At 40.4% G+C, this 53,364-nt stretch overlaps 2 protein-coding genes across 14 annotated transcripts; both read right to left on the bottom strand.

Moving 5' to 3' along the window:
• Positions 1–10,144: 10,144 nt before the first annotated feature.
• Positions 10,145–26,491, bottom strand: RPF2 (ribosome production factor 2 homolog). Of its 5 annotated transcripts, none has more exons than XM_068938038.1 (10): positions 26,356–26,491; positions 25,067–25,199; positions 23,437–23,474; positions 22,690–22,729; positions 19,541–19,622; positions 19,375–19,451; positions 17,740–17,839; positions 13,151–13,253; positions 12,052–12,196; positions 10,145–11,704 (listed from the first exon to the last, which is right to left on the bottom strand). In XM_068938038.1, the coding sequence occupies exons 1-10, from the start codon at positions 26,376–26,378 to the stop codon at positions 11,522–11,524; spliced, it is 924 nt and encodes a 307-aa protein (XP_068794139.1). In that variant the 5' UTR covers positions 26,379–26,491; the 3' UTR covers positions 10,145–11,521. The 5 variants fall into 5 exon arrangements, with proteins under 5 accessions (XP_068794139.1, XP_068794140.1, XP_068794141.1 ...); XM_068938039.1 differs by lacking the exon at positions 26,356–26,491 and adding an exon at positions 25,979–26,334; XM_068938040.1 differs by lacking the exon at positions 26,356–26,491 and adding an exon at positions 26,028–26,330.
• A 993-nt stretch (positions 26,492–27,484) lies between these two features.
• GTF3C6 (general transcription factor IIIC subunit 6) lies at positions 27,485–36,960 on the bottom strand. 9 transcript variants are annotated; one of them, XM_068938045.1, is made up of 6 exons: positions 36,697–36,960; positions 35,446–35,526; positions 32,521–32,584; positions 31,908–31,952; positions 31,657–31,770; positions 27,485–29,308 (listed from the first exon to the last, which is right to left on the bottom strand). In XM_068938045.1, exons 1-6 carry the CDS (start codon positions 36,811–36,813, stop codon positions 29,013–29,015), a joined length of 717 nt encoding a protein of 238 aa, XP_068794146.1. In that variant the 5' UTR covers positions 36,814–36,960; the 3' UTR covers positions 27,485–29,012. The 9 variants fall into 9 exon arrangements, with proteins under 9 accessions (XP_068794146.1, XP_068794148.1, XP_068794150.1 ...); XM_068938047.1 differs by having other exon boundaries at positions 31,657–31,767; positions 36,697–36,908; XM_068938049.1 differs by having other exon boundaries at positions 32,533–32,584; positions 36,697–36,899.
• Between the last annotated feature and the right edge of the window lie 16,404 nt (positions 36,961–53,364).

The following is a 53,364-nucleotide window of genomic DNA, read 5'->3' as shown; positions in this document are numbered from 1 at the left end:
TTCATCATTGTAATAGCCAACACTGAATTTCATTTGACTGACATTATTCAGAAGAAGGTATTGCGAGAAGGTATTCTCGGAAGATTCTTCTGGATATCTTTGTGGTTGGCACTCCTCTTTACAACACTAATTTATCCAGCATCATCAGCAAACTTTGTCAGACCATTTTGTAATCAAAAGCACTGTTCAGCATTGCTAGGATACACAGGATCCAGCAAAGATGCAACAGAATATACATAAAACCTGATAAAAAATATAGGAATGTCCAAACTACAAGCTATGGAAGAATTTGAATACAGCGAGTGACTGGGAAGCAACATGGCAGGTTAAATTCAGTACCGAGAAGCATAAATGGGAAAAGAAACCCTTATCTATATACATAAAATGATGGTCTCTAGCATGCAATTATCATTAAAGAGATCATTAAAGAAAAGACATCTTGGACTTATTTTGACTACCTCTCTGGCAGCGATAGCTCACTAGGCAGAAGTTATGAGGCAGGCACACGGAACGTTAATCAGTATTAAAAGAGAAGCGAAAAAAAATGTTGTGTCAGTCATAATAAGTCAGGCAACAATACCCTGAGTACTGCATGCAGTTCTGTTCATTGTATTCTCAGAAAGAATGCAACAGAACTAAGGAAACCGAGGCCTAAAAGGCCTGGAACAGGGGATTACTCCCAAAGAGCTAAGGGAGAGCCAAGACGACGATCAGGCCTCAAGTTTAACCCAGCAATTACTATTTCATTCAACAAAACTGAATTATGGAACTCATCAGTACAAAATGTTTAAGAGGCCAAAACGATAAACTTGTTGAACAAGACAGTTGGCAAAATCATGAAAGGAAATAACCTGCAACAGGAAAGCATAACAAAGCGGAGATTACCTCCAGCTCAATAAATTTTTAAACTAGAAGTTTCATTATACTAGGAAATAACGGGAAAGGTGTTGCAATACACCTCTGTATCCCCTGTATTAACAGTCTTTCCCAAAGCACCTGGAACTGGACACTTATCCTCGTGTTAAATTTCCAAGATGAAGCACAAACACAGTTCCCTGCTCTCACAGATATTGCAGTTTATTTTTCCATATTTGGGGAAATTGCATGGACAGCCCACACAGCATGCAAGAGGTGAAGCCTACCTTCAGAAAAATCTCTCTCCAGATCACGTTATCTCAGGCCAAATGATCTCTTGATCTGAGCTGAACATGGCTGTTTCTGTGGTGTTGTGACATGGCTGAAAATTTGAAATGGACAGGAGTCAAAAAACGTCCAAGTAAAGCACTTTGCTTCCACTTAGCTGAATTCCTTCAACTTATGAAATGTTAGCATTGATGTTAGCATTGTCAGCCTGTTACACTGAATATAAAAGTATGAAATGTTTCCGTAGTCCGAAATCAAGTTTCTCCCTCTATCCTCAGAATTTTCTTTCCACGGGAAGTTGTGGCTTTTCATTTTGATTTAGAATAACACAGGGTTTGCAAATGTTGCAGTTCTATTTTCCAAACAGCTCATACTTCATCACACACTGATTACGAAATGCCAGTGTGTTTGTCTGGAAAAGGAAGGTTCACATCACTTGCAAACATTCATCTCACTAATACGGCAGTAGGTATCTTTATTCACATGACTGTTAATCCTTAGTGATCCCGCTAAGATCTCTCCCTCAGTAGTAAGCTAGGATGGCAGTGAGCTTAGCAGGATTTTCCAGTCCATGGAATCTGGATCCAGAAATTATCATATCCCACACCTGAACTATCGGTCTAAGCCAACCAGCCATTTTAATCAAGCAAGTACTTCTTGGCAAGCACAAAGTACATGGAATAATGATTCTCCAAACAAAGGAACCGGAACGCTTGTACTCATTAAGGGTTTCCCTTGGATTCTGCTCAGCAGCAATAAGAAAAAGATTTCTCTAGGGCGGACCGTGTTCAACACTCTTATGCTATGCCTAAGGGCAAGTAAACAGGAGTCCTCAAAGGTTAAGACCTTAAGGCACCTTGTTTTTTGTTTTTCAAGGAAAAGTTATCAGGATGTGGGAAAGCTGTGTTCAATGTGGCTCAGAGCCACTCCATGCTCTACTTAATATCTTGGTGAGGACTTCTTGTTTACATTGTTTTTTACCCAGCCTAGCACAACAGGGTTCTGGCATCCTTCTCTGAGGAACCTAGCTATTACTATCCTGCACAAAATAAATAATTGTAAGTCTTCAAAACTTGTTCTTCCTGAGGGTTAGACCGTAATTTGAATTACTGGTCAAGTACAAAAGTGAAAATACTGTCCGGATAAAGATGAAGAATCTGGCACCTATATTACAATCCCAGAATAAGCTTTAAGGCAAATCCCTTCAATGAGTCAGCTATGAAACAGACTATGTCAAATAAACATAAGCTTTTTTTTTTTTTTTTTAAATAAGAGTCTCAATGGGCTCTAGACTTTTTATAAATGGAATATGATTAATGCTCCTTAGGTAGGGACGAAACGTCACTTTATAATGTGACACACTTACGGAGACTATGCATGAGTGTGGGGGGACATGTTTCTTTGGATATTGTATATGATATATGGTAAAAGATCATAAAGACCTTGCTCCAACTTTCATTTTATAAACTGTGATTCCCTCTCTCCTGCAACTGATACTCACTTTATGTAAACAACAGCCCTCATATAGGCCTCAAGAGTGTTTTTTGCAGATATGAATAAGTACCATATAAACTATTCTCACACCTCCTTTTCCCGTCTTACAAGTAAGATGTCTAGTTCAATGTCTACGAGAAGAGTTAGAAGACCAGAAGGCTTCTGATGTCTGTTTTTTTGCTGCAAGAAAACACCTCTGAAGTCATGTCTTAATAGTTTGCCTGTTCTTTCTTAGCACGCCTTTGTTTCGCTGACAGAATTAGGCCCACGAAAACTAGCTCTTTACCCACCAGGCTGAAAAGTTCATCCTCTTCCACTTTGCCATAGAACAGTAAAACTTTTCCGTGAACTCAGCTCTCAGAATCCATTACAAGTCTACTGGAGCTGGTGCTAACCAAATGCTGGCACCATTTTAACAACGCACAAATGTTGACAAGTTTTTTCCTTCTCCTCTGCTAGCATTTAATATGCTTTTCCTCAAGGTTTACTGGTTGGAAGCATAAATCCTCTGCCACAAGCACAAATCTCCAAAGGAGCAAGATTTAGCCTTGATAGAAACCCATGCATAAGACCATCTTTGGGATTGATTTATTGTTTCCCATGCAGCCTACATGTTGAAAAGGCATATCACTTTCCACTCTTTCTTATTATTCCTTTAACTATAATTTTTCCTCAACAGGGATAGCTTTGTCTATATGCATTCAAATGGTTCAGTCACCTTACTACGTAAGCCACAGAATAGGTTTCCTTCCAGGAGCTGAAAGAAAAGAAATAACTGAGAAGCTTAATCACCTGTTACCTTCTTCTGAAAAGATCAGCACAGGTCTAAAATGAAATTTAAAATATTTTTCATAACTGGAGAAAACAGCTAAATCTGTCCTCAAAAGATCTGAGGATTGGGCTAAGAGGCAGTGTTAGCTTTCCAAACATAACATACTACCACATAGTATTTCTGCTCATGCTCATACTAGAAGAAGCACAACTTAATATTTTATTCAAGTTCGTTAAACAAAAGCATTCAGTGCTGCTTAAAAGCCTTATTCATAGCCACAGCATCCGGGGGAAAAGAAAGTCTATTGTAAAATCTTTGTAGCAGAGAAAATAATTCGAGCTATAATAAAAGCCCCATAAGGAGGTCTGTCATAAGGTTAGGGCACGTGGAAAGCAGATCATTTCAGAAAGTTTTCTGAACGTTACTTTGAAGGTTGCCTTAAAACCAGTCCAAACAGATTACTTAGTATTTTGCTAAAGGACACACAAATGAACTTCTGTCTCTTTTACTGCCCACCAGGGCTGGGTGTCAGGGGTTTATGCTAATCAACATCACTATTTGTCTGATGATTGCAAAGTAAATCACTATTGTGGGCGGCTCTACTTAAGTCATCTTTTTTCTAGCCAAGTGCTGTTGCCGGCTGCTCCAGCTCCACTGCAGCACAGACAGCACAGAGCCCAGAAGAAGGTGTATGAAAGCTGTCAAAAGAGACCGCACAAGCTGGGAACCTGCAACTTTCACATTGTACCTTTGATTTCAAAGCAAATTCCTTCTGAAGCACAAGTCAGGCCATTTAGTCTTTGCTATCTCATCTGTAAAATGGTGTTAAAACTCATCTGCCTCACAACGGAAGTTGTGATAAAGCTCATTGGCAAATGTAGGTACCTAAAAACATTGGTTTTTGTAAGAACAGACTCAAAAAATATAGTAATTCTCAAACACTGGCATTATCCTCAAAAAATGAACAGAGGATTCTGTGTTCTGTAAACAGTCAAAAGATTCATTTTTAACCTCTTTCGTCCTGGTGCATACAAAAAAAAAAAAAAAAAGACCACATTTTAGGCTAAGACCATCACTTAACTACGCAGAGGCTTTAGCAGCAACGCAGCAATACAAGTGTCAGAAGTCCCTTCACCTCTCCCAGCCTTTTGTTTCCTCCCCAACACCACCAAATGCTGCCCAGTTGTCCTGCAAACGGATCTAGCTTCAAAGCAAAGAGCTGCCTCCCCTCCTCTTTTTTTTTTTTTTTTTTGAGCCACTTCAATTCCCCAGTCTGGTCGGCAGCCCCACGAGCAGCTGTGCCCTCCTTGCATCAGCGTTGCCACAGAAGGCCTTATCTATAAAGCGCTGTTCCTCTGTTTTTAGAACTATCATTACTTGTGACCTGCTGCCTTTGAGGAACTGGAGGAGGCTAATGGCAAGAGGGGTGGGTATGTCTCCGTCTGGAAGGAAATGCTCAGCAATTTCCTGATCTCTGAATCTCTGTGCAGATGAGCCTTTCTGCTCCCCTCTGGAGATATGACCACTGGGAGCACAAACAGAAACCCCTCACTCTTCAGCTACAGAGCATACTTGAGTTAAATAGTTGTTTGCCTTTCTGCAATACAATAACCTGTTATCTAAAGTATTTTCAGGAAAAAAAAAAAAAAAGGTCTAAGAACAGAAGTCTTTTCAGGGCATAAAGAAATAAAGCCCCACAAATAACTTTTTCTCCTCCAAGGCTTTCTTGAGGGTTAAAAGCCTGTCTAATATTTCATGCAAATAAACCTGATGAGTAGAGAATTATTACTGTATTACTGTGTGCAAAGTAAGCTAACAGGAGCTGAAATCTATCACCTCTTACAAATTAAAAGCTCATTACTGTTTATTGGCATGCTGCATGAGTGAGTGCTGTGGAGGGCCTCATGAATTCTTTACAATAATACCTTCAATTAAAAAAAAATTAAACGGTTGCGATGGGAGATGAATGCAAGTTCTTACTACATTGCACTTTTTCAGCAAAACATCCCAATATAAAGTTTCTGATACAGCAGATGTGAGCGCCCCTCTCTCTGCAGTGAACCATGCCAAACATCTACCTGTTCATAACAATCAAGAGTGCTCAACTCTTCTTAAGGAGATGTTCAGCAGTTTGGTGTGAATTCACGCTGCTAAATACCTTACATTTCTTTGTTGCACTGAAAATAGTTTCTGCAAGAGCATGAAAAATAAAAAAGACGTTTTGCCTGAATCTTTTCTTTCACCTCATTTGTGTGCCCCCTTCCTCATTTTCCCCTGGAGAAGAGAGGAACTTTTGTATATAAGAACTCAATTTCAACTGGAGAAAAATATTAGCAACTTGCAATTAAAACTGAAAAGACATAAGTACTCATAGACTTTTTTAAGTTAGGAAAACAGATACTTAGTGCAAGGAATAAGTCATTCTACCTGAAAAACAGGAGGGGAGGGGAGGGAAGAAGCTTCCAAACTATCTTCAGTAACAGCTGGTGTCGAGTCCCAGTGTGCCCATCTAGGCCTAATGTAGATAGTCACACCTGCAGCAATAATTCAGCAGTATAAAGCACTGTCAGTAAGTCTCCTGCCTAAAGCCCAAGAGTGGCAATTAATGGTTTAATGTATGCAGGAGATCAGGGGGGAAAAAAAAAAAAGGAAGGTGAAATAATGTCAGCACCCCAAGTAGCCTTAGAATTGATCCTACGGGCCTCAGTCCTAAGCGCAGGCCCTTTCCACTGCACGTGTGCTGGGCACAGGGTTGTCCATGGCCTCCTTTTCCATGGCGTCTGTATTAACATCAGGAAAGAGGTAGATAAAGACAGATTTTAAAATTCATCTCACTTTGTGTTATATCCTCACGTATGTGAAAAATCCAGCTACTATGTACTGACTTGAGGGAACATCGCCCAAGGCAAACCTGTGTAATCCCCCAGAAGGAGATAATCAGTTGAGCAGCCGGTTCTGCAGGTGCTGAGCGCTAGCCTGATGTCCCTTTCACTGGGGCTAATGGGTCAACGTTCTTGCTTGCCTCCTCCCATTTAGGTAAAATGGGGCTGTGTAGGCCTTTCCTGCAGGTTTTCCTGCCTGAGCACATGCATAATACTGGGGCTGACAGGACAGCTTGCAATCCTGTCCTGTCTTCCGATTGTGGTTCCTGACCTCTGGCTTAGGGGTTTGACTGCTGACCTGAACCTGACTCTCGATTTCTTGTTTCAGTTTCTCTTCCGTGGCTCTTGTTAAGCACCTTGACTCTTAGAGCAATCCGCTGAATGGGGAATTTCGCGGGCCGTGGTCAGTGCACGATACAGAAGATACCTCTGAAAGACAGCGAAAGCCAAACGCATGTTCCCTGGCAGAGGAGAAAGAAGGAATGAGTATCAACATCATCAAGGCCAATAAAGGACAAGAAACTGCTTCTTGTCAGCACCAAGAGATGGTGGGGATAAACTGTAAGAAATGGGTCACAGAACCTGTGTTTCGTTTCAGGGATGCGGGGGTAAAGGAAGTCAAGAGGATGAAATTGTAGTAATCAAAACAGGAGACATTTAGGGCCCATATAAGCATATTTTAGTGTCATGAAAGGAATAGAAACCTAGATTTTACGGGTGTTATATCACAGGAAGGATTATGGTATTATCAAGGGTGAAACATACTGAGAGCATACTGAGAACGTGGGAGAAAGTCATTAACTCTACCTGCTTCCCATTAACCCCTGCTCAAAACTTTGCCTCTACTTGCTATGAGTTATTTTGCGTTTATCTCAGAGAAGCTGAAAAAAAATGAAGTTGACAGAATATGATTGAAAGTCAAAGAAAATAGGAATGAGCAAAGAACAGACGACTCAGAGCTATCAGCGAGCACAGTGGACCTATGCTGATCTAGAAAGTCCTAAAGTAGATGGTTCCCATGTTGTTTAGGATAAGGACTTAATCCAAAACTAGCTATAAATTTCCCCTCCCCCAGCCTCCATCTTCTTTGCCCACACAGCACTAAGGTCTGCCACTTACCATAATCTCTGAAACAACCAATTCCCAACCCTAGGTAGGTCTCCCAGCAACCCTAACTCCTCCCAAGGTGTCTTTGCCAACTTCTCCTCCTCATCTTCTGCATAAATGCATGCCAGCAAGGGTCTTCTTCCTGTACTGCATTAGCCCTATCGGTCACCTTGAAATACTGAACCATTTAGGAAGGCAATCTTCTAAAGGCTTTGTATTCTGGAGCCGTGTGTCTCCCCTAACTTGTTTATTTTTAAGAAACCTGACTTCTGGTACAACTGACCTATTTCTCAGCTATGTCTTTCGATTGCATCTGGGATATGTCAGCATTGGTAGAGGTAGTTTAGCAATGTCCAAAAGGAGGAGGAGATAAATTGCACTGGCGATAGGAGAACTACCTGCACCACATTCTACATGTAATACACATGTTAACATGTATTATGCATAGCTAACATTTTCTACTTCCTTCTCTTTAATGTTTAAAATGCCTCTGTAATACCGCTCTGCTCTAGTTTCCTTATCCTACCCACATTCGATAACATCTGGAATACACCATGGCCCTCTCAGTTTTTTTCCTGCCTGGAGGATGCAGCAGTCAATGCTATAACTGTCTGTTATGTTAAACTTTCCTCCCTTCAAGCTTTTTTCTAACCCTCCCTGGCTGCAACCAGGCTAGTGGAGGAGGGAAGCCCATCACAGTCAGACATAGAAAGCACTTAGTGAAAACAAATAAGGTTGCTAAGGAACAGTAAAGATAAACTCAGACCCACAAAATGCAGGAAATAGAAGGAGTTTACGCTCTCGAACACATGGCTCATGCCTCGCCATGGCTCACTGTTGTTTTAGGTTACCACAGAGCTAAGGCTGGGATTATCCTTGCCCAGGACCGATTCCCAAAAGCATGGGAATCCCAAGAACCTGACATACAGCGTCACTCTACAATTGCTACCTGTCTCTCTTCCTATGTTTTTTAAATTGTACCGCACAGTAAGAGTCGAGTAAATTCACAGCGTAGGTAAACTATAAATTCTGTATATATCATTAATTCCGTTACCTTTAATTAGGGTATCCTAGTTAACAGTAGCAATAAAGATGCCAGCAGCACAAGTTGGCAATATAAGCATACAAATTGAGGGTCCCTAGAGGGCAGAAATCATATCCCCCCTGCCATTGCCGTCGTGGCAGCTAGACTACAGATAGTGCAGGTTTGACTACCGCTTTGCAGCTTTGCAAGGGCAGGGGCCCTGCCGTTTTACTGCACAGACACAGCCTCAGGAGTCACACCCTGCCTGCAGGGATCCTCTTCCTGGGACCAAACTCCTTCCTAGGCTCAAGCCTGTAACAAAAGCTCTCCCCAGTGTGCTGGGAGGCAAGAGGATGGAAGTCAAAAGGAAAGGCGCGAACGTGCCAGTCATGCCTTGGCCACACCGCATGGACCCTGCGGCCTGGTGAGCTCTGGAAGGAAGGGGCATTTCGGGCCACTCGAGCCCCTTTCATCAGCCACGCTTTGAGCGCAGCAGGTTCTGTTCCCCAGCTGTGCTGCAGCACCTGACAAATTTCCTCACACTTTAAAAGACTGTGAGAAATAGGAGCATGCCACTAGAAAGGTGTTATATTTAGCCCCGATATCTCTGTTCACCTTGAGTTGAATCAGATACTCGAAATGTAGCAATCAGCTATGATGCAGAGGTGCGGTTGTACATGCTGTACATTTGAAATCGCATTAGCCACCAGTCTTGTGGCTTAATCATGGCTTCACAGCAAGGTTGAAAGTTCCCTGAAAGAAAGGTGGTGAGCTCAGTTGCTAATCTGGCTCTATCCTATTTTCTCACAAGGGATCAGAGTAGTTCATACCTTCCAGGAGAACAAAGCGAGCGTTTCCACTTCCCACTTAAAGTTTGCACCAAAATGGCACCGCTTTGATAAATAGAAATAACTTATTAGAAACAGAGCAAATTCTCATCTTTAGTAACAACATAACCTGCATGAGGTTAGTATGAAAAAGCATAGCCTAAATATCCCTACAACCCTATATCCAGGAGAGTTTCCTCTTGCCTCACGTAACTAATATTTTTTGTATTGGTAAAACACAGTCATGTGATGGATAATATACAAGAATAAAAGAGTATTCACAAAAAACTAGACATAGGTGTGAGACGTCAGGCACCTCGGGGTCCACTTCTGGTCAGCAGAGACAAAAAACCCTGCAAAGGGTGAGTTAGTGCACCTGGGTCCCCTGGTGAGTGATTTCCTGCGCTCAGGAGTTCTCCATGTCTCTTAAGCTGGGCAATATCCGTAGGGGCAAGAGACTCAGTTGTCAGCCAGTGCAGCCTTCGCCTGTCTGAGCTTTCTCTTCCTACAAGGAGTAAACCTGCAGCAGCACTGAATGAAATCAAAACCAGGAAGCAACAGCCTATCTCTGAAGATTACTACCAAATAACTCCCACTTTTTGTGTGAGGATATGACAGGATGTTGATTCAGATTTTTTTCCATGACAATCAATTTTTAAACATCAAATTAAGCACCAAAACTAGCTTCCAAACTAGGAAGACTACTATTGACCAGAAGCTCTTAAAATACAGCATGTCTTCTAAAGCTATTAGCTTTAGAAGAATGTAGCTTTCAGTCAGAAGTGTAGCAATGTAGCAATTTGTATTTTTGAAAGATATAGTGGGAAATGCAAACAAGTAATTTATGCAATTAGCGGTTTCTCAAGCACATGCTTATAGACTGAAGAAAAGGAACTAGAGACAGCAGTGCAATTTATTTCACATAATGATGCAAAATAAATATATTTTTAGGCAGTACATTAGCAGACAAATATATTGGGTTTGCATTAACTATGTATCCTCAAAAAGAGCCTAAATCCTTGAAGCCCCTTGGTTGTCACACTGCTCATTTTATCAAACCAGCACAGCAAGAACATCGCACGTGGCATTTACACAGCCACAATTATGACTCAGCGCCCACATAAGGAGAGCAAACCTGCCCAACAGCTTCCATCTGGGATGCAGGAGACAAGTAAAAACAACAAGCCACCCACATATTGAATATACTTTGAGAAAACTAACAAGAAAAGAAGTATTAAAAATGTAAAAAATGTGTTCAAGATATACACTTTCATCATATAATTATGCTGCAAGCATAGAGTAATAGCTTTCAAAGAGACAAAAAGAAAGAAAAAAGCTTGTTTTTTTTGGTATGTTCCAAAATTTAGAACAACACACCGAACTCTGAAACTGTTTTCCCCTTTAGCTGAATCTTTAACCGACTCTTTGCTAACTCACTTAATCACATCAACTCTTGGACATAAACTTAGGAGGGAAGCAGATCTCAGGTAAGAAGAAAAGGCTTGTACCTTTCATAGTCTCTTCACCTTCTGTAAAAAGGAGCATGGTATACTTAGATATCTTAGTAAAAAGACTAAGTTACCTTTGCCCCTTCCATTCTGGGCACAAATCAAGCATTAAAGATTGAAATTCAAACCATAAAGCTTTCATTTATGCCCAAAGCAAACATCAGGTACTTTGCTACCATGGTGATGAACATAGTAAAAACACCTTAATCGCTCCCGATTCTGCAACTGTGAAGCAGGGCTTGGTGCAAAACAGTCTAGCTTCTGACACAGGCACATAGATTTTCAGAGTTTACACTTAAGAAAAAATGTTTAATAGTTTATTGAATATTGCAGTTGTGCAAAAACTGAAATACATAAACAATAAATGAACCCTGAAATCATGCTGCATAAGTTATGCATATACACTACTTTGGTCCTGGACAGAATTTAAGATGAGTTGACAGATCGAGGATTCCCAACAAAACAGCCATAAAGCTGTTTGGGAAATGAGTCACCTGCTTGACTAGCATGTTTGCTAACGCCAATAGAATAAATATCCAGCTTTGGAAAGCTAAGCGAGTTATACCACGGTATTCCTTTTAATAACCACATTCCACTTTAAAGCTCAATATCCCTATATTCACTTTCAAATGACAAGTCATTAAAAAATTGTTTTTATAAAACTAAAGCTAGTTGCAGCTGAATCTTCCATGTCTGACACCATGTGTTACAGTATATACACTAAATTTAAAGGTATGAAAAGTTTTCAGAGCTGTTCCAGACTATCAAGCTGATTTTGTTTTCTTGGGACTAATCCCACCATCTTCTTCAACTGACTTCTCTGCTGGCCTCTTTTTTAACCCTTTCATTTTTCTCGTCTGCAGTTTACCAAGATCTTGCTTCTGCATGTGGATTCGACCATAAGTTGTACCAAAGACATCATGGGAGATATTCTTTTTCTTCTTAGCCTGTAAGATAAACACAACATTAGCATTCCTGAGGAAAAAAGTGCCAGTAGCTCTCACTAGAGACTAGATATCTGGCCTTACCACTACCACATTCACCAGTAATTAATCTTCTAAATCAAGTGCCTAAAAGCAAGGCTGCGTATATTGTTTTCAGCTTGGATATTAAGACTTCTCCTGCTCTTATACGCGTTCAGAGGAGTGTTTTTATGCCAGCAGATCACCACGAGTGTGATGCGGCTCTAGAAATATCAGCTGGCCTATACAGAAGTAAGCTTTGGTTGGTTATGATGCAATAACTAATATTTCAGCTTTTGATCTTTTTACAGATCTATGATGTAATATACAACCTTCAGGCCTTTTGGTTGTTTTAAAGACAGCTTATAAAGGTCATCTGAAGCTAAGTGCGTTCTCCTCATAACCAGATCTAATGAAGGTCCCATCTCTTCCAGTTCAATCCTTGGTATTTTACAGCCAGATTTCTTCAGAAGCACTCTGGAAGAGAAAAGCAACCAAAAAAAAAAAAAAAAAAAAATCAACATTACCCTCTGTGATAAATCTATACTTGTCTTCCTAAAGAGCGAGTTCAATCCTGTAGTTGAGAAGACAATCAAAAACGAGTGCTACTGGTGATTACTGAAAATTAAATCTATTCCATCACAATTTGAATGCACCCAAAATCCAACCTGGATAAGGTCACTTTTTTAATAAGACCACTACTATCAATACTACTGTTGAAACTCAACTCCAATACTCTAAAAGGTACATCACTCCGCAAATTCAGAATGGCCCTCTGTATGTTATAACTTATAGCAAAATATCCAGAGCCCTAACCCAGAGGGTGGCTTTTTTAGTTTCTTTTTCAGTATGAGGCTGTATTAGGTAAAAGTCGTTTTATTATAAGAGAAATTATAAAGTAGCATGCAACACAAGCTATGCTCACAGCCTGCTAAGGAAAAGCTGTGAGCCATTATGGTGAACACCACTGACTGGTGATCAGAGATATTACTTTGTCCTCTCTTTTCCTGTTTTTCCATTTGTACCTCTGGCTACAGCCCATTACCTGTTTTTCGTTAACAAACGGCTAAGTGAGGAGTGACCTAGAAATCAGCCTGGGTACAGACTAAGTTTACGAAGCGTAATACAGTACCCAGAATTCACCAACTCCAATTCATAATGCCTTACTAATCCAAATACGTGCAAGAGTAGTCCTCCCAGCTAGAAGGGGAGTTCGACAAGGAAGGAGGCAGTAGATTTAGGACTTAAAGTGTTTCCCCTCTGCTATATAAGTTATTCTGTGTTGTGCTCAAAAACCTGTAAACACTGCCTGTTTTAAATGCAGCAAACTATTGCTCAAGGCTGTTCAATGACACAGCCACAGGCTAAATTTGGGGGAAAAGCTGAGAAGTGTACCAAAAAAGCAAACAAATAGGTAAAACATATACTCACTTATAGCTTCGCATGTAAATTTTCCCATCTACAGCTGTGAAATGCAGAACATATTCTAAACCAGCTAGTCGAATACTGGGCACATTAGGACCTCTGAAGAAATCTGAGAGAATATTTAAATAAAATAAATACCAAGTGTCTTAACTGAAAACCAAGCCAACAGATGCCTGTAACAAATTAAGTTTATTTTAATAATGGATTTTAATAACGTGGTGATGTGAACTCCTCACCTGGATAGATATTTTCTATTGCATCTAATGAAGCAAGGCTATAAATAGATTCAGCTTTTCTAGAGCCATTCCATATGTTTAATAGGAACGTCATACTATTGTCACTACTTAAAACTGCAGGCAGCCCTGCCAAAACACAGGAGACAACCTTAACATTACAGGTGTCAGTTGTCTTACTGAGTTCAAACAAATTCCTTTAGGGTAAAACCAAACAAACGTAGAAATCCTGATAGGAACAAGACTTCCCAGAGATAACTTGGTGGCAATACAAATGCTACCTTAAACCAAGAGCAAATATACTTTCAGAGTACTAACTTAGTTTCATTAAACTAATTGGGATAATGGCATTGCCTATTCTTCTAAATCTTCAGCTCCAAAGTCAGAAAAATTAAATGCATCTTATTTAGTGTTTAGGCCAAGTCGTGCTTAGCTAAAGACAGGTCATTAGTACAGAAAAACTGATAGTTCAGATAGCTATTTTAAGACAGCATTCAATAAACTCATACCTAAGATTCTTAATCAGAGCCAGATTTGGAAGAGCACAAAGAAATTATCAAAACCAGTACACAATAAACATTATATAAAATAAAAACATATACCATTTAACTTTATCCTGACTACTCCTGGTCTCATTTATATTTTCTCCTATGGACGTGGAAGAAAATCAGTTTTGGTATAGCCTTTCTTTCAGATCTCCCCTTGTGGCCAAAGCAAGCATTTTTGTTCTTTGCGTAAGGCAGTATTTGTCATGAATGAAATTAGTATTTTCTCTATTTAATGAACAATACATGTCTAGAAAAATAGAAGCTTAAAATACTTGCTTAGTCTGCAGAGAGACTACTCTGGGTTAAATACAACATGAATCGTCTCTAGTCAGGTTCTTATATCAGGCTGTGAAAAATACTGTGCAATCAGAGAGCTTGCAATAAGCACAGCAATCTGTCCAACATATGCAGAGGGTGGAGAAAGAATGTGACCTTGACTGAGGGAACAAGGTGTGCTAATAAACATGACAGGGCAATGCTGAAACATTGGAGAACTGCTAACATGTAAAACACATCACTCTCTTCCGTCTTGTCTCATTTGCAGACTCCTCAGCTAGTGGTCTTTTCCTCTGCTACCTTTTTTAAAAGGGTATCAGCACTGGAATGACATCCAAAAACAAAGTCTTACTGGCAGGTATCAGCTGGAGTCTAGCCAGAAAATTGCCTGGATGAATTAAATACTCTCATTCTTCCTCACCTCCTGGGCTGAGTTTGTAGTTACAAAAAAAAAAAAAAAAAAGAAAATCACAAATAAAATATTCGGTTCACCTTTTGCATAAATTTTCCCTTTGACTAGGTTCTATGCAGGTACACAAGCTTTCATTTAAAGTGGTTTTACTGGCAACCTCTCCCTTTTTTTCCCCCCACATTTTCCTGTGGCATCATACACGGTTTTACCCACAGGATGATCTCTTCCAGACAAATGCAGATGGTCAGGAATTTCTGTTTCCTGGCAACGTTCAACAGCTGCAGAAACCTTCCACTTCAGTACACCCACAGAGCCTATATTTTTTTAATGTACTCTTAATTTACAACTCCTGCTTTGGTTGGACTAGAGACCTTGTTTTCTCCCTTCTTTCCGTCCCCTGTTCTTTCCGTCCTTAGCGCTTAACGTGTTACCAGGACTTTTAATTTTTCCCGCAGAGAGCTTCAGAAAGCCTTTCTATTTCCAGACCGAATTCCTAAATTATTTTGGAACATGAGCTTATACACTTCTTTTTGCATTCATTCATATGCAAAGGCTGGTGACACGATAGTCTGTGAAGCTACAGTTACCACTAAAGGAGCTCAAACTCTGTTCTAGACTTCTTTCCCAACCATCCCCCTTCAGGGCCAGAAAGAACCCACAAATCTTTGAGACACGCAAAAAATCTGTGTAAGGAAGGCAAGATGAAGAACAATCTGATGCTCAGTATAAAAATTGTACAGACTTTTTAAAACATTGGCTTTAAGGATGCATGTAAGAAAGCCAGGCAGCATCTGGTCATTTTTAAGATGAAAGTGCGACCCAATAAAACAACTAGCAAGCAGACAGCTTTGCAAGAGATGAAACATGTTATAAATACAAGCACAAGAAGTTATGAGAACTTCATGAGCTGTATTTAAAGGACATATAACATAAATGGATTCCTAGATTACCAACTCGTTAGGCAATGAAAACCAAATGAAGAGAAAGAATGGGATGTCTTTCAGGTCTCTAAATAAAAATGCAGCTGCCATGTATGTCTCCTAAATTGCGAGGCGCAACACGTTGTTGAAGTGGACTACAGGGTTTGACTGCCATGAAGATGTTTATTCATTCTTGTCCTCCATCTCTTGCCTTTAATTCTACCAAGAAACTGCTGTGAGGCGATACTCCAAACACGCATAAACCCTTTTGATAGTACAAAAGCAAACGAAAGCTTAGTTGTTCAGCAGTACCCTCAAGGCAAGGCTGCTGTCGCAAAAAGAAGCTGTTAGGTATCTCCTGTTCCCTCTGGGACCTCAACAGTACTGCTACAGAACAAAGTATTTACTGGTGTTAGAAGGGCATTTTTCTAGTTTTCTTAGCAATAGAGTGGCAGCTTAAAAGCCCTGTCTTTTTGCAGGAAGAGAAAGAATCAATTCTTCCCTATCAATTAAGAGCAATTTTGAAGCAGGTCAAATTATTACCTGAATTATTTTAATTGGTTGCTGGTATCTTCAAGCCTTTGCACTCCTTAACCTTTTCCTTTGTCTATTGTTTTCCATCTAGGTATTTCATAGAAATCAACAGAACATTAAGACCTGGAGCACTTGGAGTACATCCAACAAGAAAAACTGGATGTTGATTTGAGTACATTTGACTGTAGTCATTCATTAAAGGCAAATTAATAGGAGGAGAGAGGACAGATGAACAACAAAAGAAACAGAGCAGGAAAGACCAATTAGTCATTTGGCAACCATCTAACGATGCAACTGTCCTCCATTTAAGGTATCAAGCTGTTTTGAGGTAACCTCAATTGCATGAGCATATTTGGATGCCAATCACCAAAAGCGTGTGGACATCTTAACAGGATCTGCTTCAGAAAATAATTCATTTACATTGACACAAATACGCAGCATTAAAACTCACATATCTTCACATTCGATATTCACCCACCTCCAAAGGTCTACAAGCACAGTTAGTAGCCTTTTAGCTATACTAAGAACTAGTGAGATGTATTGAAAGGATGCAAAATTTCTCCCCTCCTTCTCCCTTTTCAGTCTCATTCCAGATGAATCAAGTTGCTCTAGGGAATTGTAAAAGTGAGGAAAATCTCATTTCTAAAGCCTGTTTCTCAACAGCAATCTCCCTCTGTGTGCCTAGAAAGGAGAGCCCCACCAATGTTTATTTTCTATGAAAGGGAGATCTAACAAAGCTGTAAGATCCTGAATCGGTGCACCCCCAGAGTGGGGCTGAAGAAAAAAGCCTACTCTTATTGTGCAGTTTCACTGTTTTATGAGAGTTTAAAAAAAAAAATCTACTTTTAGGAAACCTATTAAAAAGCAAAAAACCACCATCCAACTTCTAAATCTAGTTTTACTGAGCAAGACATGTTTTCGCAAGCGTCAGGAGATACTGCATCATACGACCTCTCAGTCCCCCAGAGTTATCGTAAAAAAACTATAATCTTTTCTTAGTTCCCCAGAATTCAGTGATAAACCCCACAACATGCCTTATCTTCCTTGAGAAATGAAAAAGCTTTATGTCATTTCGCTTACACGGCTCCAAGCCTGCTTTGAAGCTGTTTTGACACACTTATCGTACAGCTAATTTTTATTGCGCGTGCTCGTTCCAAATACTCAAATCAACGGCACGTTTGTTAGAGATGGTCAAATTTCTAACAGAAAATGCTTTCATTATGAAAACACAGGCTCAATTATACTGATCTGACTTTTTTTTTTTTTGAAAGCAAAAAATTTCATTTTCTTAACTTAACCCACCTAATTCAAAACTAGATACTGCAAAAATAGTATTTGGTTAGAAAATTGATGACCCATTATAAGTACAAAGTAATTTCTGAAAATGTCAGAATCGTCCCCACAACCAAGCTGAGGAATTTCAGTGAGTACAACAGTTTCAACTTCAGTCTCTTTTAGGCCAGTCCTTTTTCCTCTTATTCTTCTAAGTATCAGTCACGATGATTAGTTAAATTTCATGTCACATGACATCAAAGTTACAAATGCCACTTCTTCTATGTTTTCTTTCAGTACTGAACACGGGCAAACATTTACTGACAAACCAACATTTCCCAACAGATCCTATGGCTACAGCTTTATGCAATCCCACTGCTCAATTAATCAAAATACTGACCAATAAGAAGGCTTTTCAGTCTTCTGTATTCTTCATTTAAATCAAATATGTCACCAGCAAATATCAACATAGGTTTTGTTCCTTCAGGGCATTTACTGTTCTACGGAATAAGAATTTTAAAACAAAACAAGAATTCAGACCACATTAGGAAGCATATTATTGACTTAACGGCTGACTATCCGTTCAACATTCAATGCAGAATTGTTGTGACCTATGACCAATATGGACAGACACGGACTTTTTTTTTTTTTTTTTTTTTAAATTGAACAACATTGTATGTATTTGGAAGGACTTTCTTTGTTTTTAAGCAGGTGAATTGTTTTACTCTTTGGGCTGATTAAGAAAGAGATTCTCTTCTGTAAAATATTGAAAATAACACCTTGGAGTGAAAACAAAAGTGAATTTGACTGCAACTGCTAACAAGGAAACTACAGTAGGAGGCAAACAAGTCTGCTGCATTTCTGACCGAAGAGTATATGGAGAAGGCAAAGAGGATAGGTTAGCCAATCACCTCATTCTAATTTTGGTACCAACGAATACAATTACTTTGCTATAATTTCTATGCTACAAACAGAATTAATTAAGATACATACTACAATCTGACTTCAAGGGGAAGATTCACCTTCAAAAAAGGTAATTTCTTCACTATCCCCCTAGACTGTCCCTTCAATCTACAGGCTGTGGAGAAAATGAGGGCCATAAGCATTATTTTTGTACTGCTTGGTACAAAATATGGGCACATGAAATAGGGTTATTTTGGCTAAACTAAAACATAACAGGGCCATAATAACGGGATTTTTCTCTAGGTTTAAATAATCATTATGTTAGCCCTCAGTCTGAATCAAGTATAATTCCCTGAAAACTGGCATTTGTGTACTACTGCAGGCTACAGAAAGTTTCAAAATCTCCTCACAACTTGATAAATTACCCTTAGAGTGACTCTTGCTGGTTACAATTTGGAAACACTTTACCCCGGCACAAGCACTCCTTGCTGAAAGAAACAATCCTGTCATCGTGTTAATCCATCTTTGAACCAGCACATACATTTACATGAAGCGGAGAGCGCTGATCCAGCTGGAAAGTAACCTCTCCCCCTACCACTGGGTTGTTTTCTACCAAATCAATTCTCCGTAACATTTTGTTGCATAACCGCACAAGCTTTTTAGTCAGGACGTGGCTACACAGAGGTACCTCTTTTGGTAGCTGCATCACCTTCTGGCTTTTAATGGGACTTCAGTTTTAAAAGCCTAAGCCAGTTTTTATATATATATATATATATATATATATATATATATATATATATATTTAGGAACCTCTCATGGGCAGAATCTGACTGAGGAATTTCACAAATACAATGCGTTAATTAAAAATGAAAATGCTAGGAATAAACCAAGTCTAGAACAAAAATTCGTGAAGAAAGAATTTGTAAGCATACAGCAAACTTGCTTCAAACAACAACAATAATTAAACAAAAAATACAAAAATAACATTAAGGCACACAAATCTAATAATCCTCAGATACTACAAGAAACATTTTTCAAAGACCACGTTATTCCTTCAAAGCACCAAAAAAAGCCAATGCACCAAAATATCCGCCAGCAGATGTCACTGAAATGCTTGTGCTGCTTCCCTTACCTTGACGTCTTTTAAAGACACAAACTTCTCAATGCCTAGCTCAATCATATCTAAGACATGATAATCAAACATGCGACCTGTGAAGAAAAAAGAAAATTCAGCCATTTAAATACGTACTGAAAGCTAGACCTTTCATCCAATTAAAAACTCAAGTGAGACAAGTTACCTATTATCAAGTTATTAGGTCGCTTCTTGTTATGAGAGCCAAACAGAAACAATGAACAATCCGATTTCTTCGAAAAAAATTCCTATCAATGAGGAAAGGAAAAAAAATTCATGAGCTGGAAGCATTTAAAGTTTGCAAGCATTTAAAATGTTTGGCAAAGGTATATGTGACAAACATGTGAGTTTAGGAGCTCTTGAGAAGAGGAGCAACTGCGCTTACCAGAAAAGTCCACATATACTAAAATTGACTGCTGGATCCAAGTTTCAAATAATAATTCCTTTCCTTTTTTATTTCCTACTGCTCTTATAAGACCAAGCTAGGCAATTTTTTTCTTGCCATTTTGTCTGTAACACCCTTTTTCATAATTCCTCATTATTCCTTTTTACATAAGCCACCTCCAATCACTTCTCCTTACCAGAAGGGCAGTAAGTATTGTAATGTCTCATTTGAGTCACTTCGCTAAGCTTTATGCGGTATTATAGCCTTGCCTAACAGCTTCTTAACAACCAGTTAATTCCTTCAAAGGGAAGCCTAGGTACATCTGCAAATCTCTAACATTCTCTCACTAGGGCATGTCAATTTGTTACTCAATTAAGACTAAGATGGTCCTGAAAAATCAAGCTACTGGTGACTATCACAGAGGATCTTTCCCTCCGAAGTGCAGATGGAGAACGTGTTAGAGCGCGGCATCAAGAGCCAATGTTACAGCAACTCTTTCTGAGAATGTCCAACTTCAAAGTCTTTATAGGCACTGCTACTTCTCAAGACAGTCCTCCTTCTGTACATTAACAGTGGTTCCTAGGTACATCTGTACACACACTATTTATCCAGTACTTCCCAGAAGTACCAGAGTTTCTGTACCTGCACTTCGCAGCTGTGAAGCAGGAAAAAAAAAGTCATAGTATCTCCTCCCGCCCCCGGCCCCTGGGAACAGCAGCAGCTGAGAGAGGCTATTGTTCTTGAGAACAATTTGTCTAGTCTGCAGCTCTTCCCTTTTGGGACGTCAAGAAACATTTTATCACTGGGAGCAATCCCAGGCTGGATGAACTGCTTGTACAAGTCACCGTTTATCACCAAGTTCTGCCACTGGGTCACTGAAAAATACTGACTCTGGACAGATCAAGAACAGACCCAGGGGTCCCACGGTAACACTTGCTCATACAGCTCTGATAATCACTGCACTTTGGTATCTGTAAATTCTGTAACAGCTGCATGATATTTAATTAAAAGGTTGCAACAAACTCAAATGCCTCAATTGTATCCCACATACACTGCAACATCACATACGCTGCAGTACTGCCTCCTTTAAACATGACTGCAACCAAGAAAAAAGAAAAGAAAATTGATTTAACTTTCCATGCATTTCTAGTCTCTATTTTTTGACACAGTTCTGAATGATCTACCCCATTGCTTTGCCTTTAACTCTCATTTCCAAAAAACAATTCAAGTTCCCTGTAGGGCCCCTTGAAAAATACCAGAATAGCTTTAGGTGCCATGTTTTTCCAGAAATTATCAAAAGTTCACATCAGTGGTCATCTGACAATCAACTGGTTCCTATAGGACTATGAGAATAAGTCATTCAGCCATGTGATTGTAAGGGGTTTAGTTTTACCGGATAACACTGCACATCGTGCCTTGCTGCCCGCAGCAATTTTCCATTCCAATACAATGTTCTATGGGATGGTTACATTACCATGCTTCATGCTGAGAACAGAAGAGAAACACACGCTGCAACACCTCAGCATCAATATTTGATGCAGATTAAGCATCCTTATATATCAGTGCACCTATGCTTCTTTTTTGTTCCCAGCTCATTAAAAATGCTTTGACTCCACTGACCAATATAACTCCATCAATTTTTTGGCACCCGCTGTCGGCTGCCTCCACTTTTTAAGAAAAGCTGTATCATTAAGGATCATTAGCTATCTCTCCCTTCCTCTTCCTTCTTATTTACAGAGAATTTTTTAGATATGTTTTCTCTCTGTTTTCCACAATACATTTAAGACAGGAAAGTGCATTTTTGCTTAGTGTGTGATTTTTTTCTTTGCATACACAGATTCATAACACCCTATCACAATACCCCAAAATGCCCAACTTCAGTGTGCCTTTTCAGTAAGTTATTTCAGCAACTGCTTCGCACTTTGGAAATCCGACTCTTATTTTCCATGTGCAAGTCAGCAGTGGCACACAGCTAACGCTACCAAATCATGACCAGTGGAAACCCAACAGCTTATTCTGGGATAATTCACTTTTCTTTGTTGTAAAATCACAACTGCACATCACCACCTCCTTTCTCTTGTTTTGCTGAAGGAAATACGTATACTACATTTATGACTTAAAGACCCTATTCCGCTAGCTAAAGTAACGCTTTGACTAAACTGAGATGTTGTAATCTTGAGATCAGCCCCTCTATTTTTTGCCTTCCAGCTCATAAATAAACTTGACCTTAAAGCACTGGATCAAGATCAAATTCAGACAGAGGCATATCACTAAAGGGATTTGCAGAAGCAAAACCCTCCAGGCCTCTGAAGAGCCACTTTTCCAACTTCACTGCAGGCCAAACATACGCATTTAACTGAAATTGCTCATTTCTCTGACAGTTCTTATCTGAATGCTGGAACAGGCTCATCGCTACGATCTTGTACTTGCACTGCCGATGCATGCGTTCACACGTGGTACTCTGCCGTGCTTTTCTTCCTCTATTCAAATACACCTATTCACAAAAAGCAATGACTCTTCCATTTAACTACTTTAACCTATGAATTCACCAAACTGAAAAGGAGCTGTTCATACGCTATGGCACTTTAAAGGACTGACTGTTAGAAAACCTAAATAAAATCCTTTATTCTTCCTTTCATATCAAGCACTGTTACTTGTAACAGTCTTTCACAATCCTAATCTGTCAGTTTACAGAAACATGCACTTAAGGTAAGGACAAAGCCACAACAACATGAGGATTCTGTCCTGCAGTCACTAGAAAAAAAAAAAAAAAAGCCTACTGACATCTACCTTCAGCTCATCCAGATTTCCTATAAACTTTATTTCTCAGCTAACTCCTCACAGAATAATGAAAAAATTATCCTCTAATCAAGTCCTTCATGACTTCATAGCTGCAAAATCTCATAAGAGACCACGTGGCTTATACTTACCAACGATGTCTGATCCTCAAAAGGTCTGGTAATATTTTTCCTGAAAGGGGAAAAAAAAGAAGGAACAAAAACCCAGATAAGAACACTTTTTCTTCTCTTGTGACTTCCAGTTCTCTAATAACAACATTCTGCATTCTACTGGAAACTCCAGCATTAGAAGTTTAGTTTTAGTTCAAATTGTAATCCATATTAATTCTGCCAGGTTTTCCTTAGTGTTGCCTTTGCCAATTTTAAGTGCTTTCCTTCAGATTTCCTGTCTCCTGGTGCCTGACTTCCAAAATAACTGTTAGTGACACGTTAGGAACAACTGTCTTTGCTTGTTCATCCAAAACACATTTAAATTAGATATTATAACTAATGCCTGTGCTTACCGCGTTCCCACTTTCAGCAAGACTTAGCTATCACTATAATCTGTAATTTGAGTTTATAAAAATTGGGAAGAATAACTCCACCCTACTTAGTTGACACAGAATCTCACTAGCTGTTTGCACAGATCAGAATCAGGGAAGCTGACTGTTCAAGTTTGCCAAATTCTGCTCTGTAGCACTTGACGCAGAACTGGGCTCAATGTCAACACTGATCACTTGCAGCTTGTTTCCTATCCACTGAAATTTAGGACGAATCTCAGTCACCTTCTGCAACCCTTTCCATGTTTCAACGGTGCTAGCTTGCATCTCTAATCCAGCTTGGAAATTACCGAATGTCAATTGTCAGAAGACTCAAAGATGTCAAAATGGGACCACTTACTTTTTATACAGTACAGCAAAAGGTTTCTTCACAGCATACTGCAAAATATACAACCAAAGTAAAACATGTATTATCTCCCACACATCTAAACGTACAGTACTGCTTTTTCTAAAACCCTGTAACTTACAGGATCACTTTAAACAGAATAATTGTTCATGCAATCTAGACTAGAAAAGAAGTCAGCTCAAAAGACCTGCTCACAATAAAACCCTCCAAGATGACAACACTAATCTTGCTTCTCAATTAGTTGCAAAAGGATTTATTTCTAGAAACTAAGAACTACTGGCTGAGTGGCAGAGCTAAAAGGGTTCTGATCAATGGCAGAGTCTAGTTGGAGGCCTGTAGCTAGCAGTGTCCCATAGGGGTCCAGTATTGTTTAACTTATTCATCAGTGACCTGAATGATGGGACAGAGTGCTTCCTCAGCAAGTTTGCTGGGGATACAAAACTGGCAGGAGTGGCTGATAACACATCAGAAGGCTGTGCACCATTCAGAGGGACCTCGACAGGCTGGAGAGACGGGCAGAGGGGAGCCTCGTGAAGTTCAACAAAGGCAAGTGCGGTGTCCTGCCCCTGGGGAGGAATAACCCCACGCACCAGGACAGGCTGGGGGCCGCCCTGCTGGAAAGCAGCTCTGCGGAGAAGGACCTGGGACTCCTGGTGGACAACAAACATCTGAAGGGAGGGCGTAAACAGGATGGAGTCAGGCTCTTCTCCGTGGCGCCCAGCGACAGGACGAGAGGCAACAGGCAAAAAACTGACACATAGGAAGCTCTTTCTGAACATGAGAAAAAAAACTTCTTCCCTGAGAGGGTGACAGAGCCCTGGAACAGGTTGCCCAGAGAGGTGGTGGAGGGAGTCTCCTTCCCTGGAGATATTCAAAAGCTGTCTGGACACAGTCCTGGGCAACGAGCTCCAGGTGACCCTGCTGGAGCAGGGGAGTTGGACGAAATGATCTCCAGAGTTCCCCTCCAACCTCAACCGTTCTGTGATTCTGTCATTAAGTAACTAAAAAATAACTAAAATCCGAGCCACGTAATAGAATCCCTCTACTTCTAGGGACTTAAGTAAAAGCAGGGAGTGAATAACAACCTGATTTTCAGTCAGCATAGGATAGGAAGAAAATAACAAAGCAAGGAGAGAAAATGGGGCAGGAACAGCTGCAGAATTTTCAGGTACGGAGATAGGATGTAGACAGTGGATTGGCAAGCCTAAGATTTGGGAGACGCTGCAAGTTCTACATAAGCCCACAGAAACAGTTTACAGGATGCTGGGATATGATTTCAGCTGTGTGATCCAGTCCCAATTCTGTACATCCTGTTTTCAAATAGGCTGGAAACTCTTTACCTTATATACTGGACAACCATAGAAAAAAATAATAATGAAGGGAACAAGCTCAAAACTTTTGGCAAAGAGAAAAGAGGAAAAAAAAAATCACCATCCACAGGTAGGTAATGATGCCTTTTAGAGCACCAGTCACAATTTGAAATTTGGTGGGTAGGGAGAGTATGAAAATATTGATCTTGCAGCAGACAACAGGTAAACTGTAGGACAGAAAGAAGGGAAAGTACCCTCGGTGTAGTGCAACAGGTTATAACTAAAGGCTGCTCACATATACCCAACAAACTTACGATGTCTTTAAGCACTTCAGTCACCGTTAAGTTTGCATTTCCTCCTTTTATAAGCATAGCATTTTTCGTATTTTCTGTGAGTTTGGGTTCTCTCTTCTCAAGAAACCTTTTTGCTCTCTTGGTTTTAGGCTTTCTGTAATGAAAAGTTAAGTTAAAAACGTAGTATTATTAGCATTTCCTGACACTGCATACACCACTAAAACAAACGGCTAAACAAACTGCGTTTAAGTAACGTGACTGTGATTCAAACTAATCCCAATCTGAACAATTACAACCAGTATTAAAAGTCCCTTCTGAGGTGAAGGTGTTTTACTAACACACCTCTTCCATTCGTTCCCCCCTAGCAAAGGTGGCTGTTTTTACAGTCTTTGCCTTTTCAGTTTCTGGCAGTTTAGATTTTAAGTTGTAGCATATTTCCACAGACTACTGAAAGGCTGAAAGCTTTCTTCCACATCTCCCTCCTGCTCCCCCCTCCCCCCAAGTCAGACACTGACATATGAGAACAAAATAAAGCTCCTTGAAGACCATCAGTGGCATCCAAAAGAAAAGTGGCAAAAGCGTATAAGCCTGGCATATCCGTTGACATGAACCAGATACAAGTACCACGTATGGTGATGTACACCAGGCTGTATAAAGCACGCTATAACCACTTCCTCCTGTCAGCTCAGGTCATAGTGAAGGGAAAAAAAAAAGAAAAAAGTAAGCGTAGCAGCATTTAACATGGGCATACAAATACAATACAAATTAGTAACCACATGGCTTTAGAATCACGTGTTTCTTCATCGAGTAAACATAAAGCTTTTCATATCTTCTCCAGGAAGAACAGTAGGTATGCTTTTCTTTTCTAAACACAGCTACTCCAAACTACAGGTGAAAAAGATCAAGCTCTTTCAGGCGAACAGCAACACGTACAACTCACTACCAAGGAAAGCGATCTCCGCAGCTCCTGCGAGCTACCAACCGGGTCAGTGCGGTCTCGCCACTAAAACAGCTGAGTGGCGTTGGTTTTCCTGCTTCCTGTGGGTTTTCCCGAGGCCTTCTCTCTCTGCCAACCTCCCTTGCTTCGTCTTCCTCACTCTCCTCCCCTTCCTCCTTCCAGCCCTCTCCAGAACCACGCTTTCCGCCCCGGTCTTAAAGCGACCCGCTGTTTAACGCGCCCCGCTCCGCGCCGGGCCCCTTCCCGTGGCGACGCAGCGCTCCGCCCGGCAGAGCCCCGCGGCCGCCAGCCGCGCGCGAACCCGCGCCGCTCCCAACGGCCGCGCGCGCGCGCCCCGCGCCGCCCCACTCACAGCACGCGGTCCAGCGCCTCCATGGCGGCCGCCAACCGGCCCGCAGTGCGCGTCCCTCCCCCGGCCTGGAAGCGCCTTGCGTGACGCCACGCGGCGACAAGGCGCCGGGGGTGGCGGTGAGCATGCGCGGGAGCCGCGCCGCGCCGGGCGGGGCGGGGCCACGGCGCCCTCGGGGCGCGTCACGCTGCCTCGAGCCGTGGGGAACTTAAAAGCATAAAATTTTAAGCCCAAGTTCGCCAAAAACTCCCTCGTTTCGAAAGACTAATGCAACTATTACGTTTAAGGAATACATATACATAAGGAATACATTATTTAAGGTTTTATATAATACAGACCAAACGTGAAGGATTTATTTCTGCTTGAAATCCCTAACCTTTGTTAGCATCACTTTTAAACTGGTACCCAGCCTCACTCTGAAAAGCTTCGGGCTATTTCAAAGGCTCTGAATGGTACATTGCTCAAAGGGTTATATTGCATTTGCACTGCAATTTTCTGTTTGACGGTGGTTTGAAAAGTTAAGGTACAAGCAACGCAAAACACACAAAATCCAAAGACCTGTAGCAGAAAAATCCCTATTCACCTACATCTAATTCACAATATTAGCAGCTCTTACCCTCCTGTAATCTAACAGCTTCTCAATCACTTTCTTTTATTGCAAGTCAGGTTGTCTCCGAATCTTCCCTTAAGTGGGTTTTTTTTTTTTTTTTTAAATCTTATATTCAAGTACTAACACTGGGAATGGACACTATTTTATCAGCAGTCTTAATGTCATATACAGCAATGACTGTCACAATATCCAAAGTACTTAACAGTACACACAGCAAGTAGCTACTGTGATGGTCTACATGCACATCTACAGCCAAGGACGCAAACAATATAAAACAAGGATGATTACTGCAGTAGTTCTGTACTCCGTCATCATCCTCATGCTGTACTCTTAACTCTAAACAACCACCACCACCACCTTTAACTGCACTTGAAACAACCAACTGGTTGAGCTTTTTTTTTTTTGGTGAAGTTAGTAGAGCTCTAGAATTTGCCATCAGCAGCAGTGGATTCATAGTACCTGTTTTCTGGAAGGAAGGATGAAAAATTGGGTAAAGAGCAAGTATGACTGCAACCATTAGGGTTAATATTAATAAAAAGAAAAGTTTAAGTATTCTAAATAACATTCAAAATCTTCAGACATGAAGATGCTCATAGTTTATAATGTACAGAAAACATTCAGAGAGACAAAAATACTGATTTCCCAGTTAAAGTAGAACAAAGAAATAGCTGTATACAACTGAAAGAAAAGGCTGCAAAAAGGTCAGAAACATACATAGTGACAGCTTTTGCAATTGGTAACAAAACATAGGAGGGAGTTGCTATGCTGTAGTGTTGACAGAGAGGAAATCTGTGGAAGCACCTGTTCTCAGCAGCAGCAGATGAGACAGCAAACACTATTCTCTCTGCAGCATGCCCAGCTTACATTATGCCAGCTCATATTATTCCCGAGATCATTATTCCAATTATAATACTACTCTGTAAGCAACACAAAAATAAAGTTTGAATAATGCTTTTAAAACTCCACTCGTTGAATAGAAAATGAAAGTTCCGAGATCTCCCTGAAGCCTACTGCATAGGCACTTCCATGGAAGATCCATACCCAGGCTGGAGAGCACCCAAAAGACCCTCTCTTCTTCTTCCCTACCCTCCTCTCTCCCTGCCCCCATTGATCAATTGCTTCTACACAGAAAACCAGAATAGGGGGATTGATGGTTTGAAACTGATGTACCATTTTATTGACTTATCTTTACTGATCCTGTCCTGTGTACAATGCTGGTGATGCCTCCTGCGACCTTTACTAACTAAAGTATTAAATAATTCTACTGGAATTAGGTAGGCGTTTCCATAATCCCCTAGTCAGTGTTAAGTATTGTTGCAAGTAAAGTGGGAAGGGAAAAAGGATTATGAAGAAATCATTTTATGCTTAAAAAAAGCTGTTTTAAAAAAATCTAATGACTCTACCAGGTATTGATCTTTTATATGAGAATAAATCGGTGGTGATCATGACATAGTCATGAGGACGAGTGTGAGAACCACTGACCCGTGGTTACAAGACCTTAGGCATAAAAGCCAAACAAACAAACAAACAAAAGGTTCTAAGATCAAAAAGTCAAGGAAGGGGAAGAAAAATGCTATAGAAAACCCAAACTAAGCAATCCGATTTGATGAGTAACAGTCTTAGCAAAAAGGTAATTACAGACAGACTTATTGAAAAAAAAAAAATCAAATAAATGTAGTGCAAGAACAGACATTGTATGTGATTGAATAACATGACATCAGGTGAAATCGTACCTGGAAGTGTCAGGACTTTATTCCCCCTCCTCATTACAAGACGTCCCAGATTGTACAAAACCAAGTTTTACATAATAAGGAACTACCTTAGGAAACTATTTCCTCCTCTTCAGTCCTGAGGTAGAGATACACACATTCCCAATTGGCATTTTTAAACAAATACTAAAAAGCTCACTAAGATCCAGACATAAGAGCAATGTGCAAGAAAATCATTTTTTGCACTATTAATTGCTCAGATATATTGGACATCAGGTCAAGGCCTTTAAAAATTGGTCCGCTAACTCCACAAAGAAATCTGGAAAGTATCAGAGCTGACATCATGGTGGGGCATCATCTAAGGCAACACTTCTAGAAGGAGAATCCTCTGTCCTAGAAGCAGGGCTGTCAGGCAGAGGAACAGAGGCTTCCGTTTCCAAGGCGTGCTCCTTCTCCAGATCACAATTCATGTCAGAGTTTCCTCTGTCGCTCACCTCTCCCTCTGAGTCTTCAGTCAATTTGTCCTGCGCCTGAGCTGACTCCTCAGAATCTTCCTTTTCACGCAGAAAGCTACAAATCATATTAGGCCTGCTGTAGGAAAAATCTCTGTCCTTGATCTGCAACCACTCCACACCATCTGACACAAAGAAGAAAAACAGATATTAGTGACAAAAGAAGTTAGAGGTGACAGCAAATTTTCGTTAAGTTCACTATTCCTTAAGGCTGAGCCAGACCAAAATTTAAAGAAAAGAACCACTTAGGCTGGAAAGCAGCCTTTCAAGAATTAGGTCCAACACTAATTTTTGTGCTTACGCTCACCACAGGGTTGAAGCTGTTCATTTTCTTTGAAAAATATGGCTAGGAGTCACAGAAATATTTGATAAAGAAAGATCAGTTTAAAAGGGCAGAGAAACTTCACTGTTGATAAATTAACAACAATACGCATAGGCAACACCAACTCTACTCTATATTTCATAGCCATAGGTTTCTACTTGCTGTCATTCAAGAAAAAAAGATACTGGAGTCACTGTGGGTGGTTCTCTGAAGTCAATAGCTGAGTGTCTAAAGAGTAGTCACAAGGGAGATAAAACCTTAAGGATCTATTAGGAAAGTAACGAAGAGCAGTAACATCATTATCCTGAGACATAACAACATGCTATGCTCACGTCATGAGTACTGCGTCTTGCTCAACCCACATGGTAAAACTAGAAAAGAAAAACAAGCACTGGCCAAGAAGTTAGCTCTGCATGGGAAAAGACACCCCTCCCAAATCGATCAAGAACCCCCTCGGTAAAATAGTACTTTTCTTCCACATGATAGAACTGTGATTTGAAAGCTAACTGCCACAAGAAATCAAAAGTATAAACATGTTCAAAAAGCGAATAGACAAGTTAAGAGGATAGAGCCTTTACGGACCACAGACATCGTTGCCCAGATGAAACTCTTGCTCAGAATATTCATGAACTGCTGGCCACTGAACACTCAGAGGATAGTCAAATAAAAGAATCACTCGTATATGCCTTACTCCTTATACCTTTCCCTGTAAGCATCTACTGCTGGCCATAGTCAGAAACACAATACAGGACTAAAATACCTTTGGTCTGATCCAGTATGGCAGCACTACTGTATTTAGGTGTCAGACATCACCTTGAAAAACTCTCAAAGTAACTTATGAAGCATTCAAAATGCTAAGAAGATATTTTACAGAGGCACTGAAAAGAATGCAATGTTTGTTCATCTAAATCTTAGTATATCTGGTAATGGGACATCAGAGACACTGTAAGAATTTGTGCCATCTTCTGAACTCAAGTACATCAAGCTATTATAACACATATCTAAGAGACTCCAAATGGAACTGGAATTCCCCTGCCCATTTAAATAGATCTTTAGGAGGTACATACTGTCAACTCTCCAGGCGTCCTGGTATGCACAGTATTAAGCTTCTGTCAGGTGACAGAAAAACTGTTTTTGAGCAAGTATCATTGCTCCCCGGAAAAAAAAACTGGCCTTGATAATAAGCAGCCCATTTTCTACTCTATTACTCTTCAAAATGAATAATTTTTGGTAATACTGTCTACTTAATTATATGGAGGGGAAAAAAAATGGTGAATGGTATTGAGAAGACGCTGACTTGTGATTAGAGTTCTAGACGACATTTCACATTTTATCTCATATGATCAAATTCCAGTTGAGTATTCCCTATCTCATGTAAAATGGCTACATATTCTTAAAATATGAAGCAGTACCACTGACCTGAGTGAAAGAAGCAACTAAAAGCAATAGGACATTGATATGGTATGACTGCGGGTAGTGGGATACTTTGTATCTGAATACGGAAAAGTACAGACTTCTATATAAAAAGATACCACTGAAATAAAGCAAACATACAAGCACTGAGTTCTGCCTACAGAACAAAAATCAACATATACGGTCTGACAGGTCTCTCTCTGCAGGTAAACTAAACTCAATTACAGTTCCCTTTAATTCAGTAAGAACAATTCAGTTATACTATATAAAACATAGAACTTCTTACCAAGGATATTACAGATTTTAAACAATTACACAGATTCAAAAAGCCATTAGGCAAATGCAAGTAAAATGAATGAAGAACTATTGCACAGAAAGATATTACCTCTAACTTCAGAACTGATGCCAAAACTTAGATGACAGAAAAGTACACCAGGCAGTATCAGTATTTGTTCGTCCTGTTCTTACACTCTTCTGTAGGCACCTCCTACTAGCCACTTCTGGAAATACTACCAGGCAGGAGGGATCTAGACTGGATCTGAGATGTCCTTTTTTTTTTTTTTTTTTTCTTCCCCCCAGATGTACGTTTGGTCCCTCAAGAAGAAAGCTGAAAATTCACATCTTCTAATTTCCTGTACACTCTTGAATCACACACTCAAACACTCCTAGCACAATCCATCAACGGATTATGTTCCTGTGTGTATTAATGTCCCTATGTGTAAGAATGGAGGCACTAACCAACATTCTCCTCGCCTTCCTTCTTCTCTGTCAAAAGTGTCCGTGTCATATTCAATTTCTTCATTGTATGGCACTTGTATTTCAGCTGTAGCTTTGGGTTGCCTTCTGCATCTGCTATGAAGAAAGGAGAAAAAAAAATTCCCAAAGTCCAATCATTACAGTGAATTCCACCACCAACTGAGCCAAGATGAAAATTATTTTGAATCTCTCGGGCTACCACAACAAACAGGACATCAAATTACATTAATTACCATGTTCTGCATTTTCTTCAAAAACCACACAGGTTCCCAAGGTATCTATGGAAAACAAAATGATAGAGTCTTAGAGACTAATTTCTATCAGCTATAGATACTGCATTCACTGGTACAACTCTGGGAATATTCACATTTCAGGTCCTTTCTGAAGAGCCAGCATTTGGTAACTACCGTGCCAACTCAGAAATAGGATTGTTAGGGTCATTGTCTGCAAGTCCCTATGAAGGGGTATTCCAGATCATTTTCTTCCCAATTTTGCCACCGTAAGGCAAATGGGAGAGCTGCAGAAAATGCCAGTCCTGCTTACATAGGACACAGTAATGCCCCAGAGTAAGCACTTACTATGCCCCACAGTCTTTCCCTCAGAAACACCAGCTGGTGCACTCCAGAGCCAGCTTCCAGGCATCCTTGCCAGTAAGCAACATGGATGCAGGGCTAATTTAGCACCGAACCCAGAATAGCGCTGCTCTACATGGTGTTACACAAACATCGCTCAGAAGTTCAGCACTTCAAAGTCCAGCGTTCTCCATTTGCAGTGAAATTAACTAATGTTAAGAAAGTTCTTTTGGTCACCTGAAAAAGGAGACAATATCCATGTCATTTTTCCTACCCTCATATTCACCAGCAAAGACGTATCTGTCCACTTGTAAAATGGGCCTCTCTGTCTCTATTCCCTACGAAAAGGGAGACAAAATTGCACAGATGTCAGGTCTCCATTAGTCAAGGCAAGCTTCTTGATATTGGACCAGAGAAGATAGATACAACAGAATCCAGATTACATCATCCAACATTAATTCCTTGAAAAGATAAATACAGTTAAAGAAAAAAAAAAAAAGCAACAGAAGTTAACAAAAGCAAAGTAAGTATTCCATCACACTATTACTGGGAAATAAAGTTTCTTTTGGTACTAGAGAAAAGAAGGTATTCCAGATTGCAAAATTTTCCTCCACCCATCAGCTTCATATGAAGAGAATGACATTTATAAAACAAAATTTAGACAAACAGATGAAAGAGTTTTGTGAAGGCCATGATTTTACAGGCAGCCAGCAGAACCCTGAAAGAGGAGGAAGGGAAGCAATCAAATTAATATTTAGCAATGTTCCTGAAATATAATAAAAGTATCTTGAGTTATTACAATGAATGCTGAGGTCTTTTGAACATCTGGGAGGAAAAAAAAAAAGTTTTCTTTGTTTTTACGGGAGGCTTAGTTAAGCAGAGGTAGCAGCTGTTAGAAAGGGATTAGCGAATCTTACTACAGAACCACTATTGTAAAACTGAAAACAACATTATTTTCATGATGATTTTTCAATCGTCATTATACATGTTACTTCACACATAGTAAGTTCAAAGAGCATGCCTACTGATACTGTTCCCATATTATAGCAAAATCAGCAACGCTGAATTGGTATAGGTAAGTTCTAGTGTGAAGACAAAAGGGGGAGGAAAAAAAAAAAAAAAAGATCAGTATACAGAGGACCAAAGAAGTTTAGATCAAACTGCAACCAGCTCTTACTGCCTCTAAGAAAAGTTATTTAACCTCAGTGGTAAATTAAGAAACAACATTTTGCATGGGTGGGTGCGTGTGTGTGTGTGTGTGTGAAAAATGAAGTTTTTTGTTAAGCTCCACCTAATACAAGTTCCACAAACTCGTAGAGTTTTGGAAAAGACAGATGGTGGGAGAAGTCCAGCATCAAGCATTACAGAATCTACTCAGTGTCAGAAGCTTCTGCCATTACTGTGTACTTAACATTATGAAAGTGCTGGAAATAGCTGTTATTAAGTTTTTTTAAAACAGAGAATAGGGCAATACGGCGGCAGTTCTATCAGCTCACTCCCTTCCTCTGCAGTAGGGCCTCATGAGTTCTACTGGCATTGAGCCCTTTCAAATATACACGTCAGAATCTCATCGTTATTCTTAATATAAACATATCTAAAAACTGTATTTTGCTAAAAACATACGAAGAGAATACATTAAGGCAGAACGTCTTTAAATAGTATATTTTAAGCATCAACATTATTCAGGTTATGAACATAAACATACGCTAAAAGTTTTCAAGATGAGGCACTACGTGATAAATCTAAACACCCACAGAACATTGCACAGTTAAGCACAAATTTGTGCTATTTTCACTAGCATTTTTAACGGATAGAAGTATTTGTAAGATCAGTAAGATTTAAGCCTCAGGATTCTTTCTGCTGTGGAAGTTGAGAATATCAGCAGCATTACGCTAATACGCGGAACATGATTTTTTTACTATAGGAAATTCACAGAAATCCAAAACTTTCAGTAGTATGTAGAAGTAAGGTTTTTAACATTCAAAACTGTTTATTTCTTTGGTCAAATTGGCATTCCACTGCAGGCTGTGCAGAAACAGAGACCACTTCCCCTTATATGAGCAGCATCACAGAAAATTTGATAAGCAGAATAACGCAAGATGGAATCTTTTTACCGGGGTTTTAACAACAGCTCTCCGTGACGCAAGATGAACGATCTCAGGGAATGGCTACTGTGGAGGACAGCAGGCATATTTGGGTACGAACAGGCTATAGTATAAATACATAAAATTTTTTCTAGCAACCTTGCAACAGAATCCCCAGGCAAAAATTTAAAACACTCATATTAACACTATTGAAAAATATGCAACAGTTCAACTACCAGTAATGAATCATTTGCGTAATACATGTCAAGTGACTTGGGTTAGACTCAGGAAACAAACTGCCTTAAAAAAAAGAAAAGCACTGTTTGTCTCTCTAACTGAGATTTTCACAATTGGTTTTACTACCTCATATACATTCTGATTAATGGCATACTCGGAGACATGCTCCTCCATCTTTGCAGCTGACCGTCTATCAAATGTCCAATTTCACCAAGTATTTGCATAGCAGTTATACTTGTACTCTCTACACAGCTCTCAATCTCAGTTTTTATTTGAGTACCAGAGAAATTTGTCCCATACAAAGAAACTAACTAAACAACCCCAAAGGCACAGGATAGGTAAGCCTGATTCTTGCAGTAACTTTGTAGGGAAGCGAACAACCTAACCTCCAAAAGCGTTTACAAAATGCTTACGACCCGATTTACATTTGTAACACTGCAGCTTGCCAGGCAGTATCTGCAAAAAAACACAGTACACACAGAATCATTTAAACAGATATGGGCTTTGTCTGCCAGCTGTGTCCAACTTATTTCAAGAAATGCACTTACCAAATTTGAATTAAAAAAAAAAAATAGTTCAATGGAACATTTTTAAAATAAGAGTTTAATATCAGAGAGAATAATGGTCCTAGCTTACAGACAATTTTTATTTTTTCCATACATTTGCCTAATACTACATTCAGAGAATACGCGACATTTCTGACATAGAAAGCCCAATAATCTGCAGCCAATTTATTGCCAAGACAAGCACGTAATTCTGTACCAGAGATGTGATCTAAATTTCATCAACTTCAAGGAATTTGGAAACAGCTCCTAAAATTCCTCCTTGTTCACATGTATACTGACTTACCCCTTTCCTATTGTGCTGTAATCACTCACCAAAATCTTGCATTTGTTTTCACATTTTTCTAAGAAGTCTGAATCAATAATTCCTGACAGTTCCACCATGACCAGTTGCTCCTACAAAATAAGTTTACAACATATATCTGTAATTTATGTATTTGAGCTAAGGAGGGGGGAGGGAAAGAAAAAAAAGAAAAAGAAAAGAGGCATTCAAAAAGTCAGATCTTCAAAACACTCCCAAAATAAGTCAGACTCCCAAATTTGACTTACTCTATTATTTTGACTACAGAAAACAACAGTGATGATACTGCAATACTCAGAGAAACGCAGTGGTCCACTACTCTGTCAGACAGCTGTTTCACACCTGAATTTCATAGTCTTTTCTTCTTAGCTATCGAGTTCATTTAGCATCCCTGAAAAACTAGGGCCAGTATGGGTATGTAATTTATGAATTACATCAGCATTATTTCAGAATACATTTTCCAAAGCTTTAATGTTTACCTACATAAGATACGGTAGCAAGAAAGTAAGTTAAGCCAAATGCTATTTTTAATGGTTACTTTTAACTGTTTACAGCACATTGACTTCAAGTCAATGCCTTTCTGTAATTGCTCTTTTTGGGTGAGGAAAGCACACACACACCGATTCTTGAAAACCTTTTCTCCAAAGACACGAAAAGTTTTCAAGGATCACCATCTGCTACATATCCGTGAAAATGCACAACGTAATATTAGAAGCGTAACAGCGAGGTTCTCCGCTTTAGGACTAGCAAAACGCTGCCTGTGTTTCTGAACGTTATGGGCGTAGCAAGCAACTGGAAGCGTGCTTTCTGACAACGCTATTTTAATAGCCTTTAAGTAAAACACTCGTTAAGGACACGACTTTCAAATCACCACCGCTGAGGAGGCAGAAAAACCCAGCGGCCAGGGGGACACTCTGGGCTCAGGGAGACGTTTGCTCTGTGCCCGACTCCACCACCAGCCCTGCGGCTCCCTGCGCCTGGTTCCCCTCACACGTCCGGCCTGCCTCAGCGCCCTTTCCCCAAGCTGCAGGGGAAAGAAAAGCCCCCGGCTGGGGCTGGGGCTGGGGCCGAGGAGCAGGTGCCTCCGGCGACGCTCCCAGCAGCCCGGCCCGGCGGGGGGAGAGGGGCCGCGGCCACCGCCCACGCGCGGGACACGCCCCGAGAGGGGGCCGGACCCGGCACCCCGTGTCCCTGCGCCTAACGCTGCCTCAGCGGAGGGGACGGCAGCGGCCCGATGGTGCGTCCGGGTGCCGGCGCCGACTAACCTCCACCTCCTCCTCCTCCTCCTCCTCCTCTTCTTCTTCATCTGCCTCCTCTTCTTCTTCTTCTTCTCTTCTCTCGCCCTCCTCCATCACCTCTGCCGCCGCCGCCATGTCTTCCATAAACTCTTGTTTCCTCCCCGGCCCTCAGCGCACACCACGTGAGCCCAGAGCCGCCATCTTACAGGCCGACCGCTCCCCCTCTCCTCCCTCCCTCCGGCGGGGCCAGGCAACGGCTCCAACGGCCGCGGCGCGGCGCGGCCCCGCCCCGCCCCGCCCCGCCCGCGAGCTGCGGCGCGCGCCGGCCCTCCCCCAGCAGGAGGTGCCAGTGAGTGCGCGCGCGCGCCTGGGCGGCCGTTAACGGTCCGAGCTGAGTAACGGCCCAGGCGCGGGGGAGGGGGGGAAGAGACGGTCAGGACGGCCCGGCGCCGCGGCGGGCAGCCATGTGCGGGGCCCTGGGGAGGAGAGTGGAGCTCGGCTAGGGAGGAGCCCGAGGCCGGGTTGCGGGGGGTAAAGTCCAGGACTGCGAGAGCGGGAGGAGGGGCGGGCAGCGGCCGGATTTCGGCGGGTGAGGAGGGAGAGAGGAGAAGTGGCGACATGGGGGAGTTCCCCCCCTCCGGGGAGGGAAGGGCCTCCCAGGGTCTGAAACGGGCGTCGTGTCCCTCTGCCTGCCCGCTCGTCGCGACCCGTGTCGTGCCCGGCTGTGCTCGCGCCGCCTTGTCTGCAGTCGTGCTTTCCCCCTCTGAGGCTTTCCACAGACCTAGCGTGGAGTCACGTCCCGTCGCTCAGTCTTCTTTTGCCAGGTTGAACAAGGCAAATCAGCGCTTCTAAAAAGCATCCCCCTTTCCGTCTTCGTCCTCATAGCCCTTCTCTACGCCTGTTGTAGTCACTTCTTGTGTGCGAACGCTGTATGCACGGTTGCAGACTAAGTCTTGCCGAATCCTTCCTGAAGTGGCAGGAGCACTTCCATGCTTCAACTGAAAATGCTTTGCTCTGTGCATGGTTAGACTGTATTTGCCTTTTTCATGGCCTGCGCCTGATATCTCCTGGTTTTCTTGTCAGGTTCATGTGCATGCCTTTCCTGTTTCCTTCAGATAAGGTTTTCTGAGGTAACGTGATTATTTCTTTTTCAGTACAGGATCTTGCACTGTGTACTCCTCAGTTTCATGCCGTTTCTAGTCATGTAATTCTCCTTTTGTTTCTCCTGTATACTAGCCTTATTGCTGTTTCTGATTTTGTGCCAAAAGTGTCTTCCTACTCTTTATGTCAAAATCATTAATGAGAATTATAAATAAAAACTTGTCCCAAAGAAATTCACTGTAGATTTTCTTCAGGTCTCTACTTAACCTCCCATTTCATGCAAGATAAACATAAATGTCTGCGTGGCACCATATCAGGTGTTTGACGGTGTCCCTGTAAGTGTGATCTACTACATTGCTGCTTTTCCTAGAAAAATCACTGGTTTTAAACGTGTCAAGTTAGTTTAGCAAGATCTTTCTTTGGTAAGCCAGTGTTTGGCTTTATTTCATTTTTCATCAAGGATCATGTTTTTAATTATTCTTTCCTTAGAACTTGCATGCTACTGTGGTAAGAATAGCCAGCCTATAAAATTGAATTGGTTGTAAATACAGAAAGAAGGTTCTGGGGCATTTTAGCTTTTAGCAGAAAAAAGGCAAATTGCAAAGGCTTGAATTTTGACTACAGAGGGTGGTAGCTATGGAAGAGATGTTTGAAATTTTCCAAATGTTCTTTGTCAGATAATTAAAAACAATAGGTTGTGTCATTCACTTAGTGGAGGCTGCTCTATTTAAGGATTTTGGAAAATAACAGAAGTAGGTTTTTGAATTTCTGATTTCATGTTTATGCCACTAGAAGGAGATAGATAAATAAAATGAGGCTTAATTTAGAGAGCTTATTCAAAATTTTTGCTACAGGTTTTTAATGAGCTTCTAACTCTTAATGGATTTGTAACTTTTAAAGCTGTATATAAATGTTGGTAATTTTAGCTAGTTGATCTTATGCTATTTAATCTGAGTACCTGTGTGGTAAAGCCAGCCTTTTAATAATTCTTAACTACTAGTTTGTATTCATTAAATAGTTGTAGTTAGCAATTACATTTTTGCACCAAATATTCCTATCTTTAGATGGAAGTTATGCAACTCTAAATATAAAGTTCTGCCTGATTAAAGCAGAATACAATCTCCGTTCTGAATGTATATTTAAAAATTAATGTCATAACTAGCAGCACTTCTGTAACATTAATTCTATTATCCTCTTTTTATGGATGGGGAACTGGGGATGGGAGGTTAAGTGACTTGCCTGACCACAGAAAACTTTTGTAAGAACACTTAAAGGTGTGCCACATCAGCCCGTGTAGTTCATAGATTGGCATGAACTGTTGATGAAGGAGCCAGTACATTCGTTTACTTCTATACCAGCCTAAGTGTCATGTAGTGTCTAGGGTCGTCTCAGTCTTCTAGTCATCGTGAGTCAGAGCATGTGGTTGTATGACTGCACGTTTTCGGTGCATTAGTGCCAAAAGTATTATCAAAGAGACTCTAGCTCATTGTCAGGTCAGGCTCTCCATGGACATTAGTGGTTTGCATTGATCTGTCACATCTTGGAAGGGTATTTCAGCAGCTAAGCTGTTAACGGAGTTGGATAAAAATGGTGCTGTAGGGATCCTCAGAGTCTGCCAAGGAGATTTAACTGCCTGATGAGATAAGTATGGAAACGCAGCCTTTGAGGATCCAGGTTTTGGATTTCTGAGACCTCAGCCTCAGCTAACAACCCTGTCAGTACTTTTAACAGCTTTATGTGTGCATGCAGCCAGAGACAAGTGTCTAGGTGGTAATTAGGGCACTTTGAGGATGTCAGTGACACCAGATGGTGAATTTAAAACGAATGACAGTGTTTGAGATCTGCATATGCAGTATGTATGCACTAGCTTCAGTGCATACATAAGCTTGCAGTTTAAGCATGTTCATGTATATTTTAGATTGGACCCTGTAGTTTGCAAATGTTCGCTGAGTTAGGTGAGTATGTAGATTAAAGACTTGGACTATCTGTTTTATCAAATAAACATTTTTTTTTTTTAGGAAATAAACATTTATCTGATTTCTTGTAATATAACTTAATTGCTAAAGCTCACTAAAACATGTCATGAATGAATTCTGGCTTTCTACTTTGTCTCATTATTTCTTTCTTCTTCTTTTTTTTTTTTTAATCTTCATGCTTAGAATTCCTCCTCGATCCTTTTGCAGGAGGCAGTCACCCTTTCTCCAATGCTGACACTAGGCTGTCTATGTAAAAGGTTAAATGTTTTGTAAAAACACAGGATAAGATAGTCTTTGTTTAGGTTTTTTGAGTTTTGTCTGTTTGTTTAGACTGTGAGAGCCTCTGTTCTAAAACTTCTTGTATTATGAAGTGAAAACCACAGAATTTGAAGTTTAAAAATTACAGGAGATGATTAAATATATATATATATACATTCACATGTGTATATATAGCCTTATCTATCTATAGTGCTTGCTGGATTGACTGCCTCTGGAAAAGAGTGTTGTAGTTCTGGGCTTATTTTAAACTGGGAGTATAGCTGAAATTGAGGACATGACCAAAAAGCTGATTACCTCTGAATATCAGAAAGAAGTCCTCCGGAAAGCTTTACCTTGTGAAATGGCTAAATGTAACAATACAATGTTCTGAAACACAGAAGAAAGCTTGTAAGAGGCTTGTGTGTATTTCTGTTCCTAGACCTTGGATAGGAGGTCAGGGTTACAAAAGCAAATCAGCCCCGGGACAGGAGTAATTTGCTGATAGTGTTACAGAGGATGATTTACGTTTCCCCGAAGCTGCATTGCTGGGCCTCTTCAGATAGGAATTTGCAGGCCAAACCAGTTCATAGGTGTCACCAAAAGAAGCTGCTGGATTCCTTTGCGTCTGTGCCTTTGTCTCTTCAAAAAGCTCCTTTAAGATCATGTAAGGAAAAGCACAAGCCGGGAAGAGCAGGAGAAACTAAGGGGGGTGCTTTGTTTCTGCAGTGCTTATGCTATTTACTATCTCTAGTATAAGTGAGATGCAACACAGTAGGAGGGAGGGAAAAAAATTAAGTTCGGTAGATCTTTCTGTTGCACCTGCTCTTAATCTGCATGATATCACACCAGTTGTCTTGGAATCAGTGTATTAAGAGCATTGGTAGGAGGAGGGAGAAGAGGGCTCGAGAGAAAGACTCAGTTAGGCACATGTGATCCTGCAGTAGTTTGCTGGATTTTCTCTTTGCTCCTAGCAGCCGAAATCAGATCCAGCATAGCAGGGGTTCGTAGAAGGGGTTGGATGTTTCCTGAGTACTCTCTGCTCAGTTGTCTGGCAGCTCCATGCCAAATCAGTCTAGATGTGGTAGACCCAGCGGAGTAGGAGGCAGTTAGGTGTGGATGGGTGTTTCTTGTTACTAGGGATCTGCGTTTCTGCTCTCTGCCATTCCATTTCTACAGGCTCTTGGAGTGAGGGCTGTCATGGTGGGAGGAGGGGAAATTGAGAAGCAGCATATGAGAGTGTCCTACCACCTCTTGCACCTCAGCTGTAAGGGGGGAATTGAGCTGGCAAGGGCTAGGGAATCAGAGGTAAAGAAGTGTGTGTGTGTGGGGGGGGGGGGCTTCTTACCCCTTCCTTATAGGCACAGAGAGGGCAAATAGCACCATTTCTGCTATCGTAACAGAGCATGCTGTCCTGTATGGGAGAAGGGGAGAAGAAGCACAGGGGAGCAGTCCCCCTCTTCTCTGCTGTTTTCTGGGCTCAGCTAGCAGGAGATGAGGGGACGGTAGGAGTAAAGAGCAGCAGAAACTCTATGGAGAAGTTTTTTTGCTCTCATCTTTCAGAATATCACAGATGCCATAGAGCCTGTGCGTATCCTAGCCTCCTCTGACAAAGAGGAGGTTATTAACTTATTCCCTGGTGAGCCTCCTAAAAAATTATTTGAAGATCCCTCCTATGTACCAGTTCAGCAGCTGAGATGCTGGATTTCACTGACCGCTGTTCTGTTTTTTGCTGTAAGGGACTAGATGGGTTTGATGAGCTAAAGCTGGTGCATTCAGAATTGGTAAGGGTCCTCCTTCGGATTCAGCTAGTTCAGCTGAAGATACTGCTGTCAGCTGCTGCCACTGCTGGGCAACAGGAAGTCATGACCCCTGGAGTTCCTAAGTAATGAGTTTTAGCTCTGTGTACGCCCTACGTTAGGCAAAATCTTGTAGTCTATCTATCTCACATGTCGCATTTAAACTGTTTAAGCCAAGTTATGGCCTGTTAGTCGGCTGAATTTGTCTTGTTGCCTTTTCCTCATGGAGATAGGGAACAGCAGTTAAAGCAATGGGCACTGCGTCCTGTATACAGCTCCTTTGCAAGCTCAAAGCTTGCAACTCCTCCTTTATTTCAGTGAGGAACCACATCTTCTGCCAGTGTCACCATGTCCTGGAGTGTATAAGGGGAAGAGCAATGGGAGTATCCTAGAGGAACTTGGTGCTGTATCCACGTGTGAGAGGAATGTGTCTTTGCATCTGTGAGTAATGGGGCAAGGAGGAGAAGCAGCATGGCAGAGCTCAGAGCTGCTGCAGTGTTCTGCATGGAGCCCTAAAACTGAGTCTCTCCCTGTCAAACTCAGTAGGCAATAATCTTTTGAAGGAGATAGATAGTAACAAATGGAGAATAAATGATGTGTACCTGTGATCCAGTTGGATCAGAAGAGGATGTCTGTCTACAGAATTGACTTGCTGATGACATGGTAATGTTTGGAATCTTTTACATGACCTTAGATTATTTGGCATCAATTTGAAATACAGAGACATAAATTCTTGTGCCTGTTGGGCTGAGAGCAGATGAATGTCCTTGGCTTCAAAGAACACTGGGAGCAGTCAGCGTTTTTCAGGGCTAAGCTCTTATTTAATCTACATTCATGTTTAAAATATATGCTTATAACAGCCTAATATAAAATGTATTTGGAATACTTTTTTTTTTTTTTTACATACAGTTACGTAAAAACAGAAGGTTGTATGTTTCTTATTTACTTACTCATTTTGATCAATGCTCCATCGGTTTATTTTTTATTAAATATTTTTATTGAATTATGTTCTGTTTTCCTTCTACATGCACACCGCTTTGCTTGTTAGTGAAGTGTCATTAAAAGCATTTCTTACACACCTCAAGAACTGCCAAAGTGGTTTGTGAGGCAGGAAACAAAAAATACTTATTAGTCAATCTGCATGAGAAACATCAGTCTCTTAATTCAGTAGGCTTTTATTGAGGTGTAACTTGGCAGCAATCTGGAATTCCAGGTAGTTTAGTGCTTTTGTAGGTTTGCCCACTGACCTACAGAAAGTGTTTCTAACTCAGTATAAAAAGTAAGAATCACGTTACTGAAGCCTGAGGGTAAATGCTACATGACTTTCTCTTTCTTACTGTGATATTACTACAAGATATTAAAATATTGCTTTTTAGATGTTAGTTCATACTATGTAGGTGAAATCATAAACATTCTTTATCTTCAGAGGATAGCACAGAATTGACTCAAGTAGGAAATAGTGAAAAGTAGTCTGAACAAATAAAGTCTGATTAAATAGCATACAGAAGGATGCACTGGGTCAGGTATTTGTGTGTGCATCTATATAAATGCCAAAAATGTATTCCCTGTAAATACCAAAAAACCAAATCCAGAATAGGAGAATAAGAATATCTGGTTTTAAACCAGGACAGTGCTGTACTGTGCATCGTAGACATTTGATTCCAGGAGTTTAACCAATGAAATACTGTAATGCCAGTTTATAAATTATTCAGGGAAGATGAAAACAGACTTTTGCATTGGTGAAAGATACTGAGTCAAATCAGAATTAAAAGCTAACTTTATCAACAAGTAATACGCAATTTCTATGGATTGAAATTCCATTCCTAAGTAGGAAAAGCATATTATTAGGACTGTAGTACCTGAATGGTGACAATGACTTCCTGCTAAAGAGAATCAGAAGCAGACGCAGCAGAAAACAGAAAAGGAAAGATTGTCTACCTGCTCTTGAGTATACTAGGTCATGTTGGTTGGAATGCTGAGACAGTTACGGCACAATTCTAGGTGCCATAAATACATAAAATTTAGGCTTCTTAGAACGACTAGTGAAGGAACATGCAGGTTAGAAACTAACTCTAGACTTGGTTTTTAAATCACCATTGTGCATGATAGGCTTTAAAATGTTATTATGGGAGAGCCGTTCGGAAACAGTGACCCTAATGTATTTGCAGTTGATATTCTTGCAGGAGCCAAAGTCCACTCTAATAGCGTTTAATTAAACAAACAAAAAACTACACCAAAATGAAGCTCTGTGTGCATTACACAGCCCTGCAACTCTTGGCTCATGGAAGCTAAGCTGTCAAGAAGTAAGTTCTTTTTATGGATTGACTAATGGTTAAAAGGTGGGAAACAAAGGGTAGGAATAAATGGTCAGTATTCGAAATGAAGGGCGATGATTAATAGAATTCCGTGGGAATTTGTGGTGTTAAACGTATTCCTAAATTACTTGTAAAAGTGTGTTGGTAAGTGAGGCACTAATGCTGGATGATAATACTGTGTTTTCAGACTCACAAATCTTCACAGCAGGCTTTCATTTTTATTTGTGAATGATTGGGTGATAAAATGGCAGGTGAATTTCAGCCATCCTCCGGCTAAGGAAGCCCTGAGCCAAAGATTGCTGAAGGCTGCGAGGATTTACAGGGTGAAATGTCATTATATGCCTGCCCTGTTCTTGTGCTTTTTCCCAGGTGTTTGCTACTGGCTCATTTAGGGGAGAAGAGTACTGGCCAGGTGGACCTGTGATCTAGCTCAGTGTGTGGCTCCTCTAGGTTCTTAAAATTTTGGTTCGGAATGACAAACCAAACAGGTAGCAGGTAGTAGACCTGTTAGATTCCTTTCTGAAGTGTGCAAAGGCAAAAATGTACATGAACTCAGTGGGAGGCTGGACAAGTTATTGAAGGAGAGATCAACTGGGGATTATTAAATTGACAAATCGTATCAGGCTCAGGACATCAACTGAGCTGAGTCGGGAGTACACCATAGGTACTGGCATTCTTCCCTAGGTGTCCCGCTTCTGGCCACTCTTGGGGACAGAATACTGAGCTAGCTAAACCTGTAAGATGAACCAGTGTTATCTATTCCTAAATTCTGTTAAGTAGCTTCTTTTCTCGTTCCTGCTATTTAACTCGGCTCTATCTTGTACAGAAGCCCAGGAATATAACAGAGTAGATAAATCACAACAGATGACAGGATGAGAGGTGGAAATTCCTCAGAAGATCCCATTGTCAGTTAACATACCGTGACATTTGGAATGCTTACAATTACTGCCTTTTACTCATTAAGGCATCAGTACCTGAGAAAGGCTGTTATTGAGCTCTTCAGGAATTCTGCGTAGGAAGACTGAGAAAAGCACCATTGTGAGTAACTCTTAAGCTGTTAAAGCTTTTGGAAAAGCCCTTTTGAGGAGTTATGTTGGCCTGATCTGATGCAAGCCCAACACGCTGAACCACTGACGGCATACCTGGCCACTGTCTTCAAGAGGAAGGGTGGGTAGTGAATGGGGAAGAAGGGCCTGAAGCTGTAGCAAACCAGACTTATTTCCACTGCTTTTGGAATTCTGTTTAGAAATGTCAAGCAAAAAGCTGAAGCAAGGAAGTTGTCGTGGTTGACCATATTCCTTCAGTAGCTTTTACTTTTCTGATTCATTTAATTGTTAGATAGATAATGCATTTGGGAAGCAACTAGTACAATATGATAATTTTTCCAGTGATAACTGGATCTTTTAAAATATTTCACGTGTTACTCTTTTAAGAAAAGAGTACTGCTGTAGCTGTGACAATGCAAAAGACATGGTCACATGTAGTAGATGGTAATGCAGAAGCTTCTACAGAGTATTAGATACCTATCTCAGGAGAAGATGTACACTTTTAATAATAATGAAAAAAGTGTAAAGCAAGTTAATCAATCTGTTCAGCTTTTTTAAGTTGGTTCATAGCCATGCATTGGTACCATACTGTCGTGGCTATGTTGCCATGAACACTAGCGCTACCATATCCTGTAAGATTTTGTTGCTTCATTTCCAATGTGGTTTGTATTATGTAATTAAAGTGCTATTATTTGAAGAACCACTTCTTAAAAATAGCTTTTGTTACAGCGCACAATGCCTGGGGTCACTCGAGGGTATAGCTACATGGATGGGTGCAGACAGTGATGTGTTGACTCTGCTTGTGCCCTGAACCAGCCAGCTGGGAGCCAGCGCCAGTCTAGCAGCTGTGTAGCCACGATTCGTGTGTTGCTGAGCCTGAATTAATAAGGCTGGCTGAGAGGCAGGATATATTAGCTTGGGCTCAGAACTGTGCTAATGTGGCCACATGATTTCTGGAAAGAAGCCGGTCTTGCATCCAGCTGGCTCAAAGCATGAATAGAGCAAAGACGTGACTGTCTGCATCCATTTGTAAGCCAGGCAGACATGCAGGTCAGGAGATGAAGTTTGAAAGTTTGAGAGAATTTCTCTGTATTTCTGTAAAGATTATTGTCTTAATTTTCAAAAAAAAAAAAAAAAAAAAAAAGGGCAAGGCTGAATTACCAGCTACATTTCCCTCATTTAATTAACAGTGAGCTCATAGTATTTTTAATATTTCAGAGTTTACATTTTTGATTTATAAAAAAAACCAGAAACAGATTCTGTTTTGAAGAGAGTAATTTTGAAGATTTCTTTTCCTAGAAATCCAGATGAATAATCCTTTTTTTAAAAAAAAGGTTTACTAGCCTTAAGACTTTAAGGCCTTACCTTCCTTTATTACTTATATTTGCAGGGAAGCATAGCTGCTTTTTCACAGTCCAGGCAATTGAGAGAGGGAGATAAAATTGTCAGCTCGGATTCAAAATTAGACCTAGGCAGCTCTGGAGGGAGTTATTAGCCGTCTGCATACATCTCAGCCGTGCTCACTGCTGATTTGATTTTTTCTTGCTGTAGAGATTTGCTCTGAGAACAGAAGCCTTTATACCTTCTCTTACTGGTTTCTGAATGGTGGATAGACTGTGTGTGCTTTGTACAGTTCTGTAACAAAAATTTAGAATATTGAAGTGTGGTGGCCTTGGCCGTTTCAGCTGTAATTTGCTCTCGCGGAGATTCTGAAGGCACGCCGTTTACGCTTAGGGTCATCGGTACGGCCAGCAGCAACAGAGATAGTATTATATCCTATATGTGTAATTAATTCAGGAGTTTCTTTTCCTACTTCAGTTCTCAGATCCTGAATGTTTTTCTAGCAAAAATCTGGGGTTTTGATACTGAGTTTTATTTGTTTGCCCTTCTGTTTATAAATAACGCCTTGTATAACGTGCCCAGCTTTTCCACAAGATCATTCTGTTGTTCGGATTCTGCAAACTGTCTTCCAACTTAGTGATTTACTGTTTTTTTTCCTCTCCACAGCAATGAAAATGCTTTGATATGTATCTGACTGAGAAGTGAAAATGCATATCAGTGTAATACAAATAAACCTTTCCTCAGGATGAGACGTGGAGGGAAATGTGTACAGGGAACATTTAAAACTGGTTCAGCCACTGTGGGATGTTTCTGAAGTACACTGTTCAGAAAGTCTTGTCAGATTCGGTTTTGGACTTTGGCACTTTATTTTTACATAGGAATAGAAAAAAAAAACCTGCTACTTTTTAAAGAAATAAAATAATAAAGTTACAGATCCAATCTTTTAACCAGATTTTAAAAATAAACATTATTTAAATTTATAGGCATGCATTGTGGTTGGACTAGCTTCCCAGTCAGTACGCTTCTAATACCTTATTCTGTACCTAATTTTATAATTTTTTATTGTAGCTCTTGCATTCTGAGCAGTTTATACTGAACAAAATATTGTTCCTCGAATGGCGTGACCGATGCTAAAGTACGTTCACCTGAACATGCATTACATGAGCTATTAAAAACGAGATTGGTATTACATACTGCTCTGTCGGGGCCTTTGCACTGTAACTGAGCAGCAGAATTACAGGGAGATGAGAAAATATAGATGCCCTTTAAGTTTAAACTGCCAGATCTGTTTTTGATTGGATATTACTGCTTTGACCTCCCTAAAGGATTGAACATGACATTCCAAATGCCAGACCTGAACATCGTAGCATTTAGGTCTAACATTATCACCTAGCATGGACGCAGGATTCCCGTGAGAAGAAGTAAAGAGATTTCTTGCCATCTGCTTAACAAAGAGGAATTTATGTTGCAGACTACAGGCCAGGCTTTTAAAGGCATATAGATACATATGTCCTGATGAGGAAAAAACAAAAACAAAAAAACCCCACCAGATACCCATTTTAAGATACCTAAATATTTAATTTTCAAGGAAGCAGACTTTTAAAAGCTGCGGGAGCAAAACCCAAGTCATTCTATCTTTGAATAATGTTTACATAGTATAGTACTCTACCATTGCGCACCTACCATATGTAGGTGCATATGTACATTATATATGTAACCGTACTCCTTTCACCTGAAAGCAGAAAGGTTTGTCCCGTTGTAGGAGCTCCAGAGTAGCATCTTAGACTTGCTCTCCCTCGTATTCAGTGTGTTAATATGCATAACGATGTGTAACTGGCACCGTCTCAGTTTCTTTAAGCTCAGTCAGCCGTCAGTGTTCTGGCATCCACAAAATGCAAGGCAAAGCATTACAAGCATTACAAATACCCTTCTGTCATCTTCATTTTGGGAGCAGTCCAGGTGGAAAGATTCTGCTGGTATCAGTTCAGCTTAGGACTGGTCTGGGCAAAGGGATTGTGTGTTTGGCAAGAGCTGCAGAATGGCCAGTTCTGGCATTTCTAGCAAGAACAGCGGTCACTGCCAACGTCTCTTTGCTACTTCAGTTTCTCTAATCAGCTCAGGCTTAGCTGGCAACAGCCCTGCATTTGTGACTAGAAGCAACAAATAATTTTCACTCTGGCCTTCCTCTGTGCCATTTGAATTGGCCTTTCTTCCCATATTAGCAGATACTGCTGGTCACTGTGTGTGCGTTACATGATTTCATTGGCTTTTCTGCCTCTCTGGAATTCCCCAACTGCATCCTTTTTTTTCAGGGACTGTTTTCAAGAATCGTAGAAACTATAGAAGCACTATAGAACGTAGAACTAACGCAGCACTGAGGCAAGATAAACTATGATGAGTATTTTCTACTGCTGGAGAATGCTGAATTTCCCTGGAATTACAAGCTCTACATCTACGGGATGGTGACTTCAGTCAACGTCATTGCGGCTATTCAAAGGAGGGAGACCAATTCAGAGCTCTTGACCGCTAGGACACATATGTCTAACCTTATGTAACCTTAAGCTTGTCTAATTCAAAAGAATCCTCGTTACACTGGGGAGTCAGGATCATTACTTATACGGGATCACGTCATTCAACCTCTGCGTGTTGCCACGTTTTCTAACATCTCAGTTGCCACTGGTGCTTCTGTCAAGTGAAGTGGAATAGCCTTGTTTCCATACTGAATAACTGGTTCATAAGATCATGAAAACAGTAGGGACTTCAGCTCCTGCAGGCAGTTTTACTGACTCAGTGGAAGTGCAGGTTTCAAGATGAACACCCACACGTCACATCTCATTCTTGTTCAGGCCTTAAAGAATTTCATCAGATAGTTGTCTGTCTGTGGCGTGGTTTCAGATGATGTCAGCTTTAATTGTATTTCAGGATGCTCATCCGTACATGCAGGATTTTACTCTCTCTCTTGGATTGTATGGCAGCTTGCACTTGAATGCTTCACGCTCAGAAGCCTGGCTGAACTCACTGTGCTCTTCAAGGTGGGATGCGCATCGTATTACATGGCACAAGTAACCATTCCTCAGATCCCAATAGGATCTGAGGATCCTCCCTATGGAGGTGGAAGGCCTGATCCCACATCTGCAAAGGCATAGCTTTCCATTCTTCCTCTCCATCCCAGGGTGCACAAAAATGTATCCTCCTGCAGAATAGAGGTCTATTAAGAAATCTAATTGTTTGGGACACACAGTTTCTGGAATAACAGAGACTTCACACTGCTGTCTTAAAAGCTCAGGCGCTACTGCTAGTGTGGGACAATTTGGTTACACTTGCAGATAGAGTGATCAAAGTCGTCTAAGTCTTGAACAATCTTGAATTCTCAGGCTTCTAAAATAAAATACATGAAGGAGCGTTACAAAAATGGTATTTTAGAATTGTTTGTATTTTGTTTCTTACAGTTTGCATATTTATTTATATATATACAGAGGCATGTATTTATATCTAAAATATATATTACATGTGGAATACGGAGATTTGGTTCCTTGAGTCACCGTCATGTAAACTGAAGAAATAATGGAATATTTTGATAGATTCAGTATGAACTGACCACCTGTTTTTATAACAATCTATTTTTTGTGCTTTTATTCTGCTTTTTCCCCAAATTTGTCAAAATCCTTAGGGATTTGTATACAACATTGCACGTTTAAAAAGACTATACAGAGACCTGCCTTTCTAAACACAGAAGAAATAAGCAGGAGACTTACCTTACTCTGAGCTTCCACTCTTTCTCAGGCAGCGCTGACCCCAGCAGCTTTATCATTACCCTTTTCTCTCGGGGTCATGTCACCAGCCGTTCTGCGGTTGTGCCTGGCTCTCTGTTCCTTCTGTAAATATTTCTGTGGTCTTCTCCATAGCACACATGCACATAAATACACACAAAATCATACCAAACACCCCACTTAGACCCTTCTGATTTCTGAACAGTGTTTCCATGTTTATTTTAGAATGTACGTAGGTTTCAGCAAACTTCAACCAAATGTATAATAGTATTTTTTGATTTAAAAGTTAGTTTGATTTAAAAGATTTAAAGAAACCAGCATGTTTCTCTAGTGTACAAATAAGTTTATTTGTGTTGTATGAGATGGAGCACTCTCCTGCTTGCCTTTGCTTAACTGAGATCTGTAAGATCAGGAAACAAATGTAATCTATAGGTCAGCTTTTGTGCCGAAATCCTATAGTCAAGTTTTATTACTGCAAAAAACCGAGAAGTGGCTCAATGAGATGGCAACTGGCCAAGTTTAGTAACAATAACCAGAATTGCAGTCCTTTAAAAAGGGTTGGACAGGACACTTTTACGAAAGCTGATTTAGAGGTGATTTTTTGTGTGTCTCTGTAATATCTTCTCTATTAAAAATAAAAATCAATAGGTAGTTTTTAACTGCTTTTTTCTATAGCTGATTCATTTCTTACCTACTGCATGACACAGTAACATGAGGAGCTGAAGAGGAAATCATTGGTTGGTAACTTCTTGTCTGGTGAGCCCTTCTGGGCGGTCTGCATAGTTTAAATATTTTAGGAGTGAAGTACTTAAGAGATTACAATTTCAAGAGGTAATCAGAGAACACATCTTCCAGTTATGTAGTGGCACGTAAAATGGAAGAATTGAAAGGCACAAATAAAAATTGTTCAGCTTTTCCATGTCGAGGTGCTTAACAACACAGCACAGCTTGCAAATACAGCTTTTTCCAAAGCTTAAAACTAGAACATTAAAAATTACAGTTGTCTACCTTAAAACCGGGAAAGACAGCTGAACAAATTAAATCCTAACATTAAAAACAGTATTAATCATAGAAGAGTACTGAAAATCGTAGCAGTGGCTGTTTGCTTGTCCGTTGGTTTTAACTAGCCAGTTCCACGCTCGGTCTCTGCCAGTTGCAGGAACTGTCGCTTCCGCAGTTGCAGCCTGACGCCTCTGTAGTTTTGCCTGGCTCTTTCTTACGTAAGCCAGCTTTCGCTGCAGTACTCTAGGTAAAACGTACTTTCTGTAACAGGAATGAGTTTTTTTTTTTCCCCCCATATTTTTTTCTGTTCTTTTTTCATAGTTTAAACAGATACTCCAAACAGTTGGGGAAATCAGATAGGTTGGGTCTTTATTGAAGTAAGGAACCTTATCAGAGTCTTCCTGTTTTGTAGCTTAAGATTTTTTGCTCGAAATAGAATTTGAGAATTAGAGACTATAGAACGTTAGCTCTTCGAATAAGAAAAAAACCCCACAGCTTCTGCAGTATCTGAATACATCTGGAAAACACCTAGCTCCCAGAATCCTTAAAATCGGCATTTCCGGGATATGATGGAGACAGTTTGGACAGAGCATCAGATCTATCACCTGTGCCAATAATGTTTTTAGGCGATTTGTGGCATATAGAGAACACAGATCTAGAAGTCTAAGCAAATGAACATACCATGAGTACTCTTTATGGCATGTGGTCTGCAGAATATTTTAACAGCTCAACAGAAACACTTGCATCCCTCTCCTCTCCTCCCAGATAATGCAGCAGTACTATGTTGGCTTTTGAGTGGCAGCATGAAATACAGACAGGAGAAAGAGAGAGGCACCTTGAACAAAGACGAGACAGAGTGAGTTTGGAGGTTATCGTTGGAGAATAGCCCTCAAGGGCTAGGCCTTCCTCAGTTGAGTTTTAAATTTGATCCTGAAGTAGTGGTGAAAACACGCGTTGCATCTGCATAGGCTGACCCTCCAGCTATAACTGCTCGGGCACGTGTTGGGAATTCTGGCCGCAGGATGCTAGAGCAGCTAAAAAAACATCTTGTAATTGAGTATAGGCTAGTTTTACCTACCTTTTTAAAAACTGGATTCCAGCTTTATAATTGGAAATCTGACCTTGTAGCTGGCTAAAATAAACATTTTCTAACCCCTAATATCATGTACTGTTAAAGATGATTCTAGTGAAACTGACAAAGTCAGAATACATCCCTTTCTCTCTGAAGGAATCAAGTCCAAATTTAGGAACTAGAGATGGCTCTAAAAGCTACAGTGACTAGCGTGGTAGATGGAGCTGTCAGGTATTGCGTTTTACAGACTAGCCTTTGGCAGGCACAGAGGCCAGTGCCTCTCCTGAAAGAAGCGGACGGCAGAGAGGCACCTCATTGCTCTGACTGAATTTATGAACAAGAAAAATGCACCTGAAACAATTCTGTGATCTGTTAGGTCTCTGTAACTACTGTCTGTACTGTAACTACAAGCAAAACGGAATGGAATTTATCCCTGTAACTGGAACAAATGGTTCTGTTAAATCCTACTCTCGTTGTCTCACTTCTTTTTTAGCGAAGCATTACTAATAGTGTAAAACAAGCAGCAAATTCTAATTTTTGCCCACAAGAGGATGAAATTTAATACATGGGGATTAAAACTAATAGTCAGAAACTACACCTTTGTTTTTTTTTTAAACAAAATGAAACCAGAACTTTGCATCTTTCTGATGCTGAGGCACATATAAAGATATCCGAAATTATGAAGCAGAGACCCTAGAGAAATCACTTGCACAATAACATTAATTGTGAAATAAGGACATTACGTTATACTGGGGAAAAAAAAATATTCTCACAAAGATGAGCTATAGCGTGCAACCGCATAATAGATCGTGCAGCCTATGTCCTTTTTAAAAAGTACATGAAATCATTTGCTAACTCTAACTTGTGTTGGTGGTTCAACAGACATGTAAGAGGCCATACAGATTTAACAATAACGCTATCTGTTTATTCAGTGTCAGTTAAAAAGCAAGGCTTATTCCTAAGGAATTTTTTTTTTTTTTTTAAGTCCTCTTGCATTCAAATTAACATTGATGAGGAT

This window comes from Struthio camelus, chromosome 3, assembly GCF_040807025.1.
Source record: "Struthio camelus isolate bStrCam1 chromosome 3, bStrCam1.hap1, whole genome shotgun sequence".
Classification (NCBI taxonomy): domain Eukaryota; kingdom Metazoa; phylum Chordata; class Aves; order Struthioniformes; family Struthionidae; genus Struthio; species Struthio camelus.
Note: the sequence above shows the minus strand (reverse complement) of the source record. Positions and strands in the feature narration are given on the sequence as shown.

What these genes read in the sequence shown, in the direction of transcription:
- RPF2 (XM_068938038.1), bottom strand. Translation starts at nt 26,378, where the DNA reads ATGGAGGCGCTGGACCGCGTGCT. An exon ending in CTGAAGTGCTTAAAGACATC is followed by an intron (nt 23,475 to 25,066) that starts GTAAGTTTGTTG and finishes TATATTTTGCAG; the next exon opens with TATGCTGTGAAGAAACCTTT. An exon ending in TTTGCTGTACTGTATAAAAA is followed by an intron (nt 22,730 to 23,436) that starts GTAAGTGGTCCC and finishes TTCCCCTTTCAG; the next exon opens with GAAAAATATTACCAGACCTT.
- GTF3C6 (XM_068938045.1), bottom strand. Translation starts at nt 36,813, where the DNA reads ATGGAAGACATGGCGGCGGCGGCAGAGGTGATGGAGGAGGGCGAGAGA. An exon ending in AAAACAAATGCAAGATTTTG is followed by an intron (nt 32,585 to 35,445) that starts GTGAGTGATTAC and finishes CCCTTTTCGTAG; the next exon opens with GGAATAGAGACAGAGAGGCC. An exon ending in GGAAGGCGAGGAGAATGTTG is followed by an intron (nt 29,309 to 31,656) that starts GTTAGTGCCTCC and finishes TCTTTGTGTCAG; the next exon opens with ATGGTGTGGAGTGGTTGCAG.